The 72,089-nt window shown below is 34.0% G+C and overlaps 3 protein-coding genes across 4 annotated transcripts; 1 reads left to right on the top strand and 2 right to left on the bottom strand.

The window, feature by feature from the left end:
- Positions 1-25,239: 25,239 nt before the first annotated feature.
- On the bottom strand, positions 25,240-26,864 carry LOC150032897 (uncharacterized). Its single transcript, XM_090307073.1, has 3 exons — positions 26,529-26,864; positions 25,722-26,219; positions 25,240-25,374 (listed from the first exon to the last, which is right to left on the bottom strand). Exons 1-3 carry the CDS (start codon positions 26,862-26,864, stop codon positions 25,240-25,242), a joined length of 969 nt encoding a protein of 322 aa, XP_090163199.1.
- Positions 26,865-32,981: 6,117 nt separating this feature from the next.
- UBP12 (ubiquitin-specific protease 12) lies at positions 32,982-54,473 on the top strand. 2 transcript variants are annotated; one of them, XM_039047968.2, is made up of 32 exons: positions 32,982-33,325; positions 33,588-33,651; positions 33,871-34,015; positions 34,114-34,271; positions 37,031-37,296; positions 37,369-37,587; positions 37,747-37,855; positions 37,941-38,056; positions 38,591-38,689; positions 38,792-38,901; positions 39,954-40,028; positions 42,524-42,602; positions 42,717-42,863; positions 42,953-43,033; positions 43,289-43,408; positions 47,690-47,812; positions 48,450-48,527; positions 49,140-49,228; positions 49,317-49,425; positions 49,535-49,603; positions 49,694-49,798; positions 51,470-51,525; positions 51,614-51,791; positions 51,877-51,978; positions 52,057-52,128; positions 52,286-52,351; positions 52,561-52,626; positions 52,839-52,925; positions 53,042-53,158; positions 53,261-53,335; positions 53,497-53,583; positions 53,791-54,473. In XM_039047968.2, exons 1-32 carry the CDS (start codon positions 33,296-33,298, stop codon positions 53,830-53,832), a joined length of 3,339 nt encoding a protein of 1,112 aa, XP_038903896.2. In that variant the 5' UTR covers positions 32,982-33,295; the 3' UTR covers positions 53,833-54,473. The 2 variants fall into 2 exon arrangements, with proteins under 2 accessions (XP_038903896.2, XP_090162941.1); XM_090306815.1 differs by lacking the exon at positions 32,982-33,325 and adding an exon at positions 33,328-33,470.
- Positions 54,474-61,136: 6,663 nt separating this feature from the next.
- On the bottom strand, positions 61,137-65,189 carry LOC120091453 (uncharacterized). The gene is made up of 9 exons (XM_039049487.2): positions 64,829-65,189; positions 64,375-64,575; positions 64,017-64,179; positions 63,696-63,766; positions 63,434-63,482; positions 63,271-63,341; positions 63,050-63,162; positions 61,931-62,030; positions 61,137-61,429 (listed from the first exon to the last, which is right to left on the bottom strand). Exons 1-9 carry the CDS (start codon positions 64,938-64,940, stop codon positions 61,335-61,337), a joined length of 975 nt encoding a protein of 324 aa, XP_038905415.1. The 5' UTR covers positions 64,941-65,189; the 3' UTR covers positions 61,137-61,334.
- Between the last annotated feature and the right edge of the window lie 6,900 nt (positions 65,190-72,089).

Raw genomic sequence — 72,089 nt, 5'->3', positions numbered from 1 at the left:
AGTGACATATTTCTTGGTCCGATCTTACGCAAACTCATTACATAGGACGCCCACACTTCTCATGTCAATACATGAACGAATCAGGATCACTTCGTTCGTAGCATCTTACAACAAATTGTAACAACTACAAAATGGGCCGCATCTGATAGTGTTACTAGAATAAGGCACCCAACCTTATTTGTATACTATAGATCATTTTGATTACTTACTCGAACCTGATTTACTTTTATGTCTCCACATAAAGTTCAAGTATTCATATAATAGCCATGGATCTTAGTTTATTGGATTTAATCTTTACAAGTGCAATTTCAAATTCAATAACAACTTTATTGAAGAAATGTTTAAATAACATCTTTATTGATAATAGAAAATGTTTAACTCTACAAACTGCAAGTTTTAGGACATACAACCCAATAATAAATCCCTCAGGTTGCTTCATATAAATGGCCTCTTCAAGATTGCCATTCAGAAAGGTTGTCTTGACGTCCATTTGCCAAATCTTATAGTCAAAAGATGAGGCAATGGACAGAAGAATCCGGATAAACTTTAACATGACAATTAGAGATGTCCACGGGGCGGGGTGGGGACGGAAAAGGAGAGAGAAAAATAAATATGCTTAGGAAATTCAAAATTTACCCTCTGGCTTTTTCTTTGCGTTGACCAGCTATTCAAAATATAAATCACTTGTACCTCTAACCTCTGCAGCAGCACTCCCCTCAAAATTAGCTACTTCTTCTAAGAGATCTTTTCTAAGTTTAATTTTGGCAAACCTCCGCTCAAAAACTTTTTTACTCATTTCAAGCAACTTTGCTTTTAGCTTTTTACAATGCGTTCGTTTAATAAGATTCAAAGCTCTGCGATACATTATTGAATTGGGGCATTGAACCTGGTTACACTTTTTGTTTTGGCTTGCTCCCACGAGTGTCATGCGGGCATCCAACTTCGGTTGCGTGCCATATACAACTCAACTCTTATCTTAGCTTATTTAGGTTGAGCCATATAGAGGAGTTGTTATTATGCGTTGATTCCGGTCACCTACTTTCATTTTGGCTTACCTGCACGGGTGTCATGTGAAGTATCCAACTACGGGTAAGTGCCTTTCACAACTTTAACTCTTATCAGCTTGGGTCTTCCCCTTTGCGCAGACAGAGGAGCTTTTATTATTAATCACCGCAATGTTTAGGATGGACGCATTTGCCCGGACCACTGCGACCCCCAAATTTAGAGATTGGCAGGGTCTTTGCCAAAAAGCTAAAAACAAACTTGTTTAGGAATGTGGTAAAAGATGTTTGAGCAGAGGTTTATACATAATAAAGCTCAGACTGCCAAACCTTGAAGAAGCTACTAAAGTGAGGTGAGCCTTGCGACGTTTAGTTAGTGGATGTACTGAATTATAAATATCATCATGGATGCTAATTTATCAATGCAAAAGAAGGCAAGCAGACAAAAGAGAATTTCAGAAGGATAATGCATAAAAGATAACAAGAAAAGAGACACGTAAGCAGAGTATCAATTGCGTCAATACTTAGAACTCATGCGAAGGAAATAGCCATGTATTAAATGATGGGGAGGATACTTCTTTCAAAACAACGCACCAAGAGTAAATTATTAACGCATCCACACGGAGCGAATGCACATCACATCCAAGAAAGCAGCCGCAAATCCAAAATGGCGATAATCAAACAAACAAACTAAAGCTAATTGAGAAAGTAAAGTAAAGATAGAGTAGAAGACGTCCCTGGAGAAATTGGAGTGAAACCACCACAAGAAGTCTTCCATGGAGGAGATTGAACTCGACTACTTAGGTCAAGGAACTTGTTGTCCTGACCATCGGAGCTTCTAGCATTTGTTGGCCGTACGTTGGTTGACATGCTCCTAAGACTGCTTCCAGCTCCTGCGATAGATAGCCTTTCTATCTCAGGATCAATATTGACTTTCAGCGCATCGCCTTCACTCAAATATCACTTGCAACTTGGTCACACAAGCTACAATACGCCCAAGACTAAAAAGGTGCTTGCGAAAACACAAAACTTAACAAACTATTAGCTGCCAAGTCTCCGACAATGGCGCCAAAACTTGTTAGCTGGAAAAGGGAGAGAAAAATAAATATGCTCATCTCATGTTATGTGTTAATCTCCATGCATCGACGGTCATGCATTGGACTAGAAAATATGAAATATGCGTTAAGCTCGTATGCAATGACCTTGCGTTCCTATCACAAGTTTTCTTGCTTTCTCGCCAAGTATAACGAGAATGCAAGTTTCTCGGGATGATCCGAGGTCGAACACAGGGACTTGTAACTCAATAATGTTTGTGAAGTAATGCATTTGAGGCGATGAATAAAAGTAAAAAGACAGAAGTTAATGGATTATGCACTACTCCTACTCGTAACTAAACAGATTGAGCAATGGAAGTTTAACTATGAGAATTGGTAGAAATGCAGCAATTGCTAACGCATAATAAGGTTACTTCATTATATTTGGTCGCTCGAGAAATCCCAGCTCACCACACTAACACATCACACACCTCTTGGTGGCAGCCACATGCTTATATCTCTATAATGCATGGTTGCGTCAAGCATAATATCGTTCCTATCTCTAGGAATAATGCTTACTTTGCTTTAGTGTATTCCACTACTTACCTTCTCGGGCAGTTGGTTACAGCTAATCAACTCATAGACAAGCGTTACGACAGCCTCACACCATGTGAAGGGGATTAACTCACTATACTCGCGCAATGCACACCACTCGATGGGTTGATACATGCGTTCTATCTCTAAGCCGCATGACTGAGTATGCGAATTCCTTTGATAACTAAGCATTGAATGTAAACGATGATAAAGAAGAAAAAGATGAAGAAGATGGAGCTGAAGGAACTAAGAGATGCATTGATTATAAATTGTATTAATGTCTTAAGGAAAAATGTAATACAATGTAGAGATAAGAGGAAAGGTGGAAGGTTGAATGTAAGCAATCTTTTGCTTTTCATCATAAATGCGTCAAGGCTGTTGATGGTGCCATGGATGGATGGTGGAGAAGTCTCTCTCGAGCTCTATCTCCGGCGAAACTCCGGTCGTCGCTCGAAATGGGTCGTGGAGGTGAAGAATCCTTAAAGAGTGACTTGCTTGTGCTCTCACCTTAAGGCAGAAACATTGATGATTTCGTTCTGACTCACTGCTACCTTTGTCGCAGTATGGGAAATGTCAGCATCACCTTATCTTGTTGATACTCCCAAGGTATGCGTTCAAGCTTGTTTCTCCTGAAGTGTCAATGCATTCCACCCACTTGGCGATCAATCTTCCATTACGATGATCTAATCTTTATGAAAATGCATGCGATTACTTTTGTGGCGGTCTGAGATCGACGCATGCAGTCAATTCCTGCAATGGCTGCAAAAATAGACACTTTGATGCATAATAACGCATGATATAAGGTTAGTGAGGATTTCTGGTGCTGGTCGATGCAAGCTCACTTTTCCACATGAATTCTTGGTATTATTAACGCATATTCTGCTTATTAGCCCTCATAATTCTAAGTAAAAGGCTACAATAGCTTGTATTTTTACAAGCTATCATCCCCCCTTCCGTACTGAACCTTCACCAATTCCTTAACTAAACCCCTCTCGGGCAAAGAGAGAGTGTGATGTTGGGGTTTGTGCCCTAAAGTCTCGTGTCCAGTAGTTTGTAAACTACTTTGTACGAACACTTGTGATTTATAATATAAATGATATTTACTTCACTACTTGACTTTACACATTTAGATGTTTTTCATTTTACCACAAACCAATAAACATAAAATCCTTGGTTATCTGTATGTGACTCAAGCATGTATGTGGCGACATACAAGTGGATCATGTCTTGAGTGATAACCAAAATGATCTGTAGTATATGGATATAGGAGGGAAACCTTATCCTGGTAATGCTACGGACGCGGCCCGCTTTGTGGAATGGTTACAAGTGTTGTGACTTGTCACAGATGGTCTGATCCTAATCATTCGTGTTGAGGACATGCGAGCGGGGGTGTCCTATACAAAGAGTTTGTATAAGACCTGACCACGAAGTGTTAACGTCTCGTTATATAACAACGTTCATAACTGAGACTTCATTTCACTAGGATGACCATAGGTAACATGATCTCAATCCTGAGTGAGTTGGGAACTCCTGCCATTGAGGGTGGTCCTTTGATTTGCATAGGTGCGAGTGGCCAGAACACCAACTTAAACATACCATTTTTGGGATTTGTCTGATTTGGGAGCTGGGAACTCAGCTACACAAGATGGAATTCACTCCTTCCCCGAGGCAGGGGCAAGTAGATGATAGCTCCCTTAAGGGCTGATTCCAGGGCTTAAACGATGTGGCGCCACGCACCTTCTCATGGCCCAAGAGGTGTTCACACATAGTAGGACTATGTTGTATTGTTCATTAGAGGGATCAGTGGTACTTAAGAAGGAAGAGGTAATTACAGGGGTAATACAGTAAATTGGCCTGCTGTAATTACGAGCATCTGTGAAAGGTCATTGTACTGATGATTAGTTATATCCAATGGATATAGAAATATATTTATGGCAAGTAGAGATCAACTGTCGGTCTTTAGTGGAATGCCTAGCAGTTAACGGATGGTGGATATCGAGACTAAAAAGTTTAGTCAGCTATTCACGTATCGTTGGAGCTTCAAGCCATAAGTCCATAAGGTCCCCTTGATAGCTTGGATACAAGTTGAGAGTCAATTTTTGGGTCAATTTGAAATATTCAAATTGACAAGAGGGAGTTCGATTGAACGAGTTAATTAAATATGATATAATTAACTTTATGTATGAGATACATTAATTTGGAGGAAATTGGATATAAATATGATTTATATCTAGTAGAGGAAAAATATTATAATTAATATTTGATATTAATTTATAAGTTATGAATGTGATAAGATCACATTAATTGGACGGTTATAAAGGAAATGGGAAGGCGCCTCTTCGTTTAAAATAATGGATGAGTGCATTATAAATAGCAGACGGTATGTTGATCTCGGTGTGCATGGGTATCGTGAAAAAGATAGTGTCATCGTTTAGAAAATTAGTGCCTATATGATAGAACTGCACAATTGCTTACATATACGATATTACTAAGCGATCGCATACCAATTACACCGTCATGCGCTATTATCTAAATGATCGTTTACCTTTTTACTAAGCGATCGTTTAACTCCCGGTATTTACTAAACGATCGTATAGATGATCGCTTAGTTTTTCCTATGTGATTGTTTTGGACGATCGCTCACCCTTTTCCTACATGATCGTACAGACGATCATTTACCTTTTCCTACAAAATCATTTAGAAGATCGCTTACTTTTACTACACGATCGTACACTTTACCTAAACGATCAAGCATATTGTCTATGCGATAGACAATCGCATCTCTCAGTTGCTTGATCGTTGTGTACGGTCGCTCTTCCTCATTCCCTCTACCAAATCCGAACAAAGCCCACACTTTGGATTCTCAGTCCAAGAATACTGAGGGCTGTAAGAGGTGTTGTCTTCTCTGATTCCTTCTGTTCGAGTGGTGACTATTCGAGGTAGACGGTTGAGCTTCAGACTCGAGAAATCTTCATCTGGCATGATTTCTTGATCCTATTAGCATTATGAAAGTATGTTTGAATGTATATTCGGTAATTCTGTCACAATGAATTGGAAAGATCCGCTTTTGCTCGTAGGTACTCTTGAATAAGAGTTCCTTCATGTGATGCCACATTGTTCAAGTCTCATAACCAGCCCTTAAGGTGCAATTTATCTACTTACCCTAACAATAAAAAATGATTGAATACTTTCTTGTGTAGTTGTATTCCCATCTCCCCAATCAGATGAATCCCCAAAATGGAGGCTTATTGAGCCAACGAATCTGACCTCTCTCAGCCATACAAATTAAAGGACTGCCCTCATAGGCAAGAGTTCATAATCTGCCTTCGCCAACAACTTATATGCCTTTGGATCAAACTCATCTTTTGTTTGCTTTTCTGGGATGATTCCTTTCACCTTTTCTTTCTTGGTCTTTTTTACTGCTCCTTTATCCATCTTTGTAAGCGGTGTGGTGAAGCTTTCCTTTAAAATTCCAATGTCTTTGATCGTCATATTTTAGGAGCATTCTGCAAATGATGATTCGTTTCTTGCATCGAGTAAGAGAAACATAGTGTGAGAAGGGTTTGAGACTTTTTCTTGTGGGTTTATCATCTTTTCATTTTTTTGATGCTTCAGACTTTATTTGAGTGATCGGTCCATCATTCCTTTGGTTGCTGAAAGCATCTACTTCACTTGACTTCGTTCTTGTGATCTTTTGCTACTCGGGCTTATAAATGCCTTTGGCCATAGGAACTTCTGTCGATATAACTTCACTAATATTATTGCTTTTTAGATAAAATTTTGCATCCATAAAGTGAGATTCAATCTCTAAAAATGGGTTTGAGTTAGCATAAACTTTCTTGATGGCTTGTTGATAGAAAAACACTAATGAAGCATGGAGGCTACTACTCTATTTTTATGAATCTAGAGACGCCCTAACAACAGCTTGTAGGTGGTTCTTGCATCGATCACGTGAAATATGTTGCTTGCTTGAAAATCCCCTATGGTGATTTCTAGATGAATTGTGCTTATTACTCGTTACGCTCCTTGATTAGAGCCTTGAATCACCAGTTTACTACCTGAAAACTCCTCTATCGGAATGCCCAACTGATTCGTGGTTGATTTTGACAGTATATTGACGACTGAGCAATTATCGATGAGGATTTGACTGAGTTTTTTCTCTCAGACATATGATAACACAATAAGGGTCTATTGAGAAGCTTTGACCCAAGTAGCAAATCTTCATCAGTGAGTGATATTGATATACAATGTGAAACATGTGTATTTGTTTAGGTTGCAGAAGTAGTTGGAATTCCATCATCTTTTAATATTTCAACAAGTGTACCTTGGTCTCCCACAGAAGTGACAACAAATTATTTATGCTAAAAGAAAGTAATTTCTCCAACTTGGTCATTGCTTCTGTAGAATTTGAAGGGGGTCGACATCTTCAGTCGTACCGATGACGTGACATGAAATAGTTTAAGTTGGAAATTTTTTTTGGAAAGAAGTCTTTCCAAGTTATTGGTTGTCGAGGTTGAGGAAGCTCCCGTTTTCTTTGATGATTAGTCGAGTCTTCTCGTATACCTCCTTGCTTTTCTTCTTTGAGACTTACTTTTCCTTTTATAGTCTCGTTATGGCCTAGATTCTTTCTGAACAAAATTTTATTTACGCTTTTTTCGACGATTCACTAATGTCCATCCTTCATTTGCACCTTCCATTCGCTCTTCTTTTTATTGGGAGACAACTTTCTAGAAGTCGATTTTTTGTGAGGCCTCCGACAAAGAATATATAATAATATGTTCAAGAGATCCAAATTGGATTATACTCCCTATTGCAAATAGTCGAATATCAGATGAATCATTACTGTGGTGTGATTTGTTTATGCCACATCATCGAGGTCCAGCTCAATCTTTTTCTCTTGAAATAACTTCAAAATTAACTCTACAAAACACTTTTTTACTAGATGTCTGACAACTTGATGATATTTGCAATAGTTGGGATCATTTACTCTCCCCATTTCTATAGGTTGTTTACATTTAGGAAGTTCAATCAGTTGTGTCTCTAGTAGTAGCTCTAACATATCAAGCAGATAGAATTCTAGAAAAGGGTAGACTTTTTCTTGTCTCTCTTTCAATATCGGATGCCTTTTCTCACCCTTATTTTGGTGTTTCTCAATCTTCTTCTCCTTGGAGATAAACTTTAAAGGGGTCGTATTGATGACTATAGCTTCTTTAATCGCACCCTTCAAAACCTTCTGAATGCCTTTCAGTTCTTTCTTTTCTTTCTTTACTTCTAGGACCAGTAAATCATTACTTCCTCTATTAACAATGCTTAGCTCCATATCATGAGCTTGTGTTGCTAACTCTTCAAAGGTACAAAGTTTTATCCCTTGCATGATATATAGAAGTCCCCAGTGCATTTCTTAAGTGCACATTTCCACTACTGGCAGTTCAGCTAATCTATCTTTGCAATCAAGGTTTAAAGCTCTCCAACAATTGATGCAGTCAATGACTGGCTCAACCAGAGGGTAATCTTGAGCAGACCATCTACATGGCTAAACCAGAGGGGTTCATTGATCTAAATCAAGAGCAAAAGGTTTGCAAGCTTAATAAGTCCATTTATGGACTGAAATAAGCATCTAGATCTTGGAACATTAGATTTTATAGTGCGATCAAATCATTTAGTTTTGATTAGAATGTTGATGAGCTTTGTGTTTACAAGAAAACATCAAAGGCTCAGTAACTTTCCTTGTGTTGTATGTGGATGATATTCTACTAATTGGAAATGATGTAGGTTTTCTGACTGACATTAAGAAATGGTTAGTTGCCCAATTTCAAATGAAAGATTTGGGAGATGCGCAATTTGTTCTAGGGATCGCAAAAACAAAAGGTTGGCTTTGTCTTGGGCATCGTATATTGACAAGATGTTGATCAGGTACTCGATACAGAATTCCACGAGGGGTTTATTACCTTTCAGGCATGGAATTGTTTTGTTTAAGGAACAATGTCCTAAGACACCTCAAGAGGGTGAGGAAATGAAACGGATTCCCTACGCATCGGTTGTTTGTAGCCTTATGTATGCAATGTTATGTACTAGACCTGATATTTTTATGCAATAGAGATTGTCAGTCGATATCAGTCCAATCTAGGATTAGATCACTGGACGGCGGTCAAAACAATCCTCAAGTATTTTCAGAGAACGAGGGACTATATGCTCGTGTATGGAGATAAGGATTTGATTCTTATAGGATACACAGACTCTGACTTTCAAACTGATAGAGATTCTCAGAAATCAACATCAGGGTCAGTGTTCATTCTGAATGGAGGGGTTGTAATATGGTGCAACATCAAGCAAGGATGCATCGCGGACTCAACTATAGAAGCCGAATACGTAGTCACTTGTGAAGCTGCTAAGGAGGTTGTTTGACTTAGGAAGTTCCTTACCGATTTGGAAGTTTGATAACTAGTAGAAATAAAAGTTATTAAAGCACGAATTATTAAAACAATAGGAGAAAGCGATGGTAAAATAGGCAATATTATGTTTGAATGCGTCAAGCTATAAGAAATTGCGATCATTAATGCTCATTGCATAAAAGTAGTTAATTTGCCTATTTTTGTGCAGGTACAATGCGATGGTGCATATGAAATTATGATCCAAGGATACAATGCGATGGCACACTTGAGTTTGCAATCGCAAGAAGTACCTCAAAAGCGATCGCATAAAGACCTTACATAAAGACGACAGAATAATAAATCATGATGGGACGTAAAGCTGATAACGGTCAATTTCGAAATACAGTTGACAACGTTAAAGACCATACCATTGCAAATACATTGAACTTCCGATGACTTTCAGACGGCGCAACAGAGTATGAAAATTAATGTTGCCCATCTTTGCAATCATTAGTAAGAAGAGCTGCTTCACCTTGAAATCTATAAATACCCAATGCTACCAAACCAAAAGGAGAGAAGATAGATAGAGCAAGGAGGCGAGGCGAAGTCGAAGGAAGGGAATCCTTGAAAAGAAACCAATTTCGGAGAGGTCGAGAGACTATCGGAAAACAGTACGACGGAAAGACATCCCACTCTTGCAAGAGTAAGCCTACAAATCGAAACAGAGTTGAAGTGATAAAGAGTAGTGTAAAAGGCCACGAAAAGCAAGACATTGCTTACCTGGCTTGATATTTCCCACTCCATTTGTTGTTTTGTACTCAACACTTTATTTGCAAAAATGGAAACTTCATTTCGATTTATGTTCAGTCTCCCCACACCATGCATGAGAAACTAAATTTGTGAATGGGTTGAGAAGTACTTAGCTAGCATGACTTAAGCTATGCACTTTATGTGATCATCTTGTCTTATGTATGCATCATTCATCATTTGGAGTACTTGAGAAAGTAGTCTAAAAATAGAATCTAGGCTTGATAAAGTTGGATTAGATCGCATAAGCAAGAGTAGAGGCTTAGAAATAAGTTCTATCTGCTACATTCCATACACATTGCATGCATCCTAGAAATAGGAAATGTGGCAAGCATTGAGAAATGTAGTACTTAATATTTGTGTATAGCATGATCGCATAACCCTTCATCGTATACTTGTTACAACATTACCCCTTCATCGCATACTTAACACCACCCTTTCATCGCTCCGCGTTTAACTCCATCGCATTAGAAAATCTAAATTAAAACACCATATACTTCTTTATCACCACCGTAATAGAATCAGAGAGTCCGTCACATATCTATTTAGTAATCTCTGTGATCGACCCTAGGCTTACCATGACCCTAATAAGGCTTATACTTGGGCTTTGTTAGGAAAACTTGTATGATCACCGCATCCATATATCATCGCATGATAATCCCGCATCAAAGTTGTTTCAAATATATTCTTTGCCGATCACACTCTATTGTGATAACAGCGGGGCTGTGGCAAATTCTAAGGAACCTCGGAATCACCGAAGAGGCAAGCACATCGAATGGACGTATCATTTGATCAGAGAGATTGTGCATTGCGGTGATGTGATTGTCACGAAGATCACGTCGGAGCACAACGTTGCTGATTCGTTTACAAAGGTTCTCATGGCTAAAGTGTTCAAGGGTCATCTGGAGAGTCTGGGTCTACGGGATATGCGACACTTTGTCTAACGCAAGTGGGAGATGATACTCGGGTATAGAGTATGCCCTAGTTTATTGTATTTTGTACTGTTTTGTATTATACATTAGTCTCCTGAGGCATTAGGACAAGTGGGAGATTGTTGGGATTGGTGTCCTAATTTTCTTGGTGGTCTCGTAGTTTGTAAACACTCTGTAAACATATTGTTATTAATAAAGTAAGTATTATTTTATAAGATTTACTCAATCCAATAAACTAACATCCGAGGTTATTTTATGTAACTTAAGCATGTATGCGGAGACATACAAGTGAATCATGCCTTAAGTAATAACCTAAATGGTCTGTAGTATAAGGATAAATGAGGGATACCTTATTCTTGTGACACTACGAAACGACCTGCTTTGTAGATGTTACAAGTGTTGTAAAGTGCTATAAATGGTTTGATCCTGACAATTCATGTGGAAACATGCGAGCGGGGGTATCCTATACAAAGAGTTTGTATAAAACTGGACCACAAAATGATTAGTTTTTTTATATAATTCCGTTCATAATTGAGACTTACATGTCACTAGGATGGCCATATGTGACATGACCTTAATCCTAAGTAAGTTGGGAACTCTGAAGGCGGTCCTTTGATTTGTATGGGTGAGAGTGGCCAGATTGTCAACTCAACAAGCCTACCATTTTGGGGATTTGTCTGATTAGGGAGCTGGGAACTCAGCTACACAAGACGGAATTCACTCCTTTCCCGAAGCAGGGGTTAGTAGATAAATTGCTTCCTTAAGGGCTGATTTCGAGTCTTGAACATAGTGGCCACACCCTCTTTTGGGAAGAGGGGACTCAATCATAGTAGAACTATGACTTATTGTTCATTAGAGGAATCAGTGGTAGTTAAGGAGTTAGATATAACTACAGGGACAAAACGATAAATTGGCCAGCTATACTTACGAGCAATTTATGAAGGATCATCGCACTGTTGATTGGTTATATCCAATGGACATAGAAATATATCTGTAGTGCGAAGAGTGCAATTGTCGGTTTTTAGTGGAGTGACTAACAGTTAACAGATGGTGGATCTCGTGATTAAAGAGTTTAGTCAGTTATTCACGTACTATTGGAACTTTAAGCTACAGGTCCATAAGGTCCCCTTGGTAGCTCAATGGGTTCAAGTTGAGAATCAGATTTTGGGTTAGTTTGAAGTGTTCAAATTAACAAAAGGAAATTTGATTATATATGATATAATTAAATTGATTCAATTATATGTGATATAATTTATTTGAAATATTAGATACATTAATTGGAGGAATTAATATAAATATGATTTATATTAAATACCATAAAATAGAAAAAGAACTATAGTTTATATGTTTCATATGATGAAATATTAAAACTATAGGTTATAAATATAATATGATAAGTTGGTTATTGTATTTATTTATAATATATTAATTATGTGATAATTAATTAATCTTTTTCTTTAATAACCGGATGGAGTGAGAAGTTATTATAAGTTTTATGGTAACTGTGAGATAAAATGAAAATGGTTTTCCAAAATTCGGCAGTTGATGTTTTCATTCGGATTGGTCTCACAGAAAGTCAATTGAGTATAAGTGTTTTACTAAACGATAGCATAGAGAGCATACACGATCGAGTACCGAGTTTACTATACGATAATTACTCGTTTACTCAATCATTTACTCGTTGCTACACGATCGAGTAGTAAATCTATACGATAGGCTTCTTCTTTTACACAATCGAGTATCAAGTCTATGCGATAGACTTCTTCTTTCTCCCACTTACTCGATCGTCTACTTCCTTCATTCCTCAATCCAAAGTCACACAGAGCTCACAACTCATGGATTCTCACACAGAGAATACCAACGTAACTTTTGTGGTGGTATTCTAGTTCCGTTCGAGGGTCGAAGATCGAGTTGAACTCGATTGTGATTGAAGTTCATCCAGTCGTTCGTTGAGATCGAGTTCTGATCGTTGCGTTCGAGTTCGTTGTTGAACGAGTTGCTGAACAATCGAGGGATACTTGAAGAAAGGTTCTTCAAAGGGATACTTCAAAAGTTTGCATACTCTATCCCTTGTCTGTTTATTTAAAGAAGCATGTTGTAATTTATTGTTTATGCATTTTCTGTTCTTATAGATTGTAATGTTTTGAGTTCTTTCTCAATGGAACTTGGAACGATCCGCTTCTGCTCACTGGATCTCTATTCATAGTTCCTTCACGTGACTGGCATTATATTTGGGTGTGATGCCTCCTCACTTGATTATTCAGAAGGTGAAGTATGCTTATTAACTGCAGGGCTTTCTCTAATGATAAATCCAGCTTGCGGTTGTTTTGAAATTTGTTCCCATATATTCCTCACGATCTCAAAGAGTGATAGCTATTCAGATTGTTGAATCCCCTTAGAGTAACTGCGAGTAATTGGTCTACTGTAAACATTGCTTGAAGTTTTGGGAGCATTGTCTTTGGATGTCATGACTTCTTTAGGTAAATCTTGTTGTAGAGAAAGAGATGAAAGGTAGAGACAGTCTCACTGGGCGTGCCAATCTGTTCACACGAGATTTCTAGAGAAATTTAATTCATGGAATTTGTATTGATTTTTATATAGTATAGTGGATACAATCTCTAATATTTGATATTTTGATGCTTTCTTTCGAGCAGGAGATAAAGTTTAAAATTTCTAATTCTTCAATCTTCAGGGATTTGTAAATTTAATATCGCTTTGAGCTTCGATCTTCTAGAATCCAAGGAAGTTTTAGCCTTCCAAGTATTCAATCTTTATATTTTTACAATAAATTTGAGATCGATTTGAGCTTCAATCTTCTGGAATTCAAGGAAGTTTTAATCTTCCAAGTCTTCAATCTGTAGAAGGTGGTAATCTCGAGATTGATCAGAACTTTAAAGTTTTGAGAGTTTCAGAGCTTTAATCTTGATCTCCAGAGCTTTGTTGCCAATTTTTCCAACTACCCCTAAATGAAAAAGGGTTTAGGGTTTTAGTGCTTTTGGGTTATTGAGCTAAAGTTTGGACTTGGGCCCAGTTTTTTCTTTTCGGCTCAAAATTTCCACTGTGGGCTTGAATTGGGTCAAATTTTAGACCCGAGCAATTTTAATTACTCAGCTCGATCCAATTTATGACCTAAAGCCCGAACACCCAGCCAAATTTATCCATTGTGGTCTAGATCTCATCGTTGTCAAAGTTGATAAGCCCATTATTATGATCAAATGGTCGGATGGAAAACACGTGGCATTTTTTAATTGGTTGAAATTTCTCCTTTAAAGGGAAAAAGAGAACTCAGGACTACGTCCATTCTTCTACAACTGCAAGTTCTACTATGATGAAGATTGCAATGGTTCCAAAACTCCACTACAAATCTCTCTTGAATAACCTAATACAAACTATTTAATTTTCTATACCGCACTTGGTATCTTGGAATTAACATTTAAAAGAAGCATCCAAAACCAAGAAAATACTTACTGGCGCAAACGAATTGAAGACGAACTTCAAAAAAATTTAAATTCTCCTACTACCGCAAAGTTACCTCACGTCACCTACTTCAAGGAACGTCGGCTACCTTTTTTACCCTCGGTTAAAACACATATATGTATATCGGTTTTCTGGGGAAGAAAGTGGACCTTCAGCTCAGTGACTATAAAAGGAACTTCATGTAAATGATTATAAACATTTTCTTTCAATTTTGACTGAAGTCAAAATTATACACACACATATATAAATATGTCTCCACGATTCCAACAGTTTGTGTCTATAAATATATAGTTTTCCAAAACTTGTTTCCTTTTCTTTTTTTTAATTCGGCTAGTAAATCGAATATGTAGTTAGTAAAGATGAAAACCATGGCAAGAAGTCGTAAAAAAAATGTAAATTTAAAAGAAAAAAAAACCCTAAAATATTAAATTTTCTTTTTTTTTTTTTTTTTGAATGTCTAAGAACATGTTTGGTAAGCAATTTGAAAATTAAAAAATTCAATGAAACAAAGATGTATTAAGTTTTTAAATATCTATTTGGTACTAGACTGAGAAATTCAAACCAAATTCAAAACGATTGTTTTGTTTGATAATAAATTTGTTAACTAAAAAAAAGTAGTTGTAATTATAACCTACTGAATTGTATATAAATTATTATTAGTTTATTCTTGAATTGGTTTTATGACAAATATTGTATATAAAAATTTAATATTTTATCATATTATATGTGTTATGGATAATTTTAGACTGGATAGTATAATCGACTTAAAATAAAAACAAAAGTAACAAGGTTCGGGCAAAAAAAAATAGCACCCTAAACCTAAAAAATAGTCCACCAATAAACATATGCATACATATATACATACGAAGTTTTTAAACATAACTCTGCAATTTTTAATTTCTAACTCAAAATCTAGGTTGTCGACATCTAAATATAAAAATATGTTTATTTCATAGGCAATAGATTTATGTTTATTTTCCATAGGCAATGGATTTATGTTTATTTCAACTTTGATTTTGATAATTACAAAGTTAGCCTTTTCTTCTTCTCTTTTTCCTTTTTTTTGGATAAATTAAAAAAAAAGTTACATTTAAAATTAGTATTCATCGTTTATAATTTTGAAATATTATAATTTACATTTACTAAATATATTGTTTACATGTAATTATTTAATAAAGTAGACTTTGGATATGTCGATAATTTTATTGTATATTGTATGATCTAGTCCAAACTCCTAACATATGGTCATTAGGTGGATTGTGTCAATGTAAAATAAATCTCAAAGTCCGCTAATAATCATAAATTAGATTTGAAAATGACAATTATTAGAGTTAATAATGAAATTTGTGTAATAAAATATGTGCACTATTTGTCCAATGCTTATTTTAATCTGTTGTGGAACTTCAATCTTTTTAAAAGAGGAATCAATCTTCTACCCATCTATCCCGTGTATAATAAATTAATGGAAACTATTGGTCATTCCTTAATTAGTTGTCCTCGAACGAAGCTTGTTTGGAATAAGATTTCAACATCACCCTGTTTCAAGAAAATTTTAATGAAAGTTTCAAAGATCGATGGTCTACAATTAGCTCTACCAGTACTCAGAAGAATCTGAGTATTTTTACAATTGCTTGTTGGGCCATATGGAATGATGGGAATAATGTGCGTTTAGAGAAACCAATTCCTGATGATAATTTGAAAGGAAATTAGAATCTAAAAGATTACAAAGAAATCCTAAAATATATTATGAAGAGCAAAGCACCTAGCTTATAGAGATCGCTAAATTTGTCTGAAAAGAATTATAGGTGGATCAATCCACCTTCGGATTTCATCAAATTGAATGTCGATGCAGCTTGGAAATCTGATCCTCCATTAACTAGATTAAGTGTCGTACTTTGTAATTTCGATGGTATCCTTTTAGGAGTGATAGTTCGTTCGTTGGAATTGAATTTTGAACCTCCTTTAACTGAATTACTTGTTATTCAAAAAGGTGTCCGTTATGTTGCATCGCACTCTTATTTTAACCTAATTATAGAATCCGACTGCTTACAAGTTCTCAAGGTGATCTCTAGAGAAGAAGAATAACTTTGCATTGCAAATTGTTAGGTTGCTGAAATCAAAAGCCTTATTAAAGATTTCTCCTCCATTAACTTTAAATATTGTAGAATGGTTTATTAATTGTGTTGTTAACTATGTAGCAAAAAATGCCAGATCATGTAATTTGAATGTTGACTGGTCTTCTGAATATCCTCATTGGATTTTAATTCAAATCCAGAAGAATGGTTGTACAAATCACGCCCAAGTGGCAAGTTAATAAAATGAAGAATTTTCTTTTCACAAGTATTTCTCTAGAACCAATTTATTTTACAAACTATTTTTTAAAATTATTTTAAGTGGTTGTCTAATATTTTTTATTTTTAAATAAAAACTATAAAAATTAAACAAATTAACACACACTATGTTGATTAGGGATGTTTGTGGGTTGGGAAACCCAACCCAATTGTTTCGAGTTGTAAGTTTCTTCAACTAAAATAATCCGTATTATAAAATTAATTCAACTCAACTCAACCATAAAACACTTGAGTTTAATAGTTTGGAGTACTCGAATCATTGATTTAAATTAGTGCTTCGTGTAAGTTTTTAAAATTTTGATTCTTGAACATTTTTCAATATAATTATTTTTAACAACTACTTAAGATTAAATTTATATATCTTATAATGTGATCTTATATAATTTGAATTATATTGTCCCTAATGTTTGATTATTTTCCAATTTAGTCTGCATGATTTTTACGTGTTCAATTTAGTCCTTTGTGTTTAAATATTTTTTTTATTGAGTTTTTCATTTTTAGAGAATATCAAAATTGGCTATAAACTTACCTGTGAATGAATTTTTTTCTAATATATCGTCTAAATTTCTAAGAAATTTGAAGAAATTTCAAGCTTTTGTCCCTTAAAACTAAATATTATATCATGTATGTTCTTAGTCAATTCTAACATTTAGGAAATAATTTTTTCTAAGTACAATAATAGTAGAAGATTTGAACTACTGACCTGTTGGTCACTAACGCATATTGTACGTCAGTTAACCTATGGATGCTTTGACTTGAAGGACTTAACTAAAAGATGTTTAAACATAAGGACTAAAATTAAACTTCTTATGTAACAGAATTAATAATTTTAAAAAACTCCCAGACGTGGTATATATAAATCTCTTTACATGTTATATTTCTCATGATTATGCTTAATTTAGTATATATCAATTACTATAAAAGTATATTCATTTTGACCGTATGTAACTCTTAATTAGACTTTTTAGTTTTAGTTTTAGTCAGTACAAATACAGTTCTTGATTGCTTTTATATAATTTTTTTTATATAATACGTTTGTTTAACTTATGCAATATTTTTTTCAATTAAGGTGTGAATATTAAATGAAGTTTTTAGTAAATTATTTATTTACCAAAGTTTTATTTTATTTGTGATTGAGATATAAAAAACGGGCGAAATGTTATTAATTATAATGATTTTCATAATCTAAGTTAATTCTATATTTGTCAAAAAAAATGATTGATCCTTTTAAATTTGTTGGTCATTTTTACTTTATAATCCCAAAGAAAAAAAATAATGTTTTATTTCATGTATCTTCCATGAATTTAGTACTGGTACTATTTTTTTTTTTGTGTTTTTTATTTTCCAACTTTAAATAGTTTTTAAACAAATTTTTTTAGAATAACATGTTGTTGTTTAATTCATTTATGCAATAGTTATTTTAAAAAAATCATATGATATTTATTTGTGAATATAAAACAAATTAAAGATGGCTATCGTTTTTAAATGAATATATATTATATCATCAAGTATGGTCAAATAGATTTTGAAATGCCTTAAAATTCTAGCTTTTAACTTATTTTAATGGGATCTTTTGTAGTTTGTCTTTAAATAGTATGATGAAGAAAGTTGATATTGATACGCATTTGATATTTGACAAATTTTTATTTGGTTATTTTTCATCTTTTTTAAGGGAAACCTAGTGTATTTGTTAATAGTTTCTTTTTTGCATGGCGTCTAGAAAATTTAAAAGAAAAAAAACTTAATTGTAGTATTTTTGGGTGCATAAAACTAATAAACCAATTAAAAAAAACTTAATTGAGAAAATTTGGTCAATTATTCATGTATTCAAATCGAACAAAATTGTTTAAAAACATTTTTCTAAGTTTAATTTTATCAAATGATCAATAATCTATATTCTGTTATTGTTAGAGAAGAAATAAGAAATGAAAAAGGAAAGGCCAAGGTAGAGGAAGAAGGAGTGACTCACCAAAGTAGTTAAAAGTTGGTTCACCACTCTCCAATCAGTGTGCCACTTGTAATATTCCTATTTCTCCTTGTATCATTTCCATTGCTAGAATTAGGTCAAAACTTGTATAAAAAAAGGCCGTAGTATTCATTTTATCATTGAGGCAATAATACAGAGAAGAAAATAGAAAAGGGAAGTCCAAAGGACACTTCAATTCCTAGCCAAACTTTCAGCCTTCTTCAATCTTAACTTAGTATCAGAGCCAAAAATGGTCGACGCCACCTTCACTGGAAATAACACCTCCGCAGGAGTTGTTAAGTTCACCATACCGCTGCTCAATCAACTGCTGAATCAACTCACCACCACAAAGCTTGAACGAGGGAACTTCATGATGTGGAAGACCCTCACATTGCCGATCCTCAGGAGGTACAAACTTGAAAGCCACCTCTCCGGTCAAATACCCTGCCCACCAATGTTCATTCCGACCACCTCTGAAGCGAATTCAAACTCTTAAATGACCAGCGATGATAGAGTGAGCTCATCAGAGGAACGATCACTCAACCCGCAGTATGAAGCCTGGCTTGTGGTCGACCAACTCTTGCTGGGATGGCTGTACAATTCGATGGCACCAGATGTAGCTGTTCAACTCATAGGATATGAAACTGCCAAGGAATTGTGGCAAGCTATTCGGAGTTCAATCAAGAGCAGAAGAAGATTACTTGAGACAACTCTTTCAACTGGCAAGGAAAGGAGGCCAAAATATGAGTGAGTATCTCAAACTCATGAAACTTCATTCCGACAATCTAGCACAAGTCGGCAGCCCTGTGTCGACGAGAGCCCTCATCTCACAAGTCCTTCTTGGTCTAGATGAAGAATACAATCCGGTGGTAGTAGGCATCCAAGGTAAACCAGGTATACCATGGCTAGATATGCAATCTAAGTTACTGTCTTATGAAAAAAGATTGGAGCATCAAAAATCTATCAAAATACATAGTACTTTTGCACAACAATCCTCTGTCAATGTAGCATTCAGCAGGTATCCAAATGGTGGTAAACCACATTTCAATCCCTCATTTAATGGAGGTGACAGTAGGGAAATGGCTCCAAAGGCAGTAACAACAGTCACAACCCGTTTAATAGACAAGGAGGTGGTCGAGGTCGAGGAAGAGGTCGCCACAATAATTCAAACAGACCAACATGCCAAGTGTGCGGAAAGTATGGTCACTCAGCCCTGGTGTGTTATCATAGATATGACAAAGAATACTCACAGACGATTGGACAAGGTAGAGGAAACCAAGGGTCAATCGACCTCAACAACAACACAACTACCCTGTTCACGGCAACTCAGCCCTCCAACCCCTTTATGGCCATACTAGAAACAGTAACTGATCCAAATTGGTACATAGACAGTGGGGCTACCAACCATGTCACTCCAGACTACAACAATATCAATAATCCAACCAAGTATGGAGGTAATGAATTGGTAATAGTAGGTAATGGTGAACAACTACACATAACTCACATTGATCAATCTTGCTTGTCTAATGGAAGGAATGAATTTATCTTGCATGATGTCTTGTGTGTGCCTATCATAGCCAAGAATCTCATTAGTATATCAAAGTTAACACATGATAATGCTGTGGTAGTTGAATTTCACACCGGTTGTTGTGTCATTAAGGACAAGGATACAGGTAGAATATTGCTAAAATGGGAGCTTGACCGAGGGCTGTACAGACTTCGAGAGGCTGGAGTGAAACATGATGCTGAAGAGGACCAAAGATCAGCTCAGTACAAAAATAACCAGTCAACTACGGTAATTCTATCAGGAGTGAAGATTAATGTAGTTGAGTCAAGAGCTGTTTGGCATAGGAGACTAGGACATCCATCAGTCAAAACTTTAGAATATGTGATTAGAGAATGTAAACTCTCCCTGTTAAATCAAATGAAGGAAATCAATTTTGTCATTCTTGTCAATTGGGAAAGATATATGCCTTACCGTTTCCAAATTCTCAGTCTCAAGTTTCTCACATACTTGAATTAATACATACTGATGTATGGGGGTCTGCTCCTATTGAATCAATTGATGGATATCGATATTATATTTCTTTCTTAGACTATCACAGTAGATATGTGTGGCTATATCCTCTGAAACAGAAAAGTAAAACACTGGCAGCCTTTCAACACTTCCTACAACTAATACAAACTCAATTCAACACTGGCATAAAGAAATTACAGTCAGATAATGGGAAATAATATGACAAAATACACCACCTCTGTCAGACCAAAGGGATTTTAATTCGGAAGTCCTGTCCGTATACCTCAGCACAAAATGGCAGGGTCGAGCGCAAGCATCGACACATTATAGAAACAGGGCTCACGCTGCTTGCACAAGCGTTCATGCCTTTAAGCTTTTGGTGGGAGGCATTCTCCACTGCTGCCTATCTCATCAATGGCATGTCTACCTCCGTCTTACAAGGTAAATCACCCGTTGCTGTCTTATTTGGGTCTAACCTTGATTTTCTTAATCTCGGGACCTTTAGGTGTGCCTGCTACCCGTATTTACGGCCTTATCACAGTAAAAAATTCCAATAACACTCGGAGAAATGTGTGTACATTAGTCCCAGCTCACTCCACAAAGGGTACAGATGCCTCAGTCCGTCTGGCAGGATTTATACAAGCAGACATGTGAAGTTTGATGAATAAGAGTTTCCATTTGCAAATCAATCGTGCACCACGATCGTCCAGACAATCGAGTCAACGATCGCTAAACAACCATCGTTTAGTCTGATCGCCCAGACGACAGGCTCTATAAAAGACATAATGATCGCTGAGACAACACGATCACAGAGAACGATCGCTGAGACGACACGATCGTAGAGAACGATCGCCCAAATGCCAAGCAATACAATCGTTCAGCCTCCATCGTTTAGTACGATCGCTCAGACGAAAGACAACACGATCGTTCAGGCCCCGTCGTGTAAAATGATCATCCAGATGTAAGACGATACGATCGTTCGGGTCCCATCGTGTAGAACGATCGCCCAGATGCCAGGCAATATGATCGTTCAATGTCCATCGTTTAGAACGATCGTCTAGCCGAAAGACAACACGATCGTTCAGAACTCATCGAACGATCTCTAACTTATTACAATTATTTATTTGTTTGTTTTTTTTGCATTCTAAACTCCTTACAAATTATTTTACTTATTACAAAATTAGATTTTAGAGAGTTTTATTACTATGTTTAGCATTTATAATTCCACGTGAAATTTCAATTGTCATTTGTTTTCGGTATAATGATAATTTTAATAACATGTAAACTAATTTGGTTACAATTTATGCATTTAACCACAGAATAGTTAATTCTAAGTTACAAACAATTTGGTTTCATGCTTGAAACATAATAAAATGTAATAGTTAATTATTTTATTGATCCTTCCATTATTTGGATACGTTTCTATATTTGTCTTGGAATTACTATGATATTGACCATTAACTTTTTAAACAATCCCAAATTTATGTAATTATTCTTCGAAGGTAAGTGGATTCTACAATTGGAGTAGAAGAAATAATAATATATCTTTTGAAAGAAAATAGAGAATTTTGTACTTATAAAACCAAATATAAATTATATGTTGAATAAACTTTTATCTAATATATAAAATTACAAATTTTGGAACATTTCCTGCATATTGCATATCTATGCCATGAAAAACACACAAAGTAAAGAGTGGAATATTTCATTGTTTTTTTTAAAAAAAAAAAAAAATTGAATTGCAATAAAAATTGACACTTATATTTCTTTATCTTATCCCAATTTAAACCACTTGAGAATTTTGTTGGTCACATTTTTTACATTCTCTCACTCTTAACAAAAAAAAAAAAAAAAAAAATCTTCGATCACCAATAAAATAACATATGTATTTGGATAGCAATTCATGTCATGTCACTTTGTAATTGTCGTAACTTACTTTGATTGTCTAGCAACTGTAAATATCATCTTCTATTCCTTTTCTAACATGTTTAATTAGACGTTTTACAACTATGTAAATAAATTGTGTTTGAGAATTGTTTTGAGAAAGAAGGTTTTGTTGCATATATAAAATTTAATCGTCATCCTCAACTTGTCTTTATATAAATCAATCTCTCATCTTATTTTTGATTGTTTTCAGTGATCTCTACTTTATCAATTATATATGTCAACGGAAAGGATTTGATGATTTTGATTAATTTTCTATATATCTATCACAAATTTAAATTTGGTCTTTAATTAAAAGTAACATTAATTATATTTGAATTCCTTGCTTTTTATTTACTAACAATTGTATTGAATACAATTATTTTTTTTCTTAGTGGAAATTTTAGTGGTGAGAGGAGTTTTTTTTTTTCTTGGAAAAAATCCAATAAATCAAACGTAACAAAAAAAAAAGGGGGGGTCTTTAAGATGTTTCCCTCAAAAGTAATGTAAATAATGGTGAAATGACTATTTGTAATTTATTAAAATTAAAAGGGTAAAATGGTCATTCTGACTTCTTAATATAATATAGATTATAGATTATAAACATAAGATAATACGATAATACTTCATTAGATATGAAATGTAATTTGAAGTATACAAAATTTCAAATACCGATGACACGACAAAATTTTGAAGTAAAATATCAAAACAATCTTATGCACTAATTGAAATATAACGCCTATTTTTCGTGTTACATCAAGCTTCTCCAACTGTTTTAAAAAAGAATTTCAAATATTGAGTTATAAATGTTAGAAAGCCATCGTTGGGCATCTATCCTCTATGAAATTCCAATCACGAACAAGGAAATTGGTACCGATGGCCCTTATCGAGGGGTCATCTACAAATTTCTTCACTTTTTAATTTACTCGGATTCTTAACTTCGACTGATGTTATCAACTTATGAATTTGTCACTTTAATCATCATTCCTTCTTTTTTCTTCCTTCTCTTTTGTACATTTTTTTTTTTTCTGTTTTTCCGTTTTTTTTCTTCTTTTTCGTTTTTTTGTTATTTTTCAATGATTTCTTCTATTTATGATGTTTTTTGTTTTCTAGCGATATTTTCTTTTTCGATGATTTATGTTAATGTTGTTTTTTTTTTTCCGTTTTTTCGACGAGGTCTCCTTCTCACCCTCTTGTCTTTAATTGTCCTCCTTTTTCGGTGATTTCTTTTGTTTATGTTGACATCTTCTTCTTCTTAAATCAAAGATGTAAGTTGAAGCGTGAACCAAATCGAGAGGAAGAAGCGAAAGTGAAAATTCAAATGAAGTAAAAAAAAAACTAAAAGGAAAAAACTACAAAATTGACGAGAAATAAGTTAGTGGAAGAAACGAGATGAATAAGCGAGAGGAACGAGCAAGAGGAATAATTCAAAAGAAGGGAAAAATTTAAAAAAAAAAAGAAGGAAAACAACGTGAATTAAAGAACGAGACGAAGGAGAGAAAAGAACGATATGAAAGAACGAAAGGAAATAGTGAGAAATTTGAATTGTGTTCTGCCTCACACGCGTTTTGGTTAAAATGATATTTTCACACACAGCCGACTTGAACAAAAGGCCAAATTTCAAATTTTTTTAAAGTGAGGTCAGATTTTGAATGCAAATTTTCCTTATCAAATCAAATAGTTGAGTGATAAATTCAAATTATCATTTGTATTTACAATGTAAACAACGTATAAATGTACATAATATCAGTCAACTATTGCTCATCCTTCAATGCCACAAATGCTAAAATCTTTCTTTATCTTTGAACTTTGAATAATGTTCTATGTTGGTTCATGAACTTTACATTTTAGTACTTAAACTTTGACATTTTTTTATTTCATCAATGTTATTGTTAACTTGTCGTTTAGTCCCTGAATTTGTAAAAAGTGATTATTTTGGTCTTTGATATATAACAATTTTGTTAACCTTTTACATAATAGCGAGGTGACTTGTATTTCTTTATGACTAGGCTACCAAATAAGTTAGCTATACTAAAAAATCTAAAGTTTCAATTTCGAATAATGTGGCAAAGTGGAAGAATTTAAAATACATTTTTAATTCAAAATTTTGGCCGTTTCGATATTTTTGCATGTTGGTTGTTGACATTTTAATTCACCTTCATCTTACTCAATACATTTAGAGCATAGTCGTAAAAAAATACAAGATCCCTCATATTTTTATTAAATAGTTAAACATAATCTTAATACTAAAGACCAAAATAAATAATTTTTAAAAGTTTAAGGACTAAGACAGACATTTTTTAAAGTTTAGGGACCAAAACGTAAAGTAACTACGGGGGAATCTTTTACATTGCAATAATTCCATAAACACCATTCCTATAGACTTGGGAATGTACATGTAAGTCTATATGTGTTGCAATGTGAGAGGGAAGCTATTTATTCATGATAAAATGGAACTAAATGAACAATTATTTAATTTTTTATTTTTTTATAGAATAGATGATATTATTATACAACAATAATGAGGATCCCATAGCCCGAGATCAAGGCATCAAAGCAACAAAGCACGAGCAAAGATAGGGCAACAAAATGCAAACAAAGCGAACAAGAAAAACCTAAGCAAACCAAACATAAATGTAAAAAAAAAAAAAAAAAAAACACCAGGGAGAAAGCCAAATAAGAGAAACCAAAACCCCACAACTAGGGACAACAGCAAAACAGAGAGCAACAACAAGTTCAGAAAGAAGAAAAACGACCGTAAACACGCTAGATAAGACCAAGAAGATCAACCCGCCAAGAAGCAGCTCGAGCACGAAACGTAAAGACCATAAGGTGAAACAAAACAGACACCGACCTCAGATGACCTCTATGCAACCGCCGATTACGCTCTTGCCAGATGTACTAGATGGGAGCATACCAGAATACACGGAACAACTTACTACGCACTCCTTTACCCGACCCCACTCGGCACAAATAATTCAACTCGACATCCCAACCCGCCACCCGATGCGCCGAACCCAATTGACGCAACACACCCGACCACACCTCTTTTCCAAACCCACACTCGAAAAATAAATGATCCTGAGACTCTATACCTTTCTCACATAGAAGACCCCCCCCCCCCCCGACAACACACCCCAACTCCTCAACCAATCCTGCGTACCCAACCTATCCCTCACAGTTAACCACGCACAAAAGGAGTGGCGTGGAATACCACCCCCCGCCCATAAAATACTAGCCCAAGGCACCCTAGGACGACGAGGACGCAAACTCTCCCATGCACTACCAATAAAAAATCGTCCACTAGAATCCGACTCCCAAACCCAATAATCCTCCCCCCTCACCCTAGGCCTCACTGCTTGAATAAGACCCCATATCTCAAGCAACTCCCAAGACACTATAGGCCACCTCCGACCTCCCTCACTATCTAAGAACTCTGAAAACCACGCCTCCAAACTACTCCATGCATCATAAACCACTGTAGACACATATGAATCTAAAATTGCACCCTCCGACAACCAAGGATCCCACCAAACAAAACAAGACTGACCATCGCCAACCATCAAACGAACCAAATGCTTAAATCTATCTCTACAATGCAAGATAGCCCTCGAGCACCAAGACCTTCTAACCTCACTCCGAACAACCCACAAAGACCACCCACGCAAAATATATGCCTCCACCCACGCCACCCATAATGAATCCGATTTAATTAAGAGAAGCCAGATCAACTTCATAATAGCAGCCTGATTCCACGAAGCCACATGTTTCACACCCAACCCCCATCTCCTAACGGCAAGCACACCTTAGCCCATGTCACTTGCACACTACCTCGACTCACTCACCGCACTTCCCTTCCATAAATAAATATGTCACAGACGATCAACATCATGAGTTGCATACACAGGCAACACGAAGATGCTACACCAAAACACTTGAAAGGACTGTTAAACAGACCTAACAAGCTGCAGCCTTCCAGCAAAAGAGAGGGATCATGTCGTCCAACTTATAGTACGAGTTGTAATTCTCTGTATTAAAGGCACACAATCCACAACCTTCAACCGACCAGCCAATAACGGTAACTTCAGATACCTAACAGGCAACGAACCAAGAGAGAATCCCATAAACGCAACTAGTTCTTCCGCCTCACTAGGCTCCACACCTGTAACAAACATGAAATTCTTCCCAACATTTGCAACTAACCTAGACAGCCCTGTAAAATCCGTCAGAACTTGCCTCACAAACTCCAAAGAATTTCTCTCAGCTGCACAGAAAATCATTAAATCATTTCCAAAAATCAAATGAGTCAGGCTAATACGTTCACACCAGTCATGGAACCTAAACCACACCGGAGGTTTATTTAACAACCTGGACAAGACCTCCATCACCATCATAAACAAAAAAGGAGACAATGAATCCCCTACCTCAACCCCTTCTTACAAGGAAAAACCCCCTCAAGAAAACCATTAATCATCACAGAGGTGACGTAACACAAGCCCTCACCCAACTAACAAACTGAATGGGGGCGTGCCTATAGCCAGTAACACACCAAACAGAAAATCTCAATTGACCGAATCGTATGCCTTCTGAAGATCTACCTTCAACACACAATGCAGATTCCCTCTAGCCTCCTTGTAGCCCCCTTACAAGCTCTCGACACAATAAAATGTTATCGAAAAACGACAAATCAGGAATAAACGCAGACTGGTTACCACTAATGAAAGAAGGTAACCAAAACCTCAATCTCTCAGCTAAGATCCTCGAGATACATTTATACACAACATTGCAACAAGAAATAGGACGAAATTCCTCCATGCGTTCAGCTCCCCGCCTCTTTGGAATTAGAGTAATAGCAGTAGACTTAACTCCACTAGATAGGTAACAAAACTAAAAAAAGTTCAGCACAGCATCACAAAAATCATCCCCAATCACACTCCAAGTAGCTCTGTAAAAATCCACCAAAAACCCATCAGGCCCAGGAGCCTTCCCAGACTTCATTAAGAATAAAGTCTTCCGAATCTTATCCCGACTCACTGGACTACCAAGTGCCTCCACCCCCTCCTCGGACCAGTTAAACTGAACAATATTCCCAATCCGGGCAGTAAGATCCCTATACCCCACAGGCTGAGACTTCAAACTACCTTAAAAGAACTCAACCGCTACCCCTGCCACCATATCATGCACTGTAAAACCACTGCAACTACGACGAGAACAAACACAACGATGGAAAAAAGTCGTGTTCATATTCCCTAACTCCAGCCACTTCACCCTGGCCTTCTACCGGAGCGACGCCTCCTCTAATCTAGCCACTAACCAGAACACCACAATGGCCTGAGCCGCCTCCGCACATACCGACTCTGAAAGAGGATCCCTCTCCACTTCAGCCTGAGCAGCCTTCATAATCTTCTTAGCCACTCGTACCTCATCAGATAACATATAGATACGCTTACCAAACGATGCACGTAAAACCCACTTCACTGCCTTCAAATTTCACACAAAGCTAACCATGGGAGACACATCCTCTGACCTTCTCCACACCGACCTGATAGTATCAATAAAACCATCAGCCTCCGCCCAATGAGAAAAGTAGCGAAATGTAAAAGGCGTCCTACTCTTCGTCTCCCCCGTATAAACCATAAGAGGGCTATGATCAGAAATCCCCCACTAACCAACCTTAACCTCTTAATACAGGAAACTATCTTCCACGCCTCATTAGACAAGCAGCGATCCAATCGGCGCAAGATACCATTCCCCTGAATTTGACTAGTCCAAGTAAACCAGTTACCTGTCACACCTAACTACGTCTCCAACAACGTCCCATCAAACTATCCATCTCCTTCAAGCTAGGGCAACCTCTAAAATCCTCCGAACTACCACGAATAGCATTAAAATCCCCCAAAACAACTCCAGGAAGCTGCCACGAGGCACACACATCAATCAACTGAGACCACAAGTTCCTTCTTTCGCTCACGTGATTAGAAGCAATATGAACCTTGGCTCTAGATACAATATCCACCAAGGTTCCATAAATGAACTGATCCCCACTGACATTTATAAGAAAATCATAGACACTCCTTCGCCACATCACCCAGATCCTCCCCCCCCAATAACCACACACACCTCTAAGCATCACCAAACCTATCCACCACCATATCAAAGTTCTCGCGACGAACCCTCGTCTCAAGCAAACAATAAAAAGTAATAGAGGAGGAAGCCATGAAATCTGCCACCACCTTACACTTTACAGGGTCATTTAAACCCCTAACATTCCAAGAACACAAAATCATGGATCTTGCAATAAATCACACCTACCACCTCCCACTGAGCTTTTGCCCAAACTTCCGAATATCCCCTCCATAACAGACAACGAATCAGGATCTACCTGCACTAAAGCCAGTGCCAATTATTAGTGGTATGATTAATGTGGATCAATTTTCAGTTTTATGTGTAGAATGAATATTGATATTTAATCGAATCTAGTAACTATAGAAGAAAGCTTTTCATATTCTACGTTTTTAAATGCCTTATTTTGAGTTAAATATTGGGGATTATATATAATTCACAATTATTAGTGGTATGATTTGTAAATTTAAGATTTGACATACGGACAAAATAGTCAACAAAACCTCTCAAAGATGGTGGCTTTTTAATATATATTATAATTATTGTTCTAAAAATAAGTAAAATATTAATATATATTGATTTTTAAAAATTATTTTCATATATTAAATTAAGATTGGCAATTCAATTTAAATTTATATTATCAAAATTTTCTACCAATATGCTAAAAAGATCGTGTTTAAAAGTCGTTGGAGAATAAATTATACATATAAATTATTTTATAAAATAAAATAAAAAAAATATATGCACATATAATTGTATCATGAGTATATATATATATATATTTAAATTAATAATAAGTTTGAGTTGGTTCGGATTATAAGTTGACCCATGAGTCGATCTAATCTATAAATTTTTTGAATCTAACTTGATCCAAATGAGTTGATAACTTAACCTAAACCATTCAAATTGGATTGGATTGATCCTATTTTTTCGAATCATTAGATTTTTTTTTGAATACCCTAGCATGCATGAGTGCGAATCCTCCCGTTGATAGTTTCTTTATTTTTTCCCCTATCTTAAAAATAGTATATATATCACAATTAAAAGGGATAAAAATTCTCGTGACCAGCCCAGAATGGAAAAATGCATGCAATGCTCTAGGTTTAGCTTGCCAAATATCGGGGGAAAAAAAAAAAAAAACTCTTGAGGATTAGAAACCTAGAGTGTGTTTCTTATCATTGGCAAATTAAAATATGCATTTTTTGGTACGATAATTGTAGGATGGAAATTCGACGTGAAAGGTCATGTCAATTACCATCGAATTTAACTTGCTTTGACAACAAATAAAATGCATTTTAAATCAAATTAATTTTTCTATAGATACCATTGAAAAATCAATAATTTTAAGCTATAGTTTATTGAATGATTCATAGAAAAACCAATAATTTTTTCTATGAATAATGTTGAATTTTTAAGTCATGCAACATAATGAAAAAGAATAACTCAAGCAAAATGAACAATAGAGAATTGTCACGAGGAAAATAATTAACAATAGTTCATAATCTAAATTATCTTTTTGAGAGGTATAAGATCAAAAGAGATAAAATGTTTTCTTTGATGGGTTTATCATAAAGGTGGTGTTCCCGTTATAAAAAAATGATTTAAATACTATTTTGATCCATATATTTTAAAATTTTGTTTATTTTGATTTTTATACTTTCAAAATGTTCGTTTGAGTTCCTATAATCTATATACTTTCAATTGTTCATTTTGATAATTGTACTTTAAAAAATTTACTATTTTAGTCCATTCATTTTCATTTTTACTTCATTTTTAAGAGATAAAAAAAATGTCATTTTTTAAAAATTTGATGACCAAAATGAATTTGAAAATACAGAGATGAAAGTGAACATATTTTGAAAATATATGGAGCAAATGAACCAAAATTGAAAATATAGAGACTAAATAAACATTTTAAAATTAGAGGAACCAAAATGAACAAAATAAAAAATATAGGGATAAAGTAGTATTTAAACCTAATCTATATTCAATAGATTTATTATTGTTGTTATTATTATTATTTAAAGAATATAATGACTATTTATTTGCAGTTACTAAAATGGAAGAGAATCGAGAGATTCACTTGAGGTGCCAATTTATGTCTCGTTCTTAATTATTACAATGATTATATTAATATTAAATCAATATTTTAGTTATCTAAAAATAAATTAACAAATAAATGTATTAAAAATTATGATTAATTTAAAAATGATGTATGGATAATATTATAGTTAGAGTTCCTTCAAAATATATTTTATTTATGAAACCTTCCAAAAATATTGGGCAAATATCAATCGATACCATGAATTTTAAGATTATACCAATTTAAATTATAAAATAATAATTGTATTAATTTAAATCTTCGATATTGGGGATCGTATCAATTTAAATCTTAAACTAAAATAATTGTATCAATGTAAATTTTAAACTTTATCAGGTGTATCAATTTAAACCTTCAATTATGTTTTATTCCGATAAACATCTTGAGAAACTTGTAATTTTATCAATTAAATCTTTAAACTTACATAATTAATAAATTTAGACTCTTGATTAAAATTTATTTAATTTTTTTTCATTCAAAATATAATCATCAATTTTGTTAATAGACATTTGTAGAAGTCCACACACATAGAAAACCATGTATTGATGATTTTCAAATATAATCATATTAAAGGTTATCTACATCGATTCACTTATATCAATTTTTAAGTTTATTTGAAAAAAATAAATATGTTGTGTGATATTTTTCAAACTAAATATGAAGAAAGGTGTAAAATTGATACACTTATCAAAGTTGATGATTTATTTTGATACAATTATTAGTTTGAAGTTTAAATTGATACAACTCTAAAATCAAGTTTAAATCTATACATTATTAATTTATGATTTAAATTAATACAATCCATAATTTATGAATATAAATTGATATTTATTTAAAAGTATTTCATCCTATAAATTTATTATACGCTATATTATGCACTTTTTTCTTTTTGTGAACATTACTAAGCACAATTTAAAGTATTGTTTTTTTAATGGAACTAATGAAAACACACAATTATTTTAGTAAATGATTTAAGAAAAAACAGAAATGGTAAGAATCAACATAGATGACTGACCGTTACTTTTCCTACTTTAACATTATTTTCAAAATTAAAATCCTTTCAAATGGGAAATTTACGGACAGTCAAATAAAAAATCAATTAAAAAAAGGAGGAAAAAAAAAGAAAAAGAAAAAGCAAGAGGTAAACAAAATAGAGAATATGCAAACAATTCAGATTTCAGATGGTCATATCACGTGCACGAGCACATGACTCTCAAAAGATGCCACGTCACCAGTTGGAAAAACCTTCTCATGACGTGTCAATTTCACAATGGCCATCTCGTATAATACCGTATATCGTATCTGGAGACCCGAACTTCGTGACGCCGCCATGTAAATTCCCATTTTACCCTCATCTCTTTCTTTATTGACCATCCACGTCCTTTCTTTCCCAATTCTAACATGTTGAAATTTCAAAATTACATTCGTTATTTATCAATAAAATGTTAATATCGATAAATATTTTTTAAAAAATTATAGAAATAAAAAAAGTTTAAAAGACGTTTAAACTATTAAATAAGTATTGTATCTCTTTTAAATGAGTTAAAATATAGTTATTTTATATCTTATCTATATTAGTGACATATTTTTGAAAAAAATATAAACTTATTTCTTTTTTTTTTTTTTTAAGGAAAAATTTCAATTCATGCTCCTAAATCTTGTGTTGTATCAATTTAAATTTTATACTAATAATTATATAAATTTAAACCATAAATTTTATAATTATATTAATTTATACCTTGTTTTAGTTTGAAAAATATCATGCGAGACAATTAAGTTTCAATTAAACTTATAAATTGTTTAAGTGAATCAATTTAGAATATTTGTTAGAATTATGTTTGAAAATCGTTAATGTATCAATTCTTATATATGTGTAGACTTCTTCAAATATCGATTTAACAAAATAGAATACCATGATTTAAATGGATAATTCTTAAAGAAATCTCAATCAAGAGTCTAAATTGATTTGGTTATGTAAGTTTAGAGGCTTAATTGATAAAATTATAAGTCTCACATGATATTTCTTAGTAAAATATAACGAACGGTTAAAATTGATGCACTTATGTTTCATATAGAATCATTAGTCTAAATTTTAAATCGATACAGTCTCAAATTTTATATAAATTATATTTCAATCGGTGTCAACAATAATATTATCTTATAGTTTAAAAATCAATAATATGATATACAATATTAGTCACATTTTATTACCTATTTTATATTTTTGACCATTATTTTTTAAAAAAATATATAGAAAAACGTACTGCTAATATTATCGAATCCATGAAAATGGATCAAAATCATGGAAATGTCATGTAATTTTAATTAATAAAATTGTTTTCAGTACATAATATCATGTTCCTCACATAGTAAAATTACGGTTTTTTTTTTTTTTTCAAAAAAATTGCACACATATATATATGTATATATACATATATGTATGTTCTTATGAATCATTCTCTCTCTCTCTCTCTCTCTCGAGTGTTGCAGGCTTTATTTTATTTTTTTCCCCTTCGTTTTCCCCTTACTGTTTTCAAGTTTCTACGTGGTTTGCTTGTTCTGTGATTCGTCGATCGGACTGTCATTTTCTCTCCATCAATGACTATGATGACTCCTCCACCTCTTGATGTAATTTGGCTACTATTTTTTAGTTTCCGTTCTTGGTTTTTCTTTGTTCGTACTTGTCGTCCTTTGGTTATTTGTTTTGGTGTCATTTGCTGTTCTTTAAATTTTGATCTTAAGGGTTTTGATTTTGGTTCGAACATAAAATTGAGTTGAGAATTCAATAACTCGCTTTGTTTAATTGCCATAGAACTAGGGTTTCGATTCCATCTTTGTGGGGTCGACTTTCGTCCTTTGGAAGATCTGATTTCCGTGTTTTTTTCCGCAGCAAGAAGACGAGGAGATGCTTGTGCCACATTCGGATGTAGTGGAAGGTCCTCAGCCTATGGAAGGTTTATTATATTCAGCCTGCTTGACTATTTTATACTATTTGAATTTTTATGATCTTTTTAGTTAGCCATGGTTTTGAAGTTAATGCGTTTACAATTCACTGGAAGATTGGGTTGTGTTAGGTTTTGTTTTGTGGTGTGACTTCAGTTTTATCGTATGACGATCCCATTTTGTATTGAGGCCTTGATTTGTTATGCATTTGTGTGATTGTTTTACAACAGCTCAAGTGGAGCCTTCTGGCACCGTGGAGAACCAGCAAGTGGAGGATCCACCACCTATAAAATTCACATGGAGAATCGAGAACTTCTCTAGGTTAAACATGAAAAAGTATTATTCTGACTCGTTTTCTGTTGGCGGATATAAATGGTACATTCTATATCTCATTTTCAAAACTTTAATTTGCGCCATGGAGTTGCTGTAGCTAGTTGTTGATTTTTTTGATTTGAGTTAATTGGTTTCATCAGGCGGATATTAGTTTTTCCAAAAGGAAACAACGTGGACCACCTGTCAATGTATTTGGATGTTGCAGACTCTGGAACGTTGCCGTACGGGTGGAGTAGATACGCCCAATTCAGCTTGGCTGTGGTTAATCAGGTTCATAAGAAGTATTCAATACGAAAGGGTAAGTACTTTCCCATTGTATGAGATTTATTTATTTTTCACAATTCTGTTTAACATGTAGAAGAGTAGGCTTTTCTCATTTGTGGTACTTGTAGTTCCTTGTAAAAGAATAATTTAATCACTTGTTGATTGATAATGTGAGTACTAGACGAAAACTAGCACTACAAAAATACATTGGGTTCAGATTTTCTCTCCCTTTTCCCCCACCTTTTGAAGCATGGTCAATAAGCTTTCACATATCTTCCCCCACTTTTCCTAATTGATTCGTACAAACAAGTTTTATACTTCTATAGATATTTAAAGGTAATAATATAGAAAATGATACTAAATGTCCAACACGATCTTCAAAGATATTGAAGATAGCATTCCACTAGGCTTTGATTTTGAGAACCTTTTGTAACTATTCTATAGGCTCTATTTTGTTTAGTTGGAGTCCCTTCTTTTAGTTGGGCTCCTTTTCTGTAGAGAGTTCGGTTTTTTGTATGCTCGTGTATTCTTTCATTTTTCTCAATGAAAATCGTATAAAAGAAAAATATTGGAGATGGCAAAAATCTTTCGAACTCAAACCATAGTTTTAGACAAAAAAAAAGAAAAAGAAAAAAAAAAAGAAGCTTCACCATAGATGGAGAAGGAGAAGAATTCGAATGATTGTATAAAGTTTTTCTAGCAATGATGCCAGAAGTATCTATATTTTGTGGTCAACACATATTTGCTGTACGTGGAAATAGGTTGACAGTTTGGATAATAGATAGGAGTGAAACTCACTCATCAATCACACGATCTATAAAGGCTGTCCAATATGAAGATCAAAAGGGAACCCTCTCCTCATCCAAATAAACCATAAATTTTTTAGAAAGTGCTTCAAAATAAATGAGGGATCACCTTTTATGTGTTCCTAAATAGCCCAATGTCCCTGATTAGGACCCGGGAGTATCTTATGCCTGGAGGCTCAAAGGAAGAATATCATAATCATTTTGATAGAAGGAAAATATTTAGCACCTTACATTCCCAATCTCCAGACCATACTCAGATGGTTCGACACAATACTCCAATTAACTAAATGCCAGTTGCTTCTCTCCTTAGCCCCTTCCTGCAGATAATTTGTAGTAATCTTGACCACCTGCACCTTAACCTATGTTTGGATTTTGGAAGGAGATTGGAAGTACTGTGAAATTTCACATTTGCATGTCAATATGTCAACAAGACAATAATTGTTAATACTGATTTGAGGTCAGCTTCTTGAGCATGTACACAAAGGTCGTATTGTTTATTAAACTATGAATTTATTGCCTTTGAACTTCTCTGTCTAGTAATCGTGCGATTGTCCTTGAAATCCATAATAGTCAAGAGTGCACCAGAAATTTAGAGGATGATTTAGAATGGCATTTAAAAGTTTGCTGTTTGTGTTTATTTTTCATATTTATGATATAACCATTTGGTTATCTTTCCTTTCATTCTCTAAAAATTGTGTACTCATCTTTGCAGAAGAAGATTCAATAACCGTATTATTACCCTTTTTTTTTATTTTTTTTTTAATTTAAATTTTAGATTGACTTTTCTTGGGACCTAAACTACTGATTTTTATTTCCGCACAACTTGTTACTATAGAAATAATTATTTGGCCCTTGGCCGGTGGAGATACCTATTTTATTTTTAACTTTTTTATTTTAATATATATATATACATATGAAATATGTAATCCTTTTCACTAATGAAAAAATTGAGTTAGACTTGATATGTTATTTGGATATGATAAATTAGTTTAATATTATAATTAATTTTAATTTCTTAATTTTTTTTTTAAAAAAAATTTATGATAAGAAACCACGTGTTAATGAAATGATAACATACAAAAAAAAAAAAAAAAAAAAACTAGTCCAAAATCGCAATAGCCCCATGGCCAATTACATGGAGGGGGCAAGTTCAAAAGAATAAAGCTAAACTGATAATTACGAAATCCCGTATTAGCAAACACCCACAGTGGAATTAAATCTAATTGTATCCCAAAGTTTGTCTCCCAATCGCTCCACCCCACGAAAAATTTTACTATTCTTCTCAAGCCAGATGACCCACAAGTCCACAGCATAAGGAAAAAAGCCAAAGCACCTTTTTTTGTGGGTTGAGTTCTTTGGTTGCCTTTGTATTATTTCATTTTATTCTTAATGAAAGATTGATTCTTATAAATAAAAAGAAAACAAAAGAGAGAAGGAGGATTCAAGAGTATCTCCTCAAACATCGAATGACACCCTTTGTTACGAGCCAACACAATCCCAAAAGTCCTAAAAGATGGCGAATTAGTGTTTTCAGAAGGTCCTATCCAAGAGAACAAAAGAAATAGTGTTTTCAAGGTGTTTGTCACTTAAAATTTCTCCACGTCCATTTTTTATTTTATAATTTTTTTACTACCTTTTTAGGTCTTTTTGTAATTGGAAGCTTGTTCTTGTTCTTTAGGTTGGAGTCTTTTTTTGTTTTTTGTTTTGTTGTCCTTTTGATAATTTTTTTTTGGTATGTTCTTGTCTTCTTTCAACTTTTTCATTGAAAGTTGGGTTTCTTACCATTTTTTTAAACTATCAATTGATTTCTATTATAAATTCTAATGTGTTTGTAAACTGATAAGAGGCATGTTATCCTATTTAGGGGATTGCTTTAAATTGAAGAATTTTGTGCATGAAGGAAAACTAGTGCTACTTGTTTATGCAAACTTTATTGTTTGGGATTTAAACATCGATATATTTTCTCTCTTCATGTTTAATTATGCAGACACAAAACACCAATTCAATGCTAGAGAAAGTGATTGGGGTTTTACATCATTCATGCCTCTCAGTGATCTTTATGATCCTAGTCGAGGGTACCTTGTAAATGACACATGTATTGTTGAAGCTGAGGTTCTGGTTCGTAAGGTTCTCGATTACTGGTCATATGATTCAAAGAAAGAAACTGGGTATGTGGGTCTTAAGAACCAAGGGGCAACTTGTTACATGAATTCTCTTCTTCAGACACTTTACCATATACCTTACTTCAGAAAGGTAGGAAAAAGTTTCATAGCTTTTTCTTTTTTGTCTTATGGAGGATTTCTCAATTCCTGAGTCTGTATCCAGGCTGTTTACCATATGCCGACAACCGAGAATGACATGCCTTCAGGAAGCATCCCGTTGGCTCTTCAAAGTTTGTTCTATAAACTTCAATTTAATGCCAGCAGTGTTGCAACTAAAGAGCTTACTAAGTCCTTTGGATGGGATACTTATGATTCTTTCATGCAACATGATGTACAAGAACTCAATAGAGTTTTGTGTGAAAAGCTTGAAGATAAAATGAAGGTATAGTACAGGATACTTGGATTTGTTTGATGAATGCTTATAAAAATATAGATAGTCGATCCTATGCGCATTGACGTGATCCAATGTATATTGGCATAACTTGTCCACATGCTATTATTTATCTTTCCTTTTACAATTAGTCTTTTGGTTTTGGTCCAGGGAACTGTTGTGGAGGGGACAATACAGCAGTTATTTGAGGGTCATCACATGAATTACATAGAATGCATTAATGTTGACTACAAATCTACAAGAAAGGAATCATTTTATGGTACTTCTGGTTGAGAAAACACTATTTGAAATTTTGAATTGATTTAAGATCTTTTAGCTGGATTTTTCTTTGGGTGGATTGGCAGATCTCCAGCTTGATGTGAAAGGTTGTAATGATGTATATGCATCTTTTGATAAGTATGTGGAAGTTGAACGCCTTGAGGGTGATAACAAGTATCACGCAGAAGAGCATGGCTTGCAGGTTTGTACTGACGATGATTTGATTCAAGCATTCCTCTCTGCATGTATTTATGTTTATTTTGTGGTTGTTTAAGGGTAATATCCTTTGAAGGTGTATTCTTTGTATATTGTGGCCTTTTAAGGATAAAGCAAGTTTTGAGGCTCTGTGTCAGGATGAGTAGGATCTGGTGTAATTCTCTTTCTTATTTTGGTGTTTTTTGTTGTCGTTTCTGATGAAAGCATAGCTATTTTCTTCCATTTATGGTTTTTTTCCTAAAAAAATTATTTTACTTTTAATATCTGAAAGATTGGCAACCTACGATATATGTAGCTCATTTGCTTTCTGGATAAAACTGTCCAGATTTTTTTTGTTTGTTTTCATTACACCATATAACTACTATTTTGTGTTGAAAAGGTCAGACTATCTTAAATGCAAAGGAAGTGAAATTTTTCTTGAATCTAGAACATTAGAAATATGAGAGTTCAACTTTCTGAGCTAACTGTAGGAAGTAAATCTTTCAATTTGATTTTCTACATAACTTAATCTCTGTTTCAGGAAGCTAAGAAGGGCGTCTTGTTTATTGACTTCCCTCCAGTCCTCCAACTCCAGTTGAAGCGTTTTGAGTACGATTTTATGCGGGATACAATGGTGAAGGTCAGTAATGAAAATATTAGCATGGTTTTGCATTCACTACTCTAGGACATGTCATTATTTGTTGCAGGACTGAATAACCATAAAAGTGATTTTGGCTTACAGATAAATGATCGCTATGAGTTTCCTCTTCAACTAGACCTTGATAGGGAAAATGGCAAGTATCTATCACCAGAAGCAGATAGGAGCGTTCGCAACCTTTACACACTTCATAGGTATAGCCCTGTTATTGCTCTCTGTTGGGAGTTTTCATACCATGAGCCTTGATTTTTGTACTTCTGTAAATTTCTTTCCTTGTTTTCTGATTCATGGTTCCTGGAAATTTCATAATGTATTTTTTTTTAAAAAAAAATTGTGAATAAATTTTACAAAGAGGCATAAATTTTCAATAAATTTTGAAAAGTTGAAACACAATAATTCCTTTCAGGAGTGAAACTAAATTTCCCAAAGTGAAACCAATTACTTGGATTCCTTTTCATCAATCAATAAAAATTCGTTTCTTGTTTATTAGTTATTACCAATACTAAGAAAGGATGAACACAATCCAAAACATAACTCTTAAAGAAAGCTTCCCAATCAGAATTAATACCAAATGAAGAGTTTTGCAGAATTCTTTGGACAGAGCAAACCATGACACCACATGTAATTTTTACAAGATCAAATATTTTCTCCTTAATAGCTTGTTTCCCTTCAAATAAGCTCCAATTTCTATCTATATACCCTGCACTATTGACTTGCCCAGATTCACCTATGGGAATTTTTCCTTCCTCTTTGGGTCATGATCTCGGAGAAGATAAAACATCTTTTTGCGGCGTTCCTATCAAGAACCCAAGAGCATCCCAGACCTTTCAAAGCAACCCTCCTATAAACTTCCACTCATGGAGCAATGAAAGAACTAGCGAGCTGAAGATCCATCAGGCACAGAATAAAGCAGCTTGAATTTAAATAGCTTGAATGGCATGTTATTTAATCCCTATTTATCCTGCTTAATATTTCCAACAAAATCATCCAAATTAAAATATTCACTTTTCTTGGGTTCTCCGACTTCCACAAAACTAGCATGAAAGGCTTAGAAAGAAAGGTTGTTTCTAAAGAATAGAATGGGCCTTAGTAAATGTTTGTCCCTTTTGACCACTTTTATTTATGGAACATCCTAAAACTAAACTCGCTATGTTAAGGTTTAACCTTCTCCCATGCATTTATTTATAGTTTCATTTGTTGAAATGTGAAGAATCAACATCTAACTAGTTTTAATTTTCTGATGCAGTGTGCTGGTACATAGTGGTGGTGTCCATGGTGGGCATTATTATGCTTTTATCAGGCCAACCTTATCTGATCAGTGGTAATGCATGTTTTTTTTAAAAAAAAAATTATTTCCAACTTTTAGTAGGATACATAATTATTTCTTGGATAAAAAACATTGATGAATGATATAATCCAAACTGATACAAAAGAGACCCTAATCATAGGGAGTATAATAGGAAACATAATGAATTCCATCGATGAATGAAATGAAATCGAATTACTGGGAATCTGATTGCGGTGAGATTTGTCATTTTGAAACATGATTACTGAGGATGTTGAAGCTTGTGTTTTGGGTGCAGGGTTGAGTTGGTTGGGTTTTTCATATACGTATTTAGACTGCAGGGTTGGTTTTATTTTTATTATTTATTATTTTAATTTTTAATTTTTAAATAGTTTTTAAATTAAATTAAATAAAAGTTATTATCATTATTATTATTAATAGACTTTTTTGTATATATTTTATCCTTCACGTCACCTGAACTTGTGATATTATATAACTTCTAATTATTTTTTTGGTTTCACAAAAAAAAAAAAAAACTGCATTTCAACCGTCATGAGTTGACTTAGTGGTAAATCAATGGCTTGGGTTTGATAAAGGGCTAAGAGGGAATGTGTTTGATACATGATGACCACCAACCTAGGATTTAATGTCCTATGAGTTTCCTTGATACCCAAATGTAGTAGGTGTCATGTGAGATTAGTCGAGGTGCGCGTAAATTGGCCTAAATACTCATAGTAAAAAAAAAAAAAAAGAAAAGAAACTGGATTTCATAACTATATGATTTGAACCCTAACTAAAAAAATTTAAAGACATCAACTCGTAACTTTCTTTTGAAATTAGAAAAATATCGTTTTCAATTCTTCTATCCCCAAATTTGGTTCTACAGATTTCACAATCTGTAATATGTAATCTAGAAGGCTATTTTGCATTGATTTAAAAAGTTATCATACTAACTATTTTTTTTATGGTTTAAAGTCTTGATTTTAGTTTTCAATTCTAACAAGCCTATCAACTTGCAATATGCAATATGAAGGGCTATCTTGCATTGGCTTAAAAAGTTTATCATACTCACTATTTCCTTTGTTATATATCAACTGGAAAGTTTTGATTTCAGTTTTCAATTCTAACTACTACACTAGCCTACTAACTCGCAATATGCAATATAAATGGCTTTTTTTCCTTTGTTTTTTTGTTAAATAAAATATCCTAGTTTTGATTTTTTCTTTGAAATGGAAATAAGCCTCTTCATTGATATAATGAAAGAGACTAAAGCTCAAAGTAAGATAATCAAGGAAACAAGAGGGCCTAAGACAAAAGAGGACCCTATAACCAAAACAGAGACAATACAACTCAACAAAGAAACAAGAGACAACCATATGCTGGAAAAATGAAAGCTCTCCAAATTAGACATAGATCTTGAATGAAAATAACTTCAAAAGGCTTGGAGAGAGTGCACCGAGTAGAGGCGTTCATTCTAGCGATCTCGAGATGAACCAACCAATCAAACCATTCCAACCCAACCCCATTACAACCTCCTAAACACCCTTTAAACTCGACACTAATAAATCCTATTTCAAGATTCATCGACACCTCCAAACTTTTCCCATACTTGGAAAGAGTTGATCTTATTCTTCTTTAATAATGCTTATTTATGCATGTATAGGTACACATTTTTTGAGGACAGGGGAAAGGATACACGGGCATCTATGAGAAATAGACGATGATGTGGGATAATAATATATTAGATTATGTTTTCAGTTAAGTAGTTTAGTGTTTGGTTGATTTGTTTATTGGTTTAGGCATATATATGTATATATATGTAAGAAACCAGGCTTTCATTATGATGAAGGGAAATATATACTAGGGCATAAGGGAAAAAAAACTCATGCCCAACAAAAAGGAAAAGGGTCTGATACAGTCGTACAAGCTATAGTAATGGCTCCAATCCAAATGAACAAGACGAAGCTCATAAACACAAAGGTTTAGTAACTGATGCTCATAAGGAATTGTGAAATCTAGCCAACTCTGAAACATCCTTACTTGATCTCTCTACCCCTATAAAAATCCTGTTATTCTTCTCCCTCCAAATGCTCCACAGGCGTAAAAAAGCAAAAGAGCTGCAGTTCCACAAAATTGTACTCTTCTCCTTACAGGGAGAGTTCGAGAGAACGTTCTCTGTCTTTGTGTCATGCCCAACAAACCCCAAACTATCTGTACCAGCAACTCCAAAGAAAATGCAAACTGATAGCCCATAAAAGATGATCAAGGTCCTCTTTGTTACCTCGTGAAATTTTATTAGCTTGTTAATTAGTATTTAGTACTCAGATACTCTCAGATACTAAGAAAAAAGTTGTATTTTAGCTTTAATTTTCAAGTATCTATTTTGGGATTTTCTTTCGCCATGGTTTATTTACTGAGAATGGTTCCTTCTTGAGTCTCTCACCTACTACACTTTTAATGTGCCTATAATGCATACATTAAGTACTATTTCATTGTCGGCCAGTTATTTGGTTCAAGTTTCATTATGTTAGGTACAAATTTGACGATGAACGAGTAACAAAAGAAGATATGAAGAGAGCATTAGAAGAGCAATATGGTGGTGAGGAAGAGGTGATATAACTTGCTTAATGAAAGATCTGGTTCCCCTTAAATAAGCTCTTTACCTGTTTGCCCACTTTGTAAATTAACCTGGTTTTAATCTGCCATCACTTCTATGTTTGACAGTTGCCGCAGACCAACCCTGGCTTCAACAATACTCCCTTCAAGTTCACCAAATATTCTAATGCATATATGCTTGTGTACATCCGTGAAAGTGACAAGGACAAAATAATTTGCAATGTGGATGAGAAAGACATAGCTGAACACCTTAGGGTAGTTTTATTTATTCAGATTATTTCTTCATAACTTGATCAAGTGTGGACATATATAGAAGCTGGCTGACTTTTCTCAACACCATACAGATAAGGTTAAAGAAAGAGCAGGAGGAGAAGGAAGACAAGAGAAGATATAAAGCACAGGCCCATCTCTATGCAATTATCAAGGTCGCAGCTTCTGACTTTCTTTCATGTTTGGCAATTTATATCCTTCAGGAGTTAGACCTATAATAATCAACGGCTGACCTGTAAAATAAGATACTTTTCAATTCATGAGATCAAGACTTTGTGTTCACTGATGACGGAATTAATGTCTTAATATATATATATATATATATATTATATATATATTTTGTTAGTTTATTATAGACCATGGTGGTCTGTGAATAATTTGTGCCTGAGAGAATTGATATTTGCTGGTAGGTTGCACGAGATGTGGACCTTCAAGAACAAATAGGGAAGGATATATACTTCGATCTTGTTGATCATGATAAAGTTCGCAGTTTTCGTATTCAGAAACAGATACCTTTCAATCTTTTCAAGGTACATGGACTTTTGGAAATTGACTTAGTCGGGAACCTCAATGTTGCATGTGTCTTCCCCTAGCTGTTTTTATCTCTCTTCCATATTGGTAGTTCATTCTTACGTTCCCATAATTTGTTTGCTTTTGAGAGAAGGAAAAGAAACTTGTATTTCTAGCGTTCATTCTTTTAGTCAGATAGTGGTTTTTGTCTAGACTTCTTTGGTATTCCATGCCTCAAAACTAGTTCAAGTCTGTTACTTACAATGCTTCCTTGTTTGGTGTTCTCACTCCAAGTTTGTCTGTTCATTTTTGTAATTATTACCGTTCTTTGATTAATTGGAATGCATTGTTCCTTTGTACCTCTTATTTTACTTTATTCTCTTTTGCTTGTGGAGGATCAGGATTTGTTGTTTGATACTAATCATGTCTTTCATACCGGTATAATTTTGCTTTTTCGTCATTGAATTTTTGAGGATAAGAAAGATATCGAGAATGATCGATTTGATTTAGCTGAGTTGAAAGGTTTCTCAATGGTGGTTTATTCAAGGATTTTTTTTTTTATTAACTTTTTTTAATCTCGGCCCCAGTGTTTTCCTATCTTTATGTCTTACTCTTTTAGCAGTTTGTATTCTTTGAATATATTTCTCTTTTTAATTATTTAATTATTATTTTTTTATAAGAAACAAAATATATTAAGGGAAAAAAAAAAGGAAGATACAACTTAGGGGTCGGGAGGGAGCCCCTCCAACAAAAGATTAGAAAAACACTTTCCAGTTGATAAGAATAGTAAAAAGTTTGTAATTACAAAAAGAACTTCCTGTAATTGTAAGCCCACCAAGAAGCTGTAAGCTGTACATTTCTACCAGAGAACTCAAAAGAAGAGAACTTATCATCAAACGTCCGCTGATTTCTTCCGACCAAATGTGCCACAACAAAGCCCTTGCTGCACAATTCCACCAAATTACTCCCCCACCTTCAAAGACTAAACTACTCTGTCCTTGCCTTCATCCAACCTTACAACATCAAGAGTTTCTATCAACCTGATCCACCTCTCCATCTTCCTATCAAAAGGACCTCTTCTGGGGCCAAGATCTCAATCCTTTGTCTATGGATTCGGAGCTTTTTTCTTTTCTTTTAATATATGTGAGTGTTGGGCTAGCTTGCACACATCTTGACTAGTGTTTTAAAAAGCCTTTTTGGGTGTGCGCCTAGACCTTGGGGCTTTTTTTTTAATTAAATTTTTAAATAGTAATAATCAAGGGTTTTCTTTCTTTATTAACTAAAAGAATAAAGTTAGAAGCATTGTGTTTTGGGTCTTTTTTCCCCATATTTCCAGTTCAACTATGTTTTCTCTTTTTAATGTAATATTTTTATATATAGCACGTCTTACAAAAAAAAAAAGCCCGCGTCTTTTTATGCGCCTTGTCATCATTTAGGCTCCAGAGGGCCATTGCGCCTTGGGCATTTAAAAACATTGATCTCAACTAATCTCACGGGACAAATCGCTTGATCCTATAACGAAGCTTCTTGTTTCAACTAGATGGAAAAAACATACAAGGAAACTCCATCTCAAAGTTGCTATCTTTCCAAAATCAAAATTACTCCCTTGGTTGGTTTTGAACCTGAGAAACCAAAGGAAGAAGTTGTCACTCCTTGCAATATCTAACCAGGGCTTGCCTATCGCTTTACCTCTAGGATCAAGCATCGGCCAAGCTTTCGGGTCTTCACCACAAATACGAGAAAGAACTTTTCTCCACAAATCACCTTCCACCTGCCATTGCCATTTAACCAGTGGGGCTCTGTTTCTCTGTTGAAAAGCCCCAGAACTGAGCTCACCATAGTATATAGTGTAAGGGAAGGGAGGTTTTTTTTCCTAATTCATCAAATTTCTGGCTAACATGAAAACCCATGGGGATCTTTCTGTGGCTGCAAAACTGAACTAAGGGGATCAAAGAGTCCCTAAAAATGAAATGAGGAAAGGGGGAGGGGCCCATTTCCTCAAACCCCTTTTTGCACAAATTTTGTTATGCGGCCTACCGTTTATCAACATAGAGAAATTTGAGGTAGATAAACAGCTCCAAATCCATCTTCTCCAGCTTTAACCAGTCTTTTTTTTTTTGCTCAGGAATAGCATCAAGATAAAAAGCCTCATTTCCTTTCCATAAAAAAAGGCATCAGGATGCACCCAGTCAACCATATCATAGGGATTTCTTGTAGTACAGCTTTAAGATGAAGCCTTCTTTTTCGCTAGAAACCCATTCACTTATGGATTCTAAGGCAATAAGAATAGCATCTAAAATATGTCTTCCTTCAATGAAGGCGGACTGAGCATTGTGAACAATAAGTGGCAGCACTTTCCGTGGTCTCTGGGCCAAAACCTTTAAAATGATTTTGTAGAGAGGAAATAAAGCTGTTCAGTCTAAATTTTCCCTACTTTCCTGGCCTTGATCTTCTTAGGAATCAAGCAAATATAGGTCTTGTTGGTGCGCATATTGATAATAGTGTTTTGAAGAAAATCTTGGAACACCTCAACAAGAACATTCTTCAACATGTTCCAAGTTTTTTCTTATAATGGTCAGTCCATTTTTGTCCGGAACTCCCAACTCCCAAGACCTTCAGCCTCCTTTTAGATCTCATCTCTAAAAGATCTTTCAAGCAACACAGATCACCAAGTATCCAGCCTTCTCCCAATTTATTTCATCAATAAGTAATTTCTGACGTTTGGATTTGTCTCTAAATGGAGAGGGATATCTCTCTCCAAAGGAAGTCAATTGACCCTGGCCCAAACGGTGCTTAATAGCCTCCCTTGCTATTTCTCTCCATTATGAGAGCCCCTACGAAGGTGATCAATTCCATTAAGAAAAGGGTCAGATTGTGTTCGGGATGGTGATATCTTTAAACTGGTTTCTCATCTCGTGCCTTGGAAATGGAAAACTTTACCCACTTTGTACAATGGTTTTGGGATTTTTTCTCTCTTTCTCTCTGCCAAAGAAATGACTTCTCCTTGATGAAATGGTTTCGGAGATTCACCCATGAGGAGAGAGGGCCTTATGGAGGAGAGTCATTTGTGCTATCTACAGGATGGATCACGAGGTTGGACCACTAAAATCTCTAAAAAGAAAGGACGACATCGATAGTAGATGTGATTGAGTATTATGAAAGATAAACAAACAGTGTTTGGTTTGTGGAGTTTGTTATGGGGAATGGTAAGCGAATAAATTGTGGGAAGACAATTGGTGTTGTATGGAGTCTGCCCACCAAATTTCCTTATATTTATTTTATTACCATTAGAATGGGAGCTTCCGTTGCTGAATGTTGGGTTGATGACCAACAAGATTGGGAGTTGGAGATTTGACGACCTCTTTTGACAAAGAATTGGGGAATTTGGTAAATTTGATTGACTTCCTAAATGATTGGATCGTGGGTAGTGGTAATGGCAGAATGAAATGGTAGATTAATGCATTTGGGGGTTTTACTGCCAAACCCACCTTCTTGAAGCATACAAAAAAAGAGATGAGCCTGTCCTATCCGCTCTGGAAAATTATAAGGAATTTCAATGCTGTAAAGGAAGTTAGGAGGTGTTTGGAGCAAGGAGTGGAGTTATGAGGTCTGGGACCCACCATTTAATGAGTTAACAAAGTATGGAGTTGATACTTTTTAGGCGTGGGACCCAAAAACTCCTTGGACGAAACAAGGAGTAGAGTTCTCCATTCCTAACTCCAACTTCTATGGTGCTTGCCTTTCAGAAGCTTGAATATGCTTGAAAATGTCCAAAGAAAGTTTTGTAATTGGTTGATATCCCCTTCAGTTTGTTGTTTACGCTTGTGAGACGAAGAAAACCTTGACCACATCTTCCTCCACTACCTATTCGCGGCCAAAGGGTGGCATCTTGTTTGAGGAGCTTTGGGTTGCTTGGTGCTTGCCTAAGAAGATTGGAGCCTTTGGATGGAAACAAACAACTGGTTATTTGAAGATAAGTCCTTTTGTTTCAAGTCTTTTTGGCTTTTGGTGCAACAAAGTGTCTCTTGGTGGTGTACAAATCTTTCTAATTTCTTTTGTAATTATAGTCTTCTAATGATTATTAACAATGGGAAGGCTTTCCTTTATCTGCTTTGCTGGGGAAGGGTAATTTTTAGCTCTTGCTCTTATAGATTGTTCTTGGTCTCTTCTTAAATATACGTCTTTGTTTCCTATTAAAAAATAGATTTGTCTCTTTTCTTTACTTTCCTGAAAATTTATTTCTTCTTCCTCTTATTATTTATTTTTTTGCTTTTCCCATTTTGATTTGTGGTGGTTTGCAGGAGGAGGTTGCCAAGGAGTATGGCATACCAGTGCAATTTCAGCGGTTTTGGATTTGGGCAAAGCGACAAAATCACACGTATCGTCCTAATCGGCCGTTGACTCTGCAAGAAGAAGCACAATCTGTAAATTTCTTCTCTGTTCTTTTTTTTTTTTTTTTTTTGTTGCAAGATCCCAGAATTCTATTTGGTAGTTGCAAGCATACAACTTGTCTTTTTTATATAACAGAACAATTCATTGTCATTTTCACCATCTTGTAATCTCTGTTCAGCATCTTATATCTTGGTTTGTTATTTTGCTTGTTATAATTTTCAATGTATCAATAATATAATAGTTAAATGAAGTGCTGGATTATTTTACATATTAGCATCTAGTTGTGATGTGAATCGTAGTGTCCAATGTTTCTCTGATAGTATATATTTGAGTCTATCTAATTGTAGTTTCTTTTACTTCATTATTTCACTCGAGGGCTTCTTTGGTGGGTTGAAATTCCAATTCTCGTAAAAATTAGGTTCTTTTTTTTTGTCACTATGGGAAAATATGGATGTCAAATTATCTCAATGAAAGTTGTTCTTTCTATAAAGAGAGACTCTTTCATGTCACTGTTATGTGATTGGCTACTGATAGATTGACGTTTTTTCTACCTGTTTTTGTTCCTGGATCTGTCTGCAATTCTTGCTGTAGTTCGCCATTATAGTTTGTTGATAGTTCTTATCTAACATGCATTCAGTTGAGGCTAATGGGTAAATTTCACCTTTGCAGGTTGGGCAGCTGAGAGAAGCATCCAACAAAGCAAATAACGCAGAACTGAAGTTGTTTTTGGAAGTAGAGCTTGGATTGGTAACAGTTCTTTCATTTATACTTTTGGGAGGGTGGATTATACCTGGTATCCCATCTAGATAGACCTTTGGTTCAGATGTTTTTTGTTTGATTTAGCTTCAAGTATGACCCATATTATTTAGTAGTCCTAATGTTTGTGTATACACAGCAAAAAAGATCAAAATGAGTACAAGTGTATTTTTGGTGATGTTAATTGCAAACTACACCACCTTAGTATTTTATAAAATGGTTTTTAAAGATCCGTGCGGCTGGCTTAATTTGTTAATCATGTCCTTTTATTATCCAATGCTGTTAGTTTACAGAAAACTGTTACTGATGGAATAAGTTTGTTTTAGTTGCTAAGAAGAGTTATAATCGCTAACGCAAAAATATTTATAGATTTTTTCACACAGCAAAGTGTTCTAAATTATTCTTGGTCACGTGGTTATAATTTCAGATTTTTGTTACTACCAGTCTTCATGGATGTAACTTATAGTTTTCCAATATTATGAATAGCATGAGTTATGCGTCAGACAATTTCAACCTGTTCTCTTTTGGGGAGTGGGGATACCTGTGTGCACATCGTATATATAATATCTGCTAAACCTGTAATAATTTGATTTCATTCTTCAGGATCTACATCCTATTGTTCCACCCGAGAAAAATAAAGACGACATTCTTCTTTTCTTCAAGCTTTATGACCCTGAGAAAGGAGAGCTGAGGTATACTTTATGTCTACCTGTGAGTGGATAATTGTTAACTTCCGATTCTGGATAATGACATTTTCACCTCTTTTTTTTTTCATTCCAGATATGTAGGTAGGCTTTTTGTGAAGAGTTCAACAAAGCCTATTGAAATTTTGGAAAAGTTAAATAAAATGGCAGGCTTTGATCCTGATCAAGAGATTGAACTTTTTGAGGTATGTTCATGATATATTTTGCTTTTTCTTTCCTCACATTTTGTTGTTCCAATTGACCACATTCATCTGTAAATCACTCTTATTCAAAACTTCATTTGTTGATTTTCAGGAAATAAAGTTTGAGCCTTGTGTCATGTGTGAACATTTAGATAAAAGGACTTCATTTCGACTAAGTCAGGTGGGTGCTAGCTTATTGCTCATATTATTGCTTTTTCTCATACAATTGTCACTCATCTGTCATCCCTTTGTTGTTTCTTTTTCTTTTCAGATTGAGGATGGGGACATTATTTGCTTTCAGAAATCCCCTATTGATAGTGAAGAATGCAAATACCCCGATGTTCCATCCTTTTTGGATTATGTACATAATCGTCAGGTACAAATCCTGAATGGTTGGCATTGTTATCGATAGTCTATGACAATATTTAGGTACTTGTCTTGTAGGATTAGTCAAATGGGACACTGATGTGCTCAAAACTTTTTGGCACATATTGGACATGCAAATTAGATTTTTGAATTATTATTAATATTGGAAATATTTGACACACAAAGTAGTGTGTGTGCACGCGTGTTTTTTTTTTGGGTTTCTTATTTTTTTAAGAAAGGATGCGAGAGTAGGAAACATCATTTGGATACACCCACACAATTAACTTGGACATGATAATTATAAATTTCAACCAATCTACTGGCAAGTGAAGACAATATGGATAACTACAAACTCGGACCCAATTTAAACATATTCAAAATAGTTGGGGGGAAAAAACCCAACACCTTCTTGTTATTTATAAGGTTTATAATAACCTTCAAGATGAATTGTTGCTTTGAAGGCTTAGGCAAAATCAAACTGCCAGTATTTCCTACTCCAATGGTTTCGAATTTTTCAGGTGGCTTTTCAGGTTGCCAAATAGATTCTACTTTGTCTGTTGGAGTTAAAAACACATCTGATGGGCTTGCAAAATGTCAATCTTCAATGAACCTTTTTTTTTTTTTACTCTAATAATGAATCACAAGTAAACTTTTGTAGTCTCGAATTGGAACTACTTCTCTTATCTAACCATTTACAAGATGGTGGTGTTATTATTGAGGATTTGTTTGAAGTGGCTCTTGGTTCTTTATTCGGAGAAGAAAATGTGTTTAATGTTTTCCGACAGAAAAATATTTCTGTTGTACTCAAAAAAAAAAAAAAAAAAAGAAAAAAAAAAAAAGAAAAAAAAAGAAAGAAAAGAAAAAAAGAAAGACATTTCTGTTCTGGAGATTTCAAAAAGACCTAGTAATAGTGATGATCTATCCTTTTCTCCTTCCATGCTAGGGAAAAGGAAAAGTATTCCAACGTCAGAAGCAAATGTCAGAATAATGGTCTAATTTAGAGTTTTTGGCTATGGTCGATCTTTTTTCTTTGTTTCAAATGTAGATTCTATGGTTCTCTAGAAGTTGAAGTGTTTGCTTCAGAAGATGCTTGTGTTTGAAGTCTTATCTTCATCCGTCTACTTAGTCTTTCATTTCAGCAAGGATTTTTGCTCTTATTACTACTTGAGGCTTGTTATTTGTGATTGAAAAACCGTCTTATTAAAAGTCCCTCAATACACAATGAATCTCCTATTTATAGAGAATGTAAGCTAACTAATCGAATGAGACTAACAACCAACTAAAATAATTTCTCTTGGTTCAAGGATGTATTGATTTTCTTGATCTCTTTTCATTATTTCAATGACAATTTTGTTTACTTCTAAATTAATATATATATATATATATATATTAAAAAAAATCTAAAAACTAAAACTAAAACTAAATGGCAAAAGTAGCCTTCACATAGTATGCTACATCAACTACTGCCAGTCTGTGCAATCTCTTAGAATAGATTCTTCACACAAGTTGAAGAGTAAGTGATCCTTAAGAATGGTTGAAATATATGTCAATTCTATGTGTGTTTTGCTGCAGCATTTGTTTGCCAGTATCAGTTATGTGCAACGGTAGTTGCTTATGGTTGACTTGTAAAATGATGGGATACACATTGGTTGATGTTTGTATTTGGTTTTCTGCATTCTAGGTTGTTCATTTTCGAACTCTAGAGAAACCCAAGGAGGATGACTTTTGCTTAGAGCTGTAAGTAATTCCACCTGAAATTTTCTAGTTTTGATTACGATTCTTCAGTGTTGACTCAGTCTAATGTGCATAACTTCTCTTTCTATAGGTCGAAAGTTCATACTTATGATGATGTCGTTGAAAAGGTGGCAAAACGAATTGGACTGGACGATCCATCCAAAATCAGATTGACTGCACATAACTGCTATTCTCAGCAACCTAAGCCACAGCCTATCAAATATCGAGGGGTAGATCATTTGTCAGATATGTTGGTTCATTATAACCAGGTAGTTTTTTTCTAGATTTTAATTCCTTACTCTTGTTTGCCTAATTGCATGATTTGGGGCTAAAATTTGGGTTACATGTTGACAGATGTCTGATATATTGTATTATGAAGTCCTGGACATTCCCCTGCCAGAACTGCAAGGTCTCAAAAATCTGAAGGTTGCTTTTCATCATGCCACAAAAGATGAGGTGCGAATTCTTTGTGGCACCAATTTCCTTTTTCAGGTTGTCATCAGGCTTTGAGCAATTTTGTTTATATTGTTTCAGGTGGTTATTCACAATATTAGATTACCCAAACAAAGTACCGTTGGTGATGTTATTAATTTACTTAAAACAAAGGTATGGAGTGTCTTCTTTCAAATCACTTATAGAAGCATGAAAATTATAGTTTTGATTGAAAAAAGATGCCATCTTGTTATTTTCCGTTATTGTTCCCGATTCATTTACAATCCTTCACTTTCGTCAGTGATTTTATTTTTTAGTACACCTTAAACAGGTTGAGTTATCTCATCCAGATGCGGAACTTAGGTTACTTGAAGTTTTCTATCATAAGATCTACAAGGTAATGATATGCTTGACTTGGAATTTAATAGTTTCTCTTGAATTCAGTTCTTATGAGATCATCTACTTTTTAGGGAACTTTTAATCAAATATTTGTGCTATTTTTATGTAATTAGTCTGAAGTTGATGCTATATATGGCCTTGGTTATATTGTTTCTCTCTCTCTCTCTATCTCATGCTTTTAATTGTAACTGTGATTCCTTCTCACAGATCTTTCCACATAATGAAAGAATTGAGAATATAAATGACCAATACTGGACACTACGTGTGGAGGAGGCAAGTGTTTCCACCATGATTAGCACTTTAATCATTTTTTTTAAGGTCCATATGGTTTGATGTCAGACATACAAAACCCTTTGTTGAGGGGTTTTGGTGATTTGCAGTTATGCGGATTACCTTTAACCAAAAGAATATGAAGTCGGACAGTTTGTTATTATTAGTGTTAAAACTTGTTGCTAACGTTTTATTATTTCTGATGTGAATATCAGATCCCTGAAGAAGAGAAAAACCTTGGTCCTCAGGACCGTTTGATTCATGTATACCACTTCAGCAAAGAGACAGCACAAAACCAAATGGTACGAAATTGATGGTCATCTTGAGTTTTCTGAAATTGCTTCCAGCAATTTGATTATTACAACTTCATAAAGCTTTCTTATATCATACCTTTTATAATACATTGTTTCTTCAACAGCAAGTACAAAATTTTGGAGAACCTTTTTTCTTGGTCATTCATGAAGGTGAGACCTTGGCTGATGTGAAAATTCGCATACAGAAGAAACTTCAAGTTCCAGATGAGGAGTTCTCCAAGGTAGGCTCTTCAACCTAGTTTTTGCTGTTGATTGCCTTTCCTTTTCCAATGCAATTGATTTCGGTGTCATAATTCTATTTTCTTTTCCAACTTTATTTCCAGTGGAAGTTTGCATTTTTCTCCCTAGGGCGGCCAGAATATCTGCAGGATTCTGACATCGTCTCCAATCGTTTTCAGGTATTTCCTGCTTCAACTGTAATACTAAACATTTTTCGTTTTGTTCTCAATTGTTCTGATTGGTATCCCCTTCGAAACTTTATTATGAACAGTTACTCTTATTGGTCTGTTCACTATGACTAAATGAGATTGTATTGAATTTGTACAAATATACTATGCAGAGGAGAGACATTTACGGTGCTTGGGAACAGTACCTTGGGTTGGAGCATTCAGACACCACTCCCAAGAGGTCTTATGCTGTCAATCATGTGAGTGTCTTAACCATCTTTATGGTATCTTGCTAGTAAACACCCTTTTAGGCTTACTAATTATGATGTACTGCAAACAGGTTTTTCTGGTTTCTTTCTATTTTCTCACCTCGTGCATGCTTCGTAGTACAAGTTAGATTTTGGCATAAAGATTATAGTGTGAGGTTTCATTATTATAACTGTCAAATTCTCGTAAACGTTTTGCAGAACCGTGCCACATATGAGAAACCTGTGAAAATATACAACTGAACATAGCCATCTTCTACCAATACTTCAGCCATATGAAGTCCCCACTTCGTCAATTGTGGAAGAAATGTAGAATATGTGAATGAGAGGTGCGTATGAAGAAACAAAGCTCCTATTGAAGTTACTCTCTAGTGTGTAGTTATAGGAATTCAGCAATATAGTTTTGTTTTCCTTTTCCTTTTTCGTTTTAAAATCGGGCGGGGGAGGTTAGTTTTTCCTCGGGCGTTTTACTGTTCGATTCTTCCATCTGGGGCTCTGCCATTGTGTTTTTTTTTTTTTTTTTTTTTTTTTTTCCTTCTCTCTAATGCACTCATTAAAGCTTCAGCTTTATATAAGGTTGGTGGGTTATGAAGGTCTCTAGTGTAATTTACCAGGTACATAACAACTTCCCTTTCTCTTCTTTTTTCCATCTGAGGGGATGTATATTGAGTTTATAGTTGGCAGTGTTCTTTTTTTGTCTCATTCATTATTTTTACCCTATTTTGGTGGTGGTGCTGGCTTCCTTGGGTGATGAGATGAGTTTGTGAAACTTTATAATCCCTTGTGTACATCATCAGCACTGCAGTGTAGTATATAACATGCTTATTTCCCTCCAATATGGGAGACTCCATTTAAATGATACTAATGAAAACCTTTCCAACTAATTTTGTGTTTTTTTTTGTGTTTTTTGTGTTTTTTTTTTTTGTTCCTCTTAAAAAAGGGTATTTCACAAATTGCTATTTCAAGAATGTCATTTTCACCTGACTTAATTAAGGATATAGGTGTTAATAGTCCTGTGGTCATACTAATCCTGTTCGTTTCTTTATTATGACTTTAGTATGTCCTACTTAAGGTGAGTACATTAAACCCACTATTAGTTTTGTCTAATAAGTGTTTGTACTAAAAAAAAAAGTTATTTTTAATTTTGTGTAAGGTAAGTGTGTACACTTTATTCAATGGTTTCTAAGATTCATGAAGATGCAAGATCTAACAAATTTGTAAATTTTTAAAAGTGGTGAAAATATCAAGGAATTGGAAGCAATATTGAATGTTTAGGGATGAATTGATTAGACAATTGAAAGTTTAGGAACTTGTTAAGGTTTGACATTTTCTTTATGAAGTCAAAATTCAAATTCACTTTCATATTATAATGGATATTTGTATTTCAAATTAAAAGAAAATACGTATAATGGATGTGAAAGTGTGAGTGCGAACATTATAGAATTACAGTTTTTAAAGTAGTAATATCATGAGGAACCCTTTTTTAAAGTTCAAGTGAGCACGGTTCTGAATTCTCCCCTATTATTGTACTAATAAAAAAAAGTTCCTAGCATGAAAAGAAAATCATGATTTTGTTAACCATTTTGGTGATATTAAAAACAATAAATTTGAATTTTCCATTAAAATCAATTAATAAATTTTTATTGCTATGGTGATTTAATCATCATTCTTCGTATTTGTGTTATTAGATAATGGTAACAGATAGCATTTTTAAGATTAATGATTAAGTGAAAAATAATATTTAAAAAAATTACAAATACAATAAAGTCTATAAGTGATGGATTAGACTATTATCATTTTTTTAATAATAGATTTATGAGTCTATTTGGATTGACTAGAGAAAAAAAATATTTTTTAGAAATATTTTTTTATTTAATTTTTTTTTATAAAAATGGTTGAAAATACATTTAACAGTGTTTCAAAAGGTAAAATTAAATAAATAGTTGATTTAAAAAGTATTTAAAAAAATATAGTGATTTTGAAACTAACTAAATATTTGTAGTAGTGGGTCAGACTTCTCAATTGATTTTATTTTATTTTATTTTATTTAAAAAAGGGATTTGACGTTGCCATATTAAATTTTATTCTAATTTAAATAATCTACCAAATAAAGGGGGGGGGGGGGGGGGGGGACGTTCGCGGAGCATGATTTTGGAGGAATGGATTGATCGTCTTCTTCCCGCGCTGATTTTGAGTCTGGATGACCGTACAACATCTCTCGGAGTAGGGTTTCAGAATTTTGTCAACAATGGACTATTAAGGATCGCATCCGACGCATATTCTACATTATAGCCTGCAACTGATTTAGCTTCCGTTTCTGGGAAGTTACTTCAAATGGAGGTGGCTAAGTTTCAAGAGAGAGAGAGAGGCCTTTTCTTGCTCGTTAACGTAGAGAATTTGTAATAGTTACCGCAGGCTCTCTCACCTTCTTCATTTAATTTTCAAATTCTCTAAATATTTCTTTCACTATATCATATTGTATCTCCAACGGTAAAGGATGAAAGGGGATATTTTTTATGAATATTTTCATTGGGTTTGATGTTAAGTTGTTAACTTGTTTTTTTAAAAAGAACAAACATAAAAGGCTTATTTACTCATTTTAATTTATTTATAAAATTTGTTGTTTTTTTAAATTTCTTAAGACCTTGATATTTCCACTAACGATATGTTAAACCTTATTTTTAACCTGCAATTTTTTCACATTTTTTTTTTATTGTAACAATATTTTTATAGTCATGCAATTACTTAGCACATTTATCACTTCCATTATAATATTTTTTTTGCCATTTGTATTTTTTTTTAGTAATTTTGAAAATATGTACTTACTTTACTTTAAAATTAAGAAAAAAATCAATTGTAATTGAAATGTCAATATCAATACAATAATTCAATCTTTCGCAACCATAAAATGAATGAAAAAAATTAATGAGTCTCACAAGACGGAGGTCACCGATTTTGAGTTAGATTTTATCATGGATCTTTAACTTTAGGTTCCTCTGGTGCCTCTGGTTTCTCTATAGGCACTATATGGTATAAATATTGTTCATGCTTTCCATGATAACGTCCATGCCTATGATGTATGAAAACGAGTAACCAACATATATGGACTTGAAGGGATCGAATCCCCAACCGAAGCATTTTATCGCTTTGTTTTGATCTCGTGTCTGCATGGTGATATCCAAATGTAGGAGAAGTGAATACAACACATACAAAAAACGAATACCACCAAATGGTCTTCCCCATTATTCTCTTGTTTCTCTTTCTTTTGAGAAACACTTCTCTGGAGATGTAGCCTTTTTGGAGAGTGATTGAGTGAGAGAGAGTAGAGAATTAAAAAGGTTCATTTGCCGTTCCACCCCCCGATACTCCTTGGAAGACATTAGCCGGCGAAAGGCCTCCCTTTCCTGTTCACTCAACCTTTCTCTGAGGTTGAGCCCAACCGGGCGGACCTGATGATCTTTCTCTTATGTGTATAATTTTCATGCACACACTTCTCTCTTTACAGGGAGATATACACCAATAAAGTTGGGAGAGTTGACTCCCCTCAACCTCCCAGGAGTTATTTGATTATTAATTTTAATTCAAACAAATAACTCATTGTTAATTTAATTAATTATTTTTTATTAAATATATATTTAAATCAAATTTAAATATGTATTTTTCTCTCTAACTTATAATTTTAATATGAATCTCATTCACATTAATTTTAACCTATAATTTTAATATGAATCTTATTCACATTAATTTAATATAAAATTCAAATATTAATACTCTCATATTATAAAGTTTAAATTTGAATCTAATTTAAAATTAACTTTATATTATAACATATATATATATAACACATTTTATTAATTATATCATATACTATTAACATTAATTCACTTAAAATGACTTGAACACTTCAAATTCTTTCAACATTAAATCTCCTTGTCTAATCCACTTGTGAGCTAGTAGAGGGATCTAATGGACCTACAGCTATAACTTCCAATGATACAAGATTAACTAATTAAACTCTTTAAATTAAATTAATCAACATTCATGGGACACTCCACTAAAGAGTCAAAGCTACACTTTTATGAACTACAGATTATTTACGTGTCCAGATTTAACCATTTAACGTAATACAATCCTTCACAAGTTGTTCATAATTACAGCTGGGTCAAATATACCATTTTTTCCCTTGTAGTTACCTCTTGCTTCTTAAGTACTATTGATCCTCTAATAAACAAAGTCCCTCTCAGGCCAGTGAGAAGGTGAGGCATCATTGTTCAAGTCTCGGAATCAATACTTAAGGAAACAACTTTTCTATTTACCCTAATGTCGAGAAGGAGTGAATTCTATTTTGTGAAGCTATGTTTCTAGCTCCTCATTCGATATCGTCTCTAAAATGGTAGGCATACTGAGTTGGTAACTAAGACAACTTTTATCAATATAAATCAAATAACGACCCTTATGAGCAAGAGTTTATAACTCAAACAAGATTGAGTACGACTTACATGTTGTTTGAATATTAATCTCTTCAGTTAATGGTGTTACAAAGAGAGATTATATATTCAAAGGCCTAGTCTTATACATATTCATTGTATAGGATACCCTCACTTGCATGTCTCCACATGAACAATTCGAATCAAATCGTTTGTAACACTTACAAAATTGGTTGTATCCATGTTACCAAAATAAAACACCTAACCTTATCCATATACTATAAAACTTTTAGGTTATTCCTTGAATACGATCTATTTGTATGTCAATCACATACTGTCCAAGTTACCTTAAATAACTTTGGATTTTAGTTTATTGGATTTGAGTATGCATGAAAATAAATAATACTTTATTTATTAGAAGACAAATAATATTTTATTTATTCAATAATTTGTTTATAATTTACATACTACAAGATTTAGGACATAAACTGTTTCTAACTTGTTTGATCTCACATCTACAGTGTACGTTCACATTTACAGTAAAGCCTCCATATGTTGGTTGGTTATATTCAACTCCATCGACACCATCAATCATATGACCATTTGTAAATAATGCAAATTCCAAACATTTGTCTCCCATTTTTTAGGAACAAAATAAATAATGAGTAAATAATTTATTTGTATCACTCAATATTTGACTAATTATCTAAATAAAATTGTTAAACATAAACTAGAAATATTCACCTATAATACTAAAAAAAAACCTTAAATAAAAAATATTATATTAAAAGAACAACTATAATACTAAACTTTTTTCAAAGAACTCTAATATTAAAAAAATCTAACAATAAAAAATGCACAAAATTATTTAATTAAATTAATATTCTACTCTAATTATTAATACGGATTTTATATAATTAATATTAAAAATAAAGTCTAATATACAATTCAATAATTACAAATTCTATACTTTTTTAAGAACTTTAATATATTCAACTAATATTAAAAAAATCTAAAAAATTAATATTAAAAAAAATGTCAAAAAAACGTAGATCTTAGCTTCATAAAACTAAAAAAAATCTAATATCGTGAAAAAAAAAAAAAAAAAAAAAAAAAAAACTCAAATCTCAACTACATATAACTAAAAGAATGTTATAATATAAAAAATGAAAAAGAAAAAAAGAAAAAACCTCAGATCTAAACTCTATAAAACTAAAAAATATTATATAATATATAAACACGACTAAAATGGCCACGAGTTGAACCTGCAACCTCTTATTTATATATATATATTTATATTTAATTTTTGTATCTTAACCATTTTTTTAATTTTTATATCTTAATTGATTCAACAACACGTCAGAAATGAACCTGTGATGTAATTTATTTTTTCTTAGATTTATTTTTAAGAAGTGTGTATATGTACCGCAAAACTATCCTATTTCTCTCAATATTTTAGAAAGTATCATATATTTCTGATCAAAATTTTCATACATAAAAAAAATATCAAACTATTTATAAAAATAATAAAAAAATATTGATCGACTTCCATCAACATCTATTATTAATGATAACTATCATAGATAGACGCTGATAAAATTCTATTAGCCTCTATCAAAGAAGATTAAATTTTGCTATTTTGTGTAAATAATCTCCCCTATTTTTCTATTTTTGAAAATCTTCCTCTTCCTAATTTTTTTTTCAAACTACAATATTTTAAAAAAAGCGTCAAACACTTTAATTTTTTTTTAAAATGACTTAATTTCAAAATTAAACCAAATATATCATAAGAGGTGAATCTAAATTTTGTTACATTTACAAATATTTTTTTTTACATTTTGTTATATCTATTAATACTTGAAATCTAATTGTTATATTTGGACCGATCTCTTGTTTAATACCCAAAATCCAAGGCTTTGCTGAGGTGGTGTATATCTACTATCTAGATGTTAAAGTTGATTTCAAAATTTCCAAATCTATATAACTCGGAATCCCGAACATGGAAATAAAAAAAGCTTTATTGAAATTGGAAATTTATTCATCAGTTCTTCAGTGAAAGTGATCAAATGCAGCGGTGGTGATTGACAACAAGAAGCAACAGCAATGATCAACGGGGTTCGACAACAATGGGAAGGATGAGGGCAGTGGCATTGAATGAAAATTTCTCTATAGAATGGAGAAATAAAAAAGAAAGCCTAATGAATGCCAATTCAAATAATCTAATCACATAATTTGATATATAAAATTAAATATAATTTTTTAAGACAGTAAGTCAAATCAGCAATTCATCTTCACGCCACATTTTCATTAATCAACTAACAATTAATTTGAACTTAAGAAATAACAAGTATTCCTTTTAAAACTTCAAAATCTAAATAGGCAATTCTTTATAGATCAAAAGCGTGTTTGGCTCTAGAACTTTTGTAAAATGTTCACAAATAATATGGCAAGTTAATAGGATTCACCCAATAGATGACTCAAATTGTGAGAAAAATGAAATTTGCTCCACTTTTTTAAAATGAGGTTTTTTTTGGCCCTTTGTTAAGGTCAGATTAGGGTGAAACTGTCAAAAAGAAATTTCGTACACATGAAATGGACTTTTTCACTCTCTTATTCTTGCTCTTGCACTCTCGTTCTGTCGCCTCTTTCCTCTCTCAAATCACTCTCTTCTCTCCCATTCTCTCCTGAACTTGCTCTCTCACTCTTACTCTACAATGCAAACTAAATAGAGGTAGAGAAGAAGAAGAAGGCCGAAAATGCTTGTGTGGACTTGCTAGAGCTAGTGTGTGGTCTCGTCAAAGTTGATCGTACCAGAAGAAGAACAAGAAGAAGAAATAAGGGTAATTTTGTAAAATTGCTTAATGGTGAGATAAGCAAGAGGTCAAAGTTCTTAAGTTTTAAAAAGTGGAGCAAAATCATATTAGGCATCCCATGGATCTTTCAATCAATTTCCCAAGTTAATATCCCATTTTATTTTGCAATCTTTCAGCCTATGAGGATATCAATGCAAAGGCATACTCATGTTACTAATTACCATCCTCAGAGGATCCTAGAGATACCCATCCTTGAAAGAGGCCAAGCAATAGTCTACTAATATAGGATCATTTGTTATCAGACACATTTGTAAAATAAAATTATTTCAAGCTCTTATATATCTAAATATCGAAATATTGGGCAAACCACTGCAAATAATTACTCGCATTCTCCTGAAGAAATTGGTCAAGGGAAAGATTATATAAGAACTGTGCATTCGGTGATTTAGGAACAAACCTGTGTAGGACATCGAATGTTATTAAATTGAAGGCAAATTCAATTTCTCTATAAGACTCTGTAGGATATTTGACCCTCAACCGTTTCCACAACCACTCGCTTCATTCGCACAAGTAGAAGAAGAAAAGATCTTGCTTTGGGACCTACAAATATAACAGCACCATAGAAACATTACTACATTGCTTATTAATAATGACTTTTAGGGTGATTTTATTGACACCGTTTGGTAATTCTCTAGTTTTTGAAAATTAAGCTTAAAAACTTTTTTTTTCTGATTTATAAAACTTAGCTGGATCTTTTAAGATATTGGTAGAAAGTAGATAATAAAATAAAGGAATTTAGATGTGGAAGAAGTGTTTATAAACCTAATTTTCAAGAACTAAAAATTAAAAACCAAATGGTTACTAAACAGGACTAAGAATATGCCAAATGAGATGTAAATTGAGTTTCGCTGCATTCCAACTCATACTTACACTTCTCGTGGAAATGGACGTCTAAATTATGGAAAATGTAGAACGCCGGTGATAATTTTAATGCTATTGCCAATCTTAGCAGTCATACGTGCAACATAGTATTTCTCGTGGAATGTACAGTGCCATTGTTCACAAATGCATTAAAGGGTGAATTAGTTCGTGTATAATTACCAAGGTCCATAGTTGAAATTTCATCTTGAAGGATATAGTTTTTCCCCTTGCCTTTCGTCTCCAAGCATGAATTGATCTTCTCAACAGCCACGATGAGGTCCTGGACAAATTGGATTCCAAAGTAAATTTTACAAGTAAGAAATGTGGATATTAGGTTGATCGTAAAGAGATATCGTACAGATATAACAGCAAGCATCCTTGGAATCTTATTTGAGGGCTTAGAGGGGTATGGGGTCATGACATGTTCCGGCAATCGTAAAGAATTCTTTAAAGCCATACTAGGTGACTACCAAAAATAAAAAAAAAATGGGATTGCACACCAAATTTCTTGCAACGACACTCTTCAACGAGGGAAAATTGATGAAAGAAAAATCAACACTTGCAAGATATAGCTAAAGCACTTATAATCACCCTTACCTGAATATTTTTGAGTGAAGCTATCATTACTAAAACCTATCTAATTAGCAAAATGTTTTCTCGTGCAGTAAATATAAACTCCCATGCAATCTTCTTCGACTATTACCCCAATAACAAGACTGCTTTCAACCTCACCACCAAAGATATATCGAGTATATGACATGAAAGATAAAAGTAATCTCCCAGTAGAATTAAACTTGCCCCGTAGGCCATAGGCCATTATACGCATCTCTCTAGGATATGCTCAAAGCAGGGAGGACATAAATGTCATTCCTCGGATCAAAAGGATCTTGTGTCGATGGATGTTACCCTTTTGGAAACCAATCGTATAACTAAAAACGTAACATTTCGACTAAAAACTTCCTCGAGAACTTCTTTGGAAATAAGATAACATCAGAGACGCATAGAACTCTACACAAATTTATTATAAGGGAAACATAGCTTTCTACCAAATCATTAACGATACTTCTAATAGGGAGAACATGAAAAGCAAATGTCAGAAACACAGGAGTCGATAAAGAACCAACCATGTGTACTAGGAGGAAAAAGTATGAGCTTCATCATGCATTTGTTAGTAATGACCCTTCGGCTTGTTAGGAAGGGCCAGACCGAACCCTCACGTTAACCAAGACAGATGGATAATAATGTCAACTCAACAAGCACTAAAGAATAAAATCAACTAGAACTATTAAGAGGTCTTACCTCCCATGATGCTAGGCCCTTCATATATGATGGGAGGCTTTCAAAATCGTCCTTTGAGAGCGTAATTAGAGGTGAAATGGCTTCTTCAAATGTCAAGTAATCTTCACCTTCCCCTGCGTCAAACAAATTCTTAAGTAATGAACATATGTATCTTGATATTTGTAGAAAGATGGGATTCTTCAACTAATAGTGTCTAAGACGGCAATCTAGGAACCTTCTACCTTCAGGGGATCCCACAGTCTGTTCTGTGGATTGGTGTGGAAAATTTGAGCCAAGCGGTTTCTCTAAGGATCTAAAAGGAAAAAATGTCACAAGTTAATTTCGATTTACTAATCTTCTGAAAGCATTGCATAATTGATACGAACTTGAATATTTGGAACCTACTTTTTTGGTGTATGCAAATCCATGTATGGATCTTTGAACGTAGAGTTGCCTATAAAAGCAATAATAATAGAACTCAGTTGTCAAAAAATGCCTATGCTAATGATTTTCAGTGAGAAAATAAGAACGCCCCAGAGACCGATAAATAATAAAAAAATCAAGGTTCAAATATATTCAAAATATTGAGAACCATAACATTTATGCCTCATACATGTTCTGGAAGATAGCATATTATAAAGGCAAGTGACAGTTTTAGTCTTCTGACCTTCAGATGCTAGAGTGGCAAGGCAAACATCAGAAAGCCCAGCATTTTGTAAACTTAAAGAGTCGTCGAGCCTGGAAACGATAAGAATTAAGAACGACAAAGTTTCAATTCCATTTTTTTTAGAGTGCAAGATAATTAGATAAATAATCAGTATCCTCATTTAATACCTATCCAAGGGAAAAAAAAAAAAAAATTGTTTCTCCTTTAAGAATTTCTGGAAAAAGTCCCCATTTCTTTAATTTTTCATCTCTTATCCCTATTTACAAATAACCAATAAGATAAGATACACCATGTACCAAGGGGTGGGAGAAGGAAGGATACAGTATATCTTCTTCAAAACTATGCTTAGCAAGTCCTGTCGTGGAGACTGATTTATGGTAAGAAGACGGTACGTTCAATCCATCCATGGAACTTGCAAGCTCGTAATTCAACCCAGGCGTTGATACATGATTAAGAATTTCGTCGTCTTCATCAATCTCAAACTCTAAAGGCAAAAGAAGAGAAATGATACAGCATTAACGGAAGCAAGAGCCAACTGTTTCCCTTTTGTTTTATGCTTTATCGAAAGAATTATAACTGAAACTGAGAAATTTACAAAATTAAGAAACGAATATCCTAGCTACAGCACACGTTATACCATCTCCACATACAAGAAAAGCAAGAATTCAATGTAATTCACCTGGAATGTATCCGACACCTTTGAGCTGCTTCTGTAGCTCCAGAAGATCACTTTCGTTCTTCTTATATACTTCACTGACATGACCTAAAAGCTCCTCGAATGATACTGTTTCTAATGACATTGATTCGAGCAAGTTGAGATCAACGTTAGCAGTCGACACGCGGCGGTTGAGAGATTGTATGAAGGTCGATGATGCCGAATCTGTAGGATATAGAGGAAATCTACAAAATTAGCATTAATCGGTCCCCTTACATATCGACAAACTCAAATTTCAGTCCAATTCATCAAAGCAAAGGACCAACGCAAATTTACGAACGGAAAAGACAGCCAAATGCGATCTGCTAGTCTATAATGCAACGATTATACAAAATTCTCACCCAAAATCCATCTGTAGCAGCATAGAGAACAGAAAAAATGAAGATAAAAGGAAGGAAGAGATGGGGATAATATTCACCAAGGGGAATGGGGCGGCGATCCATGGACTGCTTGAGGGCATCGCAGCTGTTTTGGAGATGGTTGCAGAACGGCGCTAGGGTTTTGGTGAAGTTCGAGATCAATTCCTCCATTGTTCTTCTTCTCTTCCAGATGCACACATTGAATTATGCTTCAACTGATCGATTGTTTTGTCTGATTTTGAGGAAGAAGAAGAAAAAATAAAGGCGGGAAAACTATTTCGGATCTTTATCTATTATTTCATTATTACACTTAATCTTTTATACATACTTCAAATCAATTGAATATGAATATACTAGAATATTGGACGAAATAGGATTATGGATGTCCTAATTCTTTTTGTTTTAGGTCATCGTTAAATTGTTTCAAATCTTAATTTATGTTCAGCATTTTAAATAAATTCTAATCTAAAGATATTTTGAAATATTTTATGAACGATAAAATTACTTCTGAAAGAATAAAAATAAATTTTAAATAGATAAAAAGGTTTCAGGATCTTTTATAACTTAACAATTAAAGTAATAAACTAAAATTCTACAAAATACCTTTAAGCTTTAATATAGTATTCGACTTTTAAAAGTTTCGTTCTTTTACTATTAAATTTTGGACACGTCTTAAAATAATCCTTTTACCTGTATCTTCCATTAAAATAAAGATTAAAAATAATAATAATGTGGAGATGATATATAGAATAGTAGTGCAGGTGGGACATGTGATTTCAATCATGTTCTTGAACTTCATAATATCATTAAACTTGAGGGTATGTTTCTTATGCCCCTAAGGGGATGTTTAAGATGCTGAGATGATATAGGATGTCTGTGTTTGGGATGCGGAGTTGTGTTGTCTGAGTTCATATGTCTGTATTTAGGGTGCATAATTGTGTTATCTTAGTTCATATGTCTGTGTTTAGGTGTGCAGAGTTGTTATGTCCGAGTTCATATATCTGTGTTTGGGTGTGCAGAGTTCATATGTCAATGTTATCTGATTCAACTTTTTGTACTCTAAAATAATTTGCCTGTATGAACACTATTTTTTTAATCTTATAATTCAATTATTGTATCAATCCTATTTGGAATAAGATATTGATTGCATTTTCTTTATTCTTTCCAATCTCAAGAAATGGTATACATTTCGATTTTGTATTATTCATTTCAAACTTTTCATTAAAGAAAGCCAAATAATTTTACAAAATAGTATTAATTTAGACCGATATGAAATTCATTAAATTCATTCCACTGATAAAAAAAAATCTAGACTGGATATGAAATTCATTCCCCTCAAAAGATTTTATATAATTTGATGGCCTTATACATGGCCATTTTACAACTTGCTTTAAAAAAATTGCATCCATATGTAAGGGTCACATGTCATGGGTTATTTGTACATGTCACAAAAAATAAAATACATGATATCTATGCAATAAGGGACTAGGGGAAGTTACAAAAAATAATAACAAAGCAACTTGCAAACATCGAGAACGTAATTAGTTAGCCTTGCCCAACAAACGCATGCAATACCTTATGGTGGTGGAATGGCTAAAAACGTTTGTTCGTTGAATATAATTCACCAACATATCTATGAGGGTCAACTGATCGTCCTCCTTTAAACCTTCAACTTGGTAGATCTGTTCGATGACCTCCCGACGTCTCTTAAGCTCCAATTCATATTTCTCTTTCTGCCATTGAACAAGTTTCTCCATTTTACTTTCCTGCACGTCCATTGTTGTGAGTACAATGTCAAATATTTCATATCGGAAGGGAGCCCTCTTGCGTTTTGTTCCTCTCGTATCGTTACTTGATCCAGTACACCTATTGATGGGTGTATATGAGAAAACCTCATCCATGCATCAATTGTTGGTATGTTCATGTCAGGTATACTTTCTTGTTGTTGATGAAACACGAGACATATGCAGCAGAATTAGGATCTAATTACACTCTAATTGCTTTTAATTTAAAGGAAAAAACATGCAATTTGAAGGGGAAAAACAGTAATTAACTTATTTTTGAAGCTCCCGAAAACCGCTTTTCCTTGCTGAATCTCGACTCGAACTCTTTCGGACCACCACTAGAGTTGACTTACTATCCTCTGGACTCAGAACTGAGTTGTGGGACCCGGTGGATGAAGAAAACCGAGAGAGAGAAAGAGATGGAAAACAGAAATGGAATTTTGGATTAGGTTTGGGTTTTAAATTTTTCTCCAAAAAATGTGATTTTTCTAGCCCAAATTTACAAAACAATTTTGACAAAATGGAAAAACTTTTTTCATTCAAAATGAAAGCCCATTTTATAGAAAAAAACCATGCAACAATTGCATGAACCAAATCCATAAAAATCCAACACCTGTAATCCACTATCTTAGTGGGCCTAATGTCTCATTATAAGCCAACACCTAGCCCATTATTTTGTTAGTGGAATTATCCAACAAAAGTTTGGATTTTCCCACTAACTTTAGTCAAAGGGCAAAATAGTTTGACTTTGACCAAAAAGTCAACATTTTGACTTTTTATGATTTTTTTCGTGTTGACAAATTTTGACCTCCCGAGCATGAATCCGCGCATTCATTTTCTCGAAATTCAAATCACATTTGAATATAAGGTCGGTCAAAGTTTGACTTTTCAAAGTCAAAAGTCAACTCGTTGACTTTTTACATCTTTGACCATTCCATTATTTCCGAGCTTCCGAATATGAATGTATTCACATTCTTGATTTTTAAATCACATTTAAATATTAAAGTTGTATCTCTAAACTGAAAAACCCGACCACTATATCACATATACTTATCGGTTTCTCTCTTTTCACCTAATTCGAACAATTTGAATCATTCTATCATACTATTCTAAGTTTATTCCATATGAGCTAGTAGGGGAACCTAATGAACCTATAGATCATGGGCTCCAACGATCCGAGATTAGCTGGCTAAACTCTTTAGAATGAGCTAATCAACATTCATTAACTAACGGGTCAATCTACTATAGTTCTGTAGTTGCACTCCCCTCACTATAGATATATTTGTGTCCATTTGATATAACCATGTCAGTAAACTAATCCTTCACAGGTTGTTTGTAATCTCGGCTAGGTCATAAAAATTGTTTTACTCCCAAGACTAAATCTTGTTCCTTAAGTTCCACTGATCTTCTAATGAACAATTGGTTTAAGGTCCAACCTATAAATCGAATCCCTCTCGAGCCAAAGAGAGGGTGGGGGCCCCTTGTTCAAGACCTGGATTCAGTACTAAAGGGAACAACCTATCTACTATCCCTATAATAGGTAGGAGTGAATTCTGTCTTGCACCCTATGTTTCCAGCTATCCACTCGTTCTTACCCCTGAAATGGGAGGCTTATTGGGCCAGGATATTGAGCTGCCCTCACCTATGTAGATCTAAGGATAATTTCGAGTGAACATGAGTTCATAGTTAACTCAGGATTAAGATTAAGTTGCCTAGGTCATCAATTAACGAAATAGTCAGTTTTATACATAAAACAACATTTAGAACGTAAAAAGTGACTATTTCATGGTTCAGTCTTATGTAAACTCTTTACATAGGATGCCTCCACTCACATATCTCTATATGAACGATTCAGGATCACATCGTTTGTACTAACTACAAAGTGGGTTGCATCCATAGTGTCCCAGAATAAGGTGCCCAACCTTATTCATATACTATAGACCATTTTGACTATATATTTGAATATGATCCACATTTATGTCACTACATAAAGTTCAAACTGTATTAAATAGCCCCAGGACCTTAGTTTATTAGATTCAAGATTACAATTTCAATAACAACTTTATCGAAAAAAAAAACAAGATATGTTTATTAATTTACAAACTACGAGTTTTAGGACATAAAATCCAACAAACCCCAATTGGACTAAAACTCCTAGTGGAATATCACAATGTTGAATTTAAGCGAGAAACATATGAGTACAATAAACATATGAATACAATAAACTAGGGCATATACCCAAAAGTTCTCCCACTTGTCCTAGTTTACAAACTTCGTAGACCTAGACTCTGTAGGTGACCTTCAAACACTTTAGCCGTGAGAGCCTTTGTAAAAGGATTATAAATGTTTTGCTCAGAAGATATCTGGGTTACTACAATGTCTCATGATGTACAATCTTCTGGATCAGTGGTATTTGCGCTCAATATGCTTGTCGTGCTTGTGGCTTCTTGGTTCTCTTGAATTTGCAACTGCACCACTATTATCACAATATAGGGTGATAGGCAGATGCATATTTGGAATGACTTCCAAAACTGTCAAGAATTTCCTCAACCATACTGCTTCCTTTGTTGCTTCACAAGCAGCTACATATTCAGCTTCCATTGTGGAGTCCGCAATACAGTTTTGCTTCACACTTCTCCACACTACTGCTCCTCCGTTAAGAGTGAACACTGATCCAGATGTAGACTTTCTAGCATCTTTATCGGTTTGAAAATCAGAATCAGTGTATCCAGTAAGGATCAAATCCTTAGTACCATACACGAGCATGTAGTTCCTCGTTCTCCTAAGATACTTGAGGATATTTTTAACGGCAGTCCAATGATCATATCCAGGATTGGACTGATACCTACTGACTACCCCTACCACGTAGCATATGTCAGATCTAGTACATAACATTGCATACATCAGGCTCCCTACTGCGGAAGCATAGAGAATGTGTCTCATATCCTCAACCTTTTGAGGTGTCTTAGGACATTGATCCTTTGAAAAATGAATTCATATCTGTAAGGTAACATACCTCTTTTGGAATTCTGCATCTTATACCTAGACAACATTTTGTCTATATAAGTTTCTTGAGACATGGCTAGTGTTCTGTTCTTGCGGTTCCGAATAATCTGAATCCCGAGAACATACTATACATTTCCTAAATCTTTCATTTGGAACTGCGTTGCTAGCCATTTCTTGATGTCAATTAGGTAACCTACTTCATTCCCAATGAGTAGAATATTGTCAACATATAAAACTAAGAACGCTATAGTAGAATTGACGATCTTCTTATAAACACAAGGCTCGTCAACATTATGTACAAAGCCATAAGATTGGATTACAGTATCAAATCTTATATTCCAAGATCTAGAAGCTTCTTTCAACCCATAAATGGATTTTTGAAGCTTACAAACCTTTTTTTCTTGACCTTGTACGATAAACCCCTCTGGTTGAGCCATATAGATATTCTCCTCAAGATCGCCGTTTAGAAAGCCTGTCTTAACATCCATCTGCCAAATTTCAGTCATAAAAGGTGGTAATGGATAATATTATTATAATCGACTTAAGCATGGCAACAAGAGAGAGAGTTTCTTCATAGTCCACTCTCTCTCTTTGGGTATAACCCTTTGCCACAAGTCGATTCTTAAAAGTCTGTACTTTACCGGCTTGGTCTCGTTTTCTCTTGTAGATCCACTTACAACCAATTGATTTTATATTATTTGGTTGATCTACAAGTTTACAAACAGAATTGAAGTACATAGACTTCATTTCTGTTGGCTTTTTGGTCCTTAATCACAAATTAATTAATTAATCAATGTTTTGATGATAACAAACTCAATTTTTAATTACTAAAAATTTTAGTGTTTTAATATATCTATAGCATAGATCTCGGAACAACGATTCCAACATCTCTTGAATCACTCAAATCGGAGTTAAAACGAAGAAGTTATGATCGAAACAAGTTTTATCGAAAAATACCGGTGGCGATGACGTGGCGACTGAGTCAGCATCAATGACCAATCCGGTGACGACACATGGAGCTTTGGGAGAGTGACACGTGGGGCTTTTAGTTATTTAAAATATTATATATATATATATTATTTTATTAAAAAAATGTGTCAAACGGTTTCTTTGAAATTTTTCTTAAAAAAAGAAATCCAGAAAGCATTAAATGCTTCTACCGTTGGAAATTTTTTTTAAATATATATATATATATATATATTCAATTTCGTTTTTTTACCGTTAATTTATTATTATTATTATTATTATTATATTTTTTATATATGTTTTTTACCGTTTGAAAATTTCAGAATTAATATATATATATATATATATATTATCTTCTTAATTTTCTTTTAATTTCTTTTAATCTCCACCCTTCATTTTTTTTTAACACAAATCTAATGGTCCAATTTAAATTCAATTTTTTCCCTTTCCATCTCTTTATAAACTATCTTCCTCTCCAATTTTTGAACTAACAAATTTTACATTTCATAATCCTCCACAACTCAAAAGTTTCCATTGTTGCTCTCTCTAAGCTCCCAATTTTTTTTTCTTTTCATCTTATTCTTGAGAGAGTGTTATTGTATTGTGAGGATAAATTTGTTGTGTGCTTAAACTTGTAAATCCACTCTAGTGACAGTTGTATTGTGTTCTTCAAAAATTCCAACATTTGTAACAGTTTGATCCTAAATTATGGAAAGGATCAGATTTGCTCTTGAACCTGTAAAAGGAGCGGTGGTATAACGGTTGGGCTCTAATCCATGGAAGGAGTCGGAAAGATTTTATTCAAATTTCCAAGAGGCGCTTGGGGAGTTGAATAGGTCGAGTTTGACCGAACCACTATAAAAATTACAGTTTCTTCTTCTCTTACTCTTTCCTTTTTATTTTTGCAATTAATTTAAGCACTTTATTGTATGTTTTAGTTTGTTCTTATTTATTTGCTAAAATTTGATAGAATTAAATTATCACACTTTTTGTTATCTTATTTGTTTCATAAATTGAATTTTTCTTATTATTTATAAAAAGTGTATTAATTATTTAATTGGGTTAATTTAAGAAAAAAGTTTAATTAAACCCTATTCACCCCCCCTCTAGGGTTTCCATATCGATCCAACAATTTCGAGGTCCATGGCTTTGACCCACTGATCACAGTCCACATCTTTTATCGCCTGTTTATAGGTCGATGGATCCTCTATATCGTCATCAAGTATGACAACTTGTGTTTCTGTTAAACCCAAGTAACAGTCAGGCTGATGAACAACCCTCTCATTACTTCGAGGCATTCTCAACTCTTGAGAAGGATGTGACTGACCAGATGTACTAGTTTTATCTACTACTTTAGTATATGAACTAGTTCTATCTGTAGCGTCTTTGGAAATTTCATTCAATACTAGTCTATTGCGAGGTTGATGACTTCTATGTAGTCTTCCTCTAAGAAAGTGGCATTTGTCGATACAAATACCTTATTCTCTTGAGTATCGTAAAATAGACCACCTTTTGTTTTTTTGGATAACCTACAAATAGGCATAGTTTTGAACGACGTTCCAAT

Source organism: Benincasa hispida, chromosome 11 (genome assembly GCF_027475165.1).
Source record: "Benincasa hispida cultivar pf3 chromosome 11, pf3_genome.v1.1, whole genome shotgun sequence".
Taxonomy (NCBI): domain Eukaryota; kingdom Viridiplantae; phylum Streptophyta; class Magnoliopsida; order Cucurbitales; family Cucurbitaceae; genus Benincasa; species Benincasa hispida.
This window is presented reverse-complemented; position numbering and strand designations above follow the sequence as displayed.

What these genes read in the sequence shown, in the direction of transcription:
- LOC150032897 (XM_090307073.1), bottom strand. Translation starts at nt 26,864, where the DNA reads ATGGTGATGGAGGTCTTGTCCAGGTTGTTAAATAAACCTCCGGTGTGG. An exon ending in TATTGGCTGGTCGGTTGAAG is followed by an intron (nt 26,220 to 26,528) that starts GTTGTGGATTGT and finishes TCGTGGAATCAG; the next exon opens with GCTGCTATTATGAAGTTGAT. An exon ending in TGCGTCCTCGTCGTCCTAGG is followed by an intron (nt 25,375 to 25,721) that starts GTGCCTTGGGCT and finishes GCTCCCATCTAG; the next exon opens with TACATCTGGCAAGAGCGTAA.
- UBP12 (XM_039047968.2), top strand. Translation starts at nt 33,296, where the DNA reads ATGACTATGATGACTCCTCCACCTCTTGAT. An exon ending in ATTATGTACATAATCGTCAG is followed by an intron (nt 49,799 to 51,469) that starts GTACAAATCCTG and finishes TCTGCATTCTAG; the next exon opens with GTTGTTCATTTTCGAACTCT. An exon ending in ATCATGCCACAAAAGATGAG is followed by an intron (nt 51,979 to 52,056) that starts GTGCGAATTCTT and finishes ATATTGTTTCAG; the next exon opens with GTGGTTATTCACAATATTAG.
- LOC120091453 (XM_039049487.2), bottom strand. Translation starts at nt 64,940, where the DNA reads ATGGAGGAATTGATCTCGAACTTCACCAAAACCCTAGCGCCGTTCTGC. An exon ending in TGCCACTCTAGCATCTGAAG is followed by an intron (nt 63,483 to 63,695) that starts GTCAGAAGACTA and finishes TTGCTTTTATAG; the next exon opens with GCAACTCTACGTTCAAAGAT. An exon ending in GACTGTGGGATCCCCTGAAG is followed by an intron (nt 63,163 to 63,270) that starts GTAGAAGGTTCC and finishes TGTTTGACGCAG; the next exon opens with GGGAAGGTGAAGATTACTTG.